At 36.2% G+C, this 70771-nt stretch overlaps 8 protein-coding genes across 9 annotated transcripts; 4 read left to right on the forward strand and 4 right to left on the reverse strand.

The window, feature by feature from the left end:
* Positions 1–1020: 1020 nt before the first annotated feature.
* Positions 1021–15038, forward strand: LOC121252408 (histone acetyltransferase GCN5). Its single transcript, XM_041152014.1, is given in 15 exon segments — positions 1021–1275; positions 1278–1738; positions 1876–1940; positions 2032–2112; positions 2538–2609; positions 3184–3352; positions 4230–4273; positions 4566–4665; positions 5480–5548; positions 6649–6703; positions 7719–7837; positions 8698–8791; positions 14329–14470; positions 14554–14654; positions 14749–15038. Coding segments are annotated over 14 exon segments (1668 nt in total). The 5' UTR covers positions 1021–1145; the 3' UTR covers positions 14621–14654; positions 14749–15038.
* A 1102-nt stretch (positions 15039–16140) lies between these two features.
* LOC121252520 (light-inducible protein CPRF2-like) lies at positions 16141–20163 on the reverse strand. 2 transcript variants are annotated; one of them, XM_041152215.1, is made up of 6 exons: positions 19651–20163; positions 19453–19552; positions 18940–19141; positions 17880–17955; positions 17643–17768; positions 16141–16716 (listed from the first exon to the last, which is right to left on the reverse strand). In XM_041152215.1, exons 1-6 carry the CDS (start codon positions 20146–20148, stop codon positions 16258–16260), a joined length of 1461 nt encoding a protein of 486 aa, XP_041008149.1. In that variant the 5' UTR covers positions 20149–20163; the 3' UTR covers positions 16141–16257. The 2 variants fall into 2 exon arrangements, with proteins under 2 accessions (XP_041008149.1, XP_041008148.1); XM_041152214.1 differs by having other exon boundaries at positions 18940–19148; positions 19451–19552.
* Positions 20164–21119: 956 nt separating this feature from the next.
* LOC121251715 (V-type proton ATPase subunit F-like) lies at positions 21120–24971 on the forward strand. Its single transcript, XM_041151050.1, is given in 7 exon segments — positions 21120–21341; positions 21477–21655; positions 21868–21970; positions 22793–22840; positions 22842–22875; positions 23791–23873; positions 24624–24971. Coding segments are annotated over 6 exon segments (453 nt in total). The 5' UTR covers positions 21120–21341; positions 21477–21635; the 3' UTR covers positions 24789–24971.
* Positions 24972–26712: 1741 nt separating this feature from the next.
* On the reverse strand, positions 26713–34224 carry LOC121251714 (tryptophan synthase alpha chain-like). The gene is made up of 10 exons (XM_041151049.1): positions 34117–34224; positions 33397–33653; positions 31873–32019; positions 31737–31802; positions 30925–31033; positions 29654–29730; positions 28433–28510; positions 27436–27513; positions 27071–27130; positions 26713–26975 (listed from the first exon to the last, which is right to left on the reverse strand). The coding sequence occupies exons 1-10, from the start codon at positions 34178–34180 to the stop codon at positions 26841–26843; spliced, it is 1071 nt and encodes a 356-aa protein (XP_041006983.1). The 5' UTR covers positions 34181–34224; the 3' UTR covers positions 26713–26840.
* A 5360-nt stretch (positions 34225–39584) lies between these two features.
* On the forward strand, positions 39585–44715 carry LOC121252450 (transcription factor UNE12-like). Its single transcript, XM_041152104.1, has 6 exons — positions 39585–40142; positions 41055–41174; positions 41278–41343; positions 42880–42945; positions 43717–43794; positions 43887–44715. The coding sequence occupies exons 1-6, from the start codon at positions 39819–39821 to the stop codon at positions 44115–44117; spliced, it is 885 nt and encodes a 294-aa protein (XP_041008038.1). The 5' UTR covers positions 39585–39818; the 3' UTR covers positions 44118–44715.
* A 7215-nt stretch (positions 44716–51930) lies between these two features.
* LOC121253124 (protein OSB2, chloroplastic-like) lies at positions 51931–54663 on the forward strand. Its single transcript, XM_041153048.1, has 5 exons — positions 51931–52515; positions 53206–53344; positions 53442–53526; positions 53605–53711; positions 54208–54663. Exons 1-5 carry the CDS (start codon positions 52124–52126, stop codon positions 54394–54396), a joined length of 912 nt encoding a protein of 303 aa, XP_041008982.1. The 5' UTR covers positions 51931–52123; the 3' UTR covers positions 54397–54663.
* Positions 54664–55814: 1151 nt separating this feature from the next.
* Positions 55815–58038, reverse strand: LOC121251385 (probable carbohydrate esterase At4g34215). The gene is made up of 2 exons (XM_041150640.1): positions 57342–58038; positions 55815–56264 (listed from the first exon to the last, which is right to left on the reverse strand). Exons 1-2 carry the CDS (start codon positions 57981–57983, stop codon positions 55953–55955), a joined length of 954 nt encoding a protein of 317 aa, XP_041006574.1. The 5' UTR covers positions 57984–58038; the 3' UTR covers positions 55815–55952.
* A 2146-nt stretch (positions 58039–60184) lies between these two features.
* On the reverse strand, positions 60185–61546 carry LOC121251470 (auxin-induced protein 22D-like). The gene is made up of 4 exons (XM_041150730.1): positions 61189–61546; positions 60808–61019; positions 60573–60672; positions 60185–60450 (listed from the first exon to the last, which is right to left on the reverse strand). The coding sequence occupies exons 1-4, from the start codon at positions 61431–61433 to the stop codon at positions 60378–60380; spliced, it is 630 nt and encodes a 209-aa protein (XP_041006664.1). The 5' UTR covers positions 61434–61546; the 3' UTR covers positions 60185–60377.
* Between the last annotated feature and the right edge of the window lie 9225 nt (positions 61547–70771).

The raw sequence follows: 70771 nt of genomic DNA on the forward strand, positions 1-70771 counted from the left end.
ACTCTTCACATGCTTTTTCCCTAAAGATGGAGAGGAAGTTGTAGACATCATTAATGATGATGGCACCGATATCGTACAATCTCAGACCTCTGATGGCATAAACATTCATAGACCAGATAACTACTACTTTTACCTCAAGAAAGATCCGTTGCGTTCTTGTTAAATTGTACGTGCTTCGTCTTTACAGAAATAATGGATTGTAAATCTAATAGTGGCGGGTATCGTCTATCGTGTATATGTAATAACAAAGATAATGTGTTGAAAAATAAAGTAAAATATGTGTTGGGTTAGATTCAACGCTTAGGAATTGACTTATGTGGAAAGAATATTGGTTTTAGCGGTAAGTTCCTTTAAGATTCGAATCTTAGGATTAAATAATTTATAGAGAGAATTGGAAATGGAGAATTTACCATTGAATTATTTGAAATTCATTTATAAGAAATTCCTTATTGAGAGTTTGTGCCTTAGATTGCCTTTGGATAATGATGTGATATTATATATTATGTGAATAGTAGTGAAAAAATAATAAAAAATAATAATAAAAGATTGAATAGTAATAAAAAGTAAGTAAAAAATAATAATAATATAATAAATAGTAGTTGAGTATTCTGAAAAAATACCCCTTAATCTAAACTTTGATGAAGCTTGACACCCGGTTCTAATGATAAAAAAAAAAAGAATAATGTTACATATAATTCTCATTTTAGAGACTGCTAATGTAAGATTGGATAATTTTATCTTTAAAAACTTTTTAAAATTATAATAATATTCCTCTCTAATTACAATAATTTTTATTTAATGAAATATATTAATAGATTTGCACACGTAATCCTCACTTGAGGACTACAAACAGAATTTCTATAAAAAAAAATTATATGTTAAAATGAAAAAAAAACATGGGCTTTCTAATCCAAAGATGTTGGTTCTGAAAAAGTCCAGGTCCACATTTGAGAACGCAAGGTAGAGGCCGGCCCACTACTACTGTATTCGTTAAACGACATCGTTGAGGTTTCCAAATCACAAGCTCTCTCTCCCCCTTCCTTCCTCTCTGCGAATCGAAATTCGCAATCCTCAATTGGTTACTAAAATATTACCTGCAAAACCCTAACTCACCGAAGCGTTCGGTGTCAAGCGATTAAAAGAAAATGGACACGCACTCCTCGCACCTCACAGCACCGAACCGTTCTCGTAGCTCGCAGTCCCCTTCTCCGTCCCACTCTTCTGCCACATCCTCCATCCACAAGCGCAAGCTCCCGCCTGAGGACCACGCGCCACCATTCCTCCCTCCTCGTTCTCCGCTGACACCCGCGACGGCGCATTGACCTCCAACGACGACCTCGAGAGCATCTCCGCACGCGGAGGCGGCGCCGATGACTCTGACTCCGACGATGATTCCGAGGCTGCAGCCGCCGCCGCAGATGACTCCGACGACGACTCCTCCGCCATGCGCACCTTCACAGCCTCCCGTCTCGAGAACGCTTCCGCCACTGCCGGCGGCTCGGTGCGCAGCACGAAGCTCAAGACGGAGAACCTGAACTCTGCGACAGTGAAGATCGAGAGCTCGGAGTGCGGCAAGGACGGTGGGACCCAAGGCGCTGGTGCTGCGGGGCCCACCGCTTCTGCGGCGGGAAGCTCGGTTCCGGGGATCGTGGTGAAAGAGGACGCCTCGAAGATATTTACAGAGAATATACAGACCAGTGGAGCTTATAGTGCCAGGGAAGAGAGTTTGAAGAGAGAGGTAAGGGATCAGACTTTTTTTTTTAAAATTCCTTGTTTCAGAAAAAAATAAAAGCCAGTGATAATATCAAAACCAAATTGTGGACTTCAACCGCTTCAAAGTGATTTTGCGGATTTTGATATGTTGAAATGTTGCAGGAAGAGGCGGGAAGGCTCAAGTTTGTGTGCCTATCAAATGATGGAATTGATGAGCATATGGTTTGGTATTCTAGTCTTCTCGCTCCCTCTGCGTTCATGTTAAGCTCTTTGGTTTTTGTGACTCGTATGAATGATTTTTTTTTTTGGTTTCTCCAGGTTGATAGGATTGAAGAATATTTTTGCAAGGCAATTACCTAACATGCCTAAAGAGTACATTGTTCGTCTTGTCATGGATAGGTAATATGATAAAATCTTTTTTTTTACAAGTAAAATATGATAAAATCTTATATCTACGATGGACACGGTTGGTGTGCCTGCCACCATGCTTGTGGAATGTTCTGTGAGATAGACACATTTATTTGCTTATGATTTGCTTGTTTTGTGGGCCTGATCATTTGTATTTTCCGTGTTGTGAGTATTTTCCAATGCTTTTAGAATGCCATTATAGTTGGTATAACCTTTAAACTCATCTTTTTTGTTTTTACTTAAAATATCCACACATTGCGAGAATGAACTCCCAACTTTTCTTCTAGAAGGAATTTGGCCTTCTTTTCTGTTCTTTTCTTTTTCAAATTTTTACCTCTCTGTGATGATTAATGTTAACTCTTTTTTATTTTTATTTTTTAGACTATTTATGTGCTTTTCATATTTGATTTCTACAGAAGCCATAAATCTGTGATGGTGATCAGACGTAATCAGGTTGTTGGTGGGATTACTTATCGCCCATATGCCAGGTGAAGCTCTTATTAGTGTCATGACTCATCCTAAGCTTGTATGTGAGCTTGGTGGGGTCACTCTTTCCATATTTGTATCAATATGACCGGTTATTTGAAGTATCACTGAATGACCTGTTGTCTATGGACCACTTTCATTGCATATTTTCATCCATACCTTCCTGATTCTTTTCCTAGGTTTATCCACTTTGTTCATCTTTTCTACTTCTATTCACTCGCTGAAGTATTTATGTTAATTAGGTCGTCTTCCTTTGTCTTGCCGGAGTGCAAGCAAACCTTTCCATGCTTGTCCTGTGACAAGTGAATGTTTGGGCTTGGTATTATGATGAACAATCTTAGATTGTCTGGAATGGCCCGTTTTGCCATGAAAGCAATCTTAAGTTTCAACTTTTGGTCAATGGATCCAGAATACATATCTTTTTAATTTTCCCTTTGGATATATTTAATTTAGTGCATAGGAGCTAGTAACAACTCTGCATTTATTTGAAATGACTATTTGTTGGTGTAGTGGCTTGTTTACATGAAACATTCTCTACTCTCTTAATTGGGATTCATTTTTCCTGGAAAATCTCAGCCAAAGGTTTGGGGAGATAGCTTTCTGTGCAATCACAGCTGATGAACAAGTAAAAGGTTATGGCACCAGGCTGATGAATCACTTAAAACAGCATGCACGCGATGTGGATGGGCTAACTCATTTTCTGACATATGCTGACAATAATGCCGTCGGCTATTTTATCAAACAGGTCTTGTTATCTCTTTTTGTTTGGTTATCTAAACTAACAATGGCACAACCTTGTTGCCTTAACGAGAAAAGTCTGGACTTCTTAAGAGACAGCTTGGTTTGATGATTTGTACATAAAGTTTCATTGTTTGGGCAAAATAAAAATTAGGGAAGTCAAAGATGTAGAAAGCATATTTCATGGTTGTCTTTTGGATAAAAATATTTACTCAGATGGTTGGACAGGTGAAATTTGAACCGGTGCTGCATGTTTGATAAGATTAAATACTGTCCTTTATTAGGTCTGTCTCTTTCCTAGTTAGTGCTAGATGGATAAGTCCTTTATCTGACTACAACTTTTTAGACAGTTTAATACTACTATGCATTCCTAATTGTTATCACCATAAGTGGATCCTTTGAAATTCCACGTTCATCTTGGTGTTAATGTTTTGTGAAATTTTTACTTGGGTGTATCCTTTCATATTTCTTGCCAGGGCATGTTAAAACTTTAGCTCCTCATAATACCAGTCAACTTGTAATGTCCGAATCAAACTGTTTAAGTCAGAAAATTCGGCCTGTAAAATAGGGGCCCAATTTACTTATAAAAGAAAAAAAAATAGTGGCCCAATTTTCAAATCTGTCCATTGAAAAAATTCCCGATCATTTGTTTTGAGGGCTATTTAAGTCACTTTTCTTGTTTTTGGTACTAATTTTGATGGCTAGGGTTACATTGCCATAGTTATTCCAAAATAAGGAGTTAATTGTCTTGATTGAAAGTTTGGAGGAGATATACATATGGTTTGAGTTGGTAAAGTATAATTTACCTTTGGTTTTTATTCGTTATCTTTATTGGAGAGGATTTGGTTCTACATGCAGCATTGAATACCATCTTTCACTTGCAGGGTTTTACCAAAGAGATCCACTTGGAGAAAGATAGATGGCAAGGGTATGTTTAAAGATATCTCCAGGCTTACTTATAAAAAAAACGTATAAAGATATCTCCAGGCTTTAAACTGTCAAACGTTTCATGTCTAGGATTAGAGTGGGGGGGCATTGTACCCAGAAAACTATAATTTTCTTTCCAAGTCCCTATATCTTACCTACTTTGAGAAACTTTTCAGCTGTATTTCTTTCTTTTTCTTCTTTATTGAAGCCAATATTAAGATATATTTCAGTGGTTAAGACATTCTGTGCTATATGTTTCTAGTCTATTTATAACAATTTCATTAGTATCCCAGGTATATAAAAGACTATGATGGAGGAATTCTTATGGAATGTAAAATTGATCCAAAACTTCCTTACACCGATTTATCAACTATGATTCGCCGTCAGAGGCAGGTGAGATCCAAAGCTTTCTCGTTTTTTGGTCCCTGACAAATTGTGTTAATTTTATTCTTTTGTAGTTTTGGCTAGATATGCATTGTAAATTGTTGAACTACCTGTCAGAGGAAATCAAGATTTCTGAACTGCTTTAAAATAATATCACTTCTTTTATCATTAGAGACATTCTAGTACTGCTTTCTCTCATACTTCCTTTTAAGTTCTCTGTGTGATTCTCTCTCTTTTCATTTGAACTTCAAGAAATAAGAATTTTTTTTTTGTAAGTAAAAATTTATTAATACCAATAGGCAAATAGGCATAGCCGAGTACAACTGCAAGAAATAAGAATTACTAACAGTTACTAATAAAAACAATTGTGTAGGCATGGAATTGATAGTAAATAAATTAGCGCCTTTACTCATAAAAAAAAATCAGCACATTAAAAAAATTTGGTTATTATAACAATGTTACCCTATTTACCTTTAAAAAAAAAAAAAAAAACAATGTTACCCTATTCGAAGACTTCAAAATTTTTAAATAATTTGTTTTCAAGTTACCTAATTATATTTTCAAACTTCAAACACATTGGATGGAAGCCTTAACATGTTTATCTTTTATCCCCTGACTTTCATTTTTTTAAGCAATAATTTATCACTGAAAAGTTAGAACTGTTATCTTTGTCTTTGTTTCCGTTCAAAGCATTGCTTCTGAGTTATCTTTTTTTCCCTCACCTTATGTGTACTTTATGATCTCTTCTGATTCACTTTTAGTATGATCTGCATTACGATTGTTTTGGTAAACTTATAAAAAAATTCTGCTTTGGTTATGGTAGGCGATCGACGAAAAAATAAGAGAGCTCTCAAACTGCCACATTGTTTATACTGGAATTGACTTTCAGAAGGTATATAATATCATTTTTGTAGCCTTTAGTCATGCTATGTTCTTGTGATGGTTTCATTGGATTTATGATACAGTAGAGAGCTTGTATTGCTAGTAGTTGTGACTGGAACTAGATTGCATGCAGTTGTCAAGGTAGATTAGAGCTTTACATGTTTAGAGCACCTTCATGAAGTCAGTACCACATCAAGGTCAATTTCGAACTTCATGATTAGTTTGTATTCATATATAAAAGTTTTAAGCATTTTTCTAAATGTGCATTGTTATAGAGCTGTTTTGCAGAAAATTATTAAGTAGAAAAATGTAAATTTTGGTTCTAAACATTAAAATGATTTTTTAAGCACCTTCATGAGTGCATTTTATGTATGGACAACTGCATTAGGGAAGATCATGCCTGTAGATAACCTGAGAAGGAGGGGATTTTTTTATGTTTTACGTCGACAAAGGTGGAGGAGAATATGAGTTATGAAGTGGTGTTGTATGTGCAAGAAGAGCTGGAAACAACGGATTGCTTTTTGCTGCATTGCAAAATAGAAAATATGGGACTTGGTTTTTTATTTTTTTGTAGTGGGGTGAGTGACACCATGTAGAGTAGAGGTGTTATTGGCTTGTTGGAGAAGTCTAGATGTAGGACAATGTAGTGTGGAAGTTTGGAGGATGATTTTGTTATGTGTAATGTTGTGTGTGAGGAAGGCATGCATGGCGAGGGTCATAATTGTTCTAGTTATTTACTTATCAAAATAATAGTAATTTTCTTCTTTTTTAGATTTTTTGTCGTTTTGCTTTTCTTTACCCTTAGTCAGGTGCTTTTCTTGTCTACACCATGTGCTTGAGTAGTGCCCCTATTTCGGCAATTAACAAAAATTGACATATAAAAAGGCTCCTATTTCTATGATTTATCATAAATTAGTTACCAAAGGAGATCCTCTATATCATTTAGATGCATCATGCTAGCAAATTTTGAACCGTGGACGGTATTGACACCTAATACATTTTTATTTTAGTTTTTTCTCAAGTGCTGTAGGTTCTCCACTTTATTCCAAAATTATTCCATTAAATTATGAATGCATGTGTCAAGTTCTGATGGAGAACTCTTGTGTTCAGAAGGAAGCTGGTATTCCCAAAAAAACCGTTAAAGTTGACGATATCCCTGGATTGAGTAAGTCTTTGTTTTAAAAAAGCTTCCCCTCGTTATCAGTTCATTTGCTTAGCATTTCTCTTTAATCTCATTACTCATGGATAATTCAGTGCATTGGATAATGTGTATTGTTCCAGATTTTTTAAAAAGCTTCCCCTTGTTATCAGTTCATTTGCCTAGCATTTTCTCTTTAATATTGTTACTCATGGTAACTATAAAAAAAAAAATATTGTTACTCATGGATAATTCAGTGCATTGGATAACATGTATTGTTCCGATAATTTTTTTATAAACTGTATATCGTTTGCAAGTTTTAACAACCAACATCCTGGTTTCCATTTCCTTTTATATCTTTTGGCTAGATGAATTCTCTACTGCTCAGTTTTTTTATTGAATGTCTATTCAGAGGTAACCGTTTTCCTTCCCATTTTTACTGGCACACACAATTCTATGAATCTCTCTTATCCCATATTCCGTTAATGGAAACATTCCAAGCTAAGCAATCACAAAAGGAAAGATTTATAGTAGTTGTATACAACCTTGCTAATAGAGATTAAATAGATTTTCTCTCTAGTTACATCCCTCGTTTGGTTATGCAGTTCAGATGAGATGAGATGTTTTGTTGAAAGTTGAATAAAATATTGTTATAATATAATTTTTTAATATTATTTTTGTTTTGGGATTTGAAAAGGTTGAATTATTTATTATATTTTGTGTGGGAGTTTGGAAAAATTGTAATGATTATATGAGATGACATAAGATGCGATGAGATAGTTTGGTTTTGTGTTAACCAAACTATTGTTAAGCATGCCACGTGTAATTTTACTCACTTTGAAACATAATCTCTTGTTGGATTGAAACCAAATTTTACTGTAGCAGATTTGCTGTAGTTAGTAACTTAAATGTGCAAGTAGTGGTTTTGCTAATTTGACCTTTTAATTTGAACTTTGCAATTTCTGAGTCTAGGTGCTCTGTATTTTTCTCATCAAGTTTTGGTTTTGTAATTGGAATTTTGTGGTCTATTTTTTTATAATAGGGGAGGCTGGGTGGACTCCTGATCAATGGGGCCATTCACGGTTTCGAACTTTAAGTGCGTCTACAGACAGTGCCACAAATCAAAAACATTTGACTGCATTCATGCGCTCACTTTTAAAGGCAGGTTTCTACGTCTTTCCTCACCTTTTATAATACTTTTTATTTCCCAACAAGAATATATTCATGTATGATCTGGAGATTGACTTCAACAGGTTTTTCATCTTTAAATGGTATTGATGGACTGGTAATCTAAAGAAATTTTTAGAAACGATCATGCTAATCCTTGTTGCCCCCCAAAAAAAAAAACCCAGAAAAACACAGTTCTGACATGGTTGCAAAGAAATTGCTTTTGTTTTCCACTGGTAGATAAATGGGAAGTTGCCATGAGTTTCAAGTTAACTTCCTTCAAGGATGTTGACTGGATTTTCTGTCATGTATTCCCCGTATATAGTCAATTGTGCTTCAGCCACTTAGATTCAAGGCATGCTTGTAAGTGAGAGGGTTTTAGAAAGAGACCGAGTGTTTTGTTCAAGATCTCTGGCATCAATGATTTCTTCGATCCCTTCACTGTCTACTTCTTGCTCCAAAAGAAACGACTAGTTAATTTTATCTTGAAAATTGAATATTGTGGGGACAACCTCTCTGGAAGAGAAGATCTACATATTCATGTTACCATGCCTGCTAATATTAAATAAAGACCTTTCTTTGATGATCATCCACTTTATTGATTCCGATTCCTGACAATATCTAAATGCCTTTGTTGCGTACAAATTGTATGTGGAGTTTTCTCTATGATATGTTGGACCCACTAGATCCCAGCCTGCAATGTAGGGAGTTGTCATTTGTGCTTTTAGTATGACTTGAAAACTAGCGAACTTACCATAGAATTCAGAATTTGAAGTATGCTTGCACATTGCCATTTCTTTTAATGTCTCGTTATGTGACTATTTCCTTAACAAAATTGGTATTCATTCAAGCAGTCAATGCATGACCATGTCGATGCTTGGCCATTCAAGGATCCAGTTGATGCACGGGATGTACCTGATTATTATGAAATCATCAAAGATCCGATGGGTAACAACTATCACTTTATATATTTAAACCTAGCGAACTATCTGATGTGTCATCTGCACTATGTCTTTAGGATGTGTTACATTTTTCTCATTGCCTCTTTGAAACAATGGGCACTTATAGTGCTATCAGAACAAGAAACGAGTTTTTCTTTTCCATGCTGCTACGCCAACGGCCCAACAGGTCATTAGAGTTGATAATTTCACGAGAGGTTATACTATAAGAACCACTTACAGAGCTGTTTAGAGTGTTAATAATGGATAAGTTAAAATGGCTGTGAACTCGTAATTCTGTGAACAGTTTTTTTTTTTTTATCAGTAAAAAGAGAGATTATATATATGAATAAAATAGACATAGTCCTTGTACATAGAATGTATACAAAGGAACACCTAAATACATTCTAAAAGCGATAAATTAAAGACAGGAAATCCTGAACATTGTCCTCATGTAATACAATAGTGGAAAACCAACATATTAGAGTGTGGAGAAAAAAATTCTTGAACTCAGTACTTGTGTGTTCCTTATCTTCAAAACAATGCGCGTTCCTTTCCGTCCAAATACACCACATAATACACAACGGAATCATCTTCCACATTGCTGCCACTTGCTTGCAACCTTGAAACTTTGACCAACATCCCAACAAATCCACCACCCTCATAGGCATAATCCAGGCAATATCAACCCTCAAAAAGATCTCATCCCACAACACTCTTATTACCTCACAGTGTAGTAATAGATGGTCCACAGATTCTCCATTCTTCTTACACAAGTAGCACCAATCCAATACTACACATCCTCTCTTCCTCAAGTTGTCCGTGGTCAATATCTTCCCAAGAGTTGCACTCCAAACGAAAAAAGCTACTCTAGAGGGCACACGAGACCTCCAAATATTCTTCCAAGGGAACGGAGTAATCTCAAGTTGTGTTGACAAGATGCTATAATACGCCTTGACTGTACATAACTTATGGTTATTAGACCTCCACTTCAAACTATCTCGTTGTGTCAATGGGATCTCCGTGGAATATAAGAAGCTGAAAATTTCTGAAACAATAGGTAATTCCCAATCATGGAAATCCTTATTAAAAAGGATATTCCATAGATGCGCACCATGAGAGAATATACGCACGTCAGCCACTGAAACTTCCCTATTAGCTGCAATACGGTATAAGGCGGGAAAAACAACCCTTTCCAAAGCCTGGACTCCACACCACACATTCCTCCAAAATCTGATACGACTGCCCTCACCAATTGCAAAGCGAACTTGATTTACAAAACATGGCTACCCCTTCCTTATATACTTCCATAAACCCACCCCATAGCCCCCACTTACTTCCTTAGAGCACCAACCACCTCAAGCGACACCATGTCTAGCATCAATAGTGTCCCTCCACAATGACCCCCCTCCAAATGATATCTCCATAGCCATTTTCCCAATAATGATTTATTGAAAATTTTCAAATTACAAACACCCAACCCCCCATTCACAACTGAGGCGCATACAGTCTCCCATCTAACCAAATGGAATTTCTTCTCCTCCCCCATTCCTCCCATAGGAACGCCCTAAAGAGCTTCTCCACCCTGTTCACCACCCCTACAGGCATAGGAAACAAAGATAAAAAAATAAGTGGGGAGATTAGTGAGAGTACTCTTGATAAGAGTGAGACGACCCCCCCTTCGATAAATACACTCGTTTCTAGCCAGCCAGCCTTTTCTCTATCTTTTCCACTATCCCATCCCATATAGCTTTATTCTTGAAAGTTGCTCCCAGCGGGAGACCCAAGTATTTCATTGGAAAAGAGGACATCTTACAATCCTGGAGGCTAGCTAACCTGAGAATATTAGAAACCACACCCACAGGAACCATCTCAAACTTGCCCAAATTCACCTTTAGCCCTGACACTGCCTCAAAGCAAAGTAGCAATGCCCTTAAAGTTTGGATCTAGCTACTCTTTGCTTCACAAAAAACTAATGTATCATCTGCAAAAAGATGTGATATGACAATAGTGCCACCATCACCATTGCCCACCTGAAAACCCGATAAGAAACCTCCCCCAACAGCATCCTGCACCATCTTATTCAAAGCCTCCATAACTATGACAAATAAAAGAGGAGATAAAGGATCTCCTTGCCGCAGTCTCCTTGAACTAGCAAAAAAACCAGCAGGTGTACCATTAACCAGAACTGAGAACCGGGCAGTTGAAATACAATGACGCATCCATGCAATCCACCTATCCCAAAACCACATCTCTCAAGCACGTATAAAAGGAATTCTCAATTCACATGGTCATAGGCCTTTTCCATGTCAAGTTTGCACAGAACACCTGAACCTCCCTCCCGTAACTTATAATCCAAGCACTCATTTGCAATAAGTACTGAGTCAAGAATTTGTCTCCCATGAATAAATGCGTTCTGGGACTTGGAGATAATTTGTTCTAACATCGGACTAAGCCGGTTAGCAAGAATCTTCGAGATTATCTTATAAACGCTACTAACCAGGCTTATAGGCCGAAAATCTTCAATAGTCGAAGCCCCATATTTCTTAGGAATAAGAGCAATAAAGGTCGTATTAATGGATTTTTCAAACTTTTGAAAGGAGTGAAATTCGCTAAAAACCTGCATAACATCACCTTTTACAATATCCCAATAAGTTTGAAAGAACCCCATTGAAAAGCCATCCGGCCCCGACGCTTTATCCTTGACCATGCCAGATATGACCTTGTGGATCTCTTCTTCAACAAAAGGTCTCTCCAAAATACTCACGCTCTGCGAATCAATTGCCTCAAAATGCAAAGCATCAAGCTTCGGCCTCCAAGTAATCGATTCTAAGAGAAAGGACTCATAATACTGTACTATGTGATTTTCTAGCTCGGAAGGAGAAGATATCACCTGAGAGCTTGATTGAAGTGACTCTATGACATTGTTACGCCGGTGTGAATTAGTCACTTTGTGAAAGAACTTCGTACACCTATCGCCTTCTTTCAACCAAAGTGCCCTGGATTTTTGACGCCATGAAATCTCCTCCAATAGCAAAACCCTCTCCAAGTTTGCCACAACCAATCCCTTCCTCAATAACACCTCCTCCGAATTATCTCCCAAAAACTCTTTATTCTCAAGTTCCTGCAGCTCCTCCAACAATGAAATCTTCTGGTTGTCAATATGACCAAAGACCTCCAAATTCCACTTCTTCAAGTCTTGTTTCAATGCCTTCAACTTGCTTGTAAGAATGTAACTTGGGGTACCAAAAAACTGATATGAAAACCACCAACCACCAACCCTCTCTACAAACCCATCTGCTATTAGCCACATATTTTCAAACTTGAAATACCGTCGCCCCATATGAATACCCCCACAATCCAAAAGGATAGGATAGTGATCTGAACTGACTCGAGCTAGTCTTCTTTGACTTACTTCCTCATATTTAGCTTCCCACGAAGGAGAAACTAAGAATCTATCCAATCTCGACCAAACCCACCCATTTGACCAAGTGAAATCACCTCCTACCAGATGGAGATCCATGAAGTCTAGATCAAATATGAACTCGTTGAATTCTTCCATGGCCAAAGAATGACGACAGTGCCTTGAACGCTCACTAGGAAACCGGATAATGTTAAAATCACCCCCCATGCACCACGGCACATCCCATAAGGAATATACACCCGCCAACTTCTCCCACAACCTTCTCCTGTCCCGTTCCACGTTAGGACTGTAGGAACTTGCAAATGCCCATTCCCATCCATCAACCACATTTTTAAATAAAGTCGCAACCGAAAACTCTCCGACACATTTCTCAATCGACTCAACCACTCTTTTATCCCACATAAGCAATACTCCACCTGAGGCTCCCGAAGAGGCCAAGTAGGTCCAACCTACATATGAACACCCCTATAAACCTCGCACAAATTTCTTGTCAATAAAACGTCTCTTTGTTTCTTGAAAACACACTACATCATCCTTCCACAACCGCAATAATGCTTTGATATGAATGCGTTTATTGCGATCATTAAGCTCCCCGTACATTCTATGATAAAATCTTAGGCTTCATAAAAAACTATGATACCCCTCCCCCTCGATATATCCATTCCGCCAGTCCCTTCTTTCACATCATAATTAATGGAACAAGTTAGCTTTTTAAGCTCCCTATCCTACTTAGAGGCTGATTTTGAATGACTAGCCTCAAGTGCTACAAGGAGAGCCTTAAATTGTTCTTCATACCCTCCAAACGACATCCCAATGACCTCCTGAATTTCCTGTACTTTTTTGAAAATCCAATTTGACGAAGAACTCCCATAATTAGATCTGGGCGGGAGTGTGCACAAGGGTGTTAGAATGGCCCCCTCCTCAGCATTACTGAATGCCAATTCCGAGCCACATATGACTTCTGATTCAACCCTGGGTTCTACTACATTTTCAGTAACTCTGAAACCTTCCACATCAACACTGGGTTCCACTACATACCCCTCAGAAGCACCCAACTCCAAAAATAGCCCCTGTTCCAACGAAACAAACTGCCTAGGAGACACTGCTGTACCTCCCTCCACCACACACGACTGTTTTTTAGCATCCTCCAACACCAAGCCACGAGCCAGCAATGGACAAGCCAAACTCAGAGGCTCCTCGTTAACTATCGGAGCCCTCAGTAAGGAGAACCCATGCTCCAACGAGTAGGACTGCACAGGTAACGCTACTGTGCCTCCGTCCACCACACACGGCAGATTCTGTGCCTCCTCCACCGGCAACCCACGAACCGACGACGGAGAAATAGTGATTAAAGGCCCTTGCTGAATCGGCAACTCACCCTCCTCGATAACCTCCCGTCGAGGTGCCTGAACCGGCACACCCTGTGAACAGTCTTTTAAAATTATCCTTATGACATATAGAAGGGTGAATCAATTTTTTTAATAAAATGTAGAAGGGTAAAGTCTTTTACTATTTATCATTTTGAAAATGTAGAGCTTTGCTCTTAAGAAACCATACATCCCCACCCAAGTCACCAGTTTTTGAAACTTGAAGGTTGCACCACATATCAATTGTAAAACCACATTTTCGAAAACTGGTTACATATGAATTTCATCAACCATTTTCATTGCCATTATTGAATGTATACTTTGTTTATGTTTTTAAACACATTAAAATTAAAAGCATTTTAAACAAATATGTATATTTTGTTAACAAAATATATCTTAAACTATTCCCATGCATTGCACTGTGTACGACCAGTTTGATGTAGTAATGGAAGTGCAAACCTATAATATTGAATTAATCAACAGACCGATAATAGAAAAGTCCATTACCCTAAAGCTTTTTCGTTGATGATGTGCATATAATCCCCCTCCTTTGTTTCCACTTGCATTCTCTTGCTTCATTCCAGCCCCTTTGTTTCCACCTGGTGTTGGTTTTATTTGTTCCAAATCCATTGTTTCTCAAAATATAGCAAGGTACACTAGTACCAAAAGTTATGGTTATACATGCGCAAGTATAGAAGACCTAGTCTTGTATTTTGTCAAATATGTGATGCTTTAATGGAGTTTGACGTACTGTAGATTTGAAGACGATGTCGAAAAGGGTAGAGTCAGATCAATATTATGTTACCTTTGAGATGTTTGTGGCGGATGTTAAAAGGATGTTTGCCAATGCACGCACCTACAACTCTCCCGAGACCATTTATTATAAATGTGCAACCAGGCATGGTGATCTAATCTTTATTATTGTCTTTGCCTTTCTCTCTTTCGGCCATTTGTTATTCTTATATGATAAATTTTGTGCAGGTTGGAATCCCATTTTCAAAGCAAGGTTCACTCAGGTCTCCATTCTGGAGCAAAAATTCAGCAGTAACTAATTCGATGACTGAATATGGATCATGCCATGGGTAAGGGCTGATTTGTTCTGAGTGACAGGAATAAGATTACTAGATTGAATTGTCTTGATTTGATGAGATTTAGGCATACCTCTAGTACATTCAGGTGCTGTCCATGTGAGCCGGTTGGGCCACCGCCGCCTCCAACCTTATTGTAAGAAGGCATTCCTATTCTTGACCTCTTCGGTAATGCTGAGTGATCTAGATTTCGAACCACCCTGAATGTAAGCCTGAGGTCATTTTCCCCCCATATTGAACGGATAAAAATTTCGGGAAAAAAGGGTGATCTTCCGTCTGTATTCAGCCTTCGTTATTATAAAAAAAAACAAATTATACTCCAAAGCCTTACACCACACCTGCTTAAAGGGAAAAAAAGAGTTCTTTTACTCAACAGAACAACTCATTATAATTATTATGAGAAATGATAGTTGCAGTCGTGAGTGTGCAACTCTTACACAATCACTTTGGAAAAAGTAAATAAATACGGGATTCACATGAAAATAAAATTTTTTATTCGTGAATTTCACTCTTTCAAAGTGACTGCATAACGTTTCCACATTCTATGACTGTACGTAACATTATTCAATTGTTATTATTAGCATCTTCATTATACTTATTATTATGACCCAACTCCATATAATTTGCCACCTTGTGGATTAATCCCTCTTGTTTATTTTTTTAGAATTAGCCCTTGTGCTCTGAGTAGTGACTCGCCGTAAAAGATCTATCTGTTATTTATTTCCGTTCATGACCAGCTGAAGGACGAAGGGGGAAATTAAAAGAAATGAATGGTATGAAGTTTTTTATTTTTTATTTTTTATTTTATTTTTAATATCGAGCTACAACTTCTAGTAAAAAATAATCCGAGTCTCTTGGCAATCCCACCCAGTGGTGGAGAGGTGATCCTGCACCTACCATCCGTCGATGAAAATGGACAGAAAAGAAAATGAAAGGAGCGCATCCTTAAAAGAGGAAACCCAATATTATGGTGAAAATGTTACATCTGGCCAGGTTTGGATTCATAATCTATCTCAACTCATCTTATTACTATTTATCGATTTTAACTCATAAATCTTATTATTATTTACAATCCATCTTACTACTATTTACAACTCATCTTTAAATCCAAACGAGACAGCCGTAGAGGTATCAGATTACTACTCATTTATTGCTTATAATGTATTTAGTTTTTTATCATTTTCTTTTAAGTATTTTTTTTAACATTCTTAATCATTAAGAAAAAAAATTAAAAAATTATATAATTTTACTAATAGTCATTTTCTTAACCATTAAATAAAATAAAAAAATTTAAAAAATCAAATACAAAAAAAATACTAAATGAATAGCAAGAGGGTAATATTCTATCATTTTTCAAAATCCCATCCCACAGGCCTTTTTATCCTCTCCTACCTTCATTTTCTTCAAAATTTATCCTCTCACCATTTCTCACTGGCGTTTGGGGCAGAGTTGAGGTAATGCTCAGCTGATGAAACCCGTATAGAAAAGCCATTTGAGTAAATTAACTAAATCTTGATGATTACAGAGATGCAGCAAATATCATCCATGAATCGATATAGGCAACATTTATTCTGCAGACAACCTTCCAAGCCTCAATTTAAAAATAGAAAGCAGCGAGGAAGGCACTCTGCTCAATTCTGCTAATTATTGTTTGCAACCGTATGAGAAAGTTCAGGATCCCAACTAGGCATGGCCCGTGCGAGCTAGCATCTGCAGAAATATGCTTTTGCGCTTGTGGCACACTAGCTGTGTGTTGCATCGAAGACATTTCGGCTACTCTGTTTCCACCGATAATTTTTTGTGGGTTTCCAACAAGAGGAATTGGAGGGTTGCTGGGGAAACTGCTGTCCAGTCTCTGGTGATGTGGAGTAGCATTGGCAACAGTTGGAACTGGCTGGTGAAAGAATTGGTTTGGATTCGGCAAAATTGGTAAAGCAGCATTACCATTCATCGGGTTGCATGCAAATGGCATTCCTGCACTAGGCATATTGGCCATAGCTAGATTCATCTGGGGGAGATTTGTCAGTCGCTTAACTGTTTCTTCAGCCATCTTCACCTGGGAATAAAAAAAAAAAATTTGGTTAAGCATATATCATTTTCGTGAGTGCAAAAATTATAGAAACGTGGGAAATTGTGGACCATTTCCTACTATATCGTGCTTTTGCTGGTGAGTTATAGCAAGCTGTCTTGAGCCTCTTTAAATTGAACTGAGTAATTCAACAATGGATAACAGAACTCTTCGTGTTGGAAAGCTCAGCTTGACAATCAACAAAGTGAAACTTTATAAAAAAACTATCCCAATCTCCTAATGTAGTGTATATGAAGGGATAAGAATGATCGAAGCTTTGAGAATTGTGAGAGAAATACAGAGGATGCACCCAAATAACAAGACGAAGAAAAAGAGCAAACATCCTTAAGATAAAAATATTTTTGCATTTTCTAACTAGCTGTATCTATTGTATACACCTTGTGCACTTAAATTACACCTCTCTGCTTATAAATAAAATTATTTATTTATCAAAATAAAAGGAAAAGCAAAGATTCATAACTAATAGATGACATGGCATTGCATTCAGCTTCTTTTGTGCTGAAATTGGATATAGTTTCTTGTTTTTCACATATGGTAATTTACTTTTGACCTCCTATTCCATGAAATTTAATCACCATTACATAGCTTATGCGAGTCCATTTCATCATTTCCTGGGGATTTAGGATGGTCTCAGTGCACATCTAGGATCAATCTCAAAACCAAACAATGATGTTGCTCCAACTTGGTCGGGTCGTCTAATATATGTTTTCCTTAACACTACAGAGAAATAACACGAATGCAATTTTGATAAATCTCATGGTGACACGAGAATGCTATCTACTCTATATTTATTTGAAATTCAAAACAATTATCATCTTTCAATAACCAAATATAAACTGACTATAAAATGTACGAGTAGCAAAACAATTGCACAGATTGAATGATCGGCTTACATTTGCTCTCAAAGCCTCAATATCAGCTTTTAAAATTCTGTTGTCAACACCAGATTGCTCGTACTTCTGATTCATGTCAGAAAGACGCTCTAACAATGTAGAGTTTTCAGCCCTAAGCTGACTGACCTGTATGAAACAACATATTCTTAAAGAACTAAAAAATTAAAAAAAAAAAAAAAAGAAGAAGAAAGAGATAAGGAGTGTGTTATAATGTTAAGAACAATCATGATGCATTACCTGTGTCTCAAGTTCGTTCATATGCGCTTGTTTTCTTCTTCTAGAGCGTCTTGCTGATTCTCGATTAGAAAGCATTCTAGTCCAACAGTCAAAATGTCAATTAAAAATGGCCAAATATTCTTTTAATAAGTGATAGAATTCAATTAGAAAGCAACAAACAGGATAAAACTGAAGTACACGGGTAGTATAGAAAAAGGGGTCACCCTCAATGAGAAAGAGAGTTCTTTTTTTTATGAGTAGTAACTCTTTATTGATAAGTGAGGACTCCACACGATGTGATTAGATCAGATAAAGGTGATCGGAAAGAAAAAGATAAGAAGAATACAAAGATCACCAGAAAGAAAAAGGAAACATAATCAGATAAAGACAACCACCCAAAACAGGATAACACATCTGATGGCAGTTCAAATTGATGATAATCATGTAGCCAAGTGCAATGGGAGCATAATCATGAAAAGGAAAAAAGTATGCACACGAGAAGCAATAGTGTTACTTCATCTATAGTTTGTTTAAACTATTCATCTCCTAAGAAAATGTATAACTGATAAGTGTTTTTCTAAAGTAAATAATTTTTTCCAAAATTCCCATGGCTTGACAAAAAATCAACTGACTTGAACATACCTTCAAAAGACCTTCCGAATGAACGCTAGCAATGAATAGAACTTATTCCAACAACTCTGTTCTCAAATAAATACTTTTGTTAAAGAAAGTCAGTCTCACACTTTCCTTCATTCAATCAGAGCATTTTGTCTAAAGTTACTCTGGTTTCCCTGACAGGTGCTTGGGATTGGATTTTTTTATGGAAATTATTGATTTTTGTTTGGAAAAAGCATACAAAATGAACTGATGAGCCAACCCCAATCAATTGGGATAAAGTAGAATGGGAAGTGTAAATACAAGTTTCTTGAGCAGTGATCTTCATACTACAATTATCTACCACAAAAAAGGGAAATCGAGCACATGAACTCGTGAAGATATTAAATAAAGGTGCCTAGACCTTCAAAGAACCATGCGAACCAAAAAGGAATATAATCAACAAAAATAAACAATTAGCAATTACCTCCTAGCACGTTTCACATCAGTATTATTCCCAGGGGTTTCCATATCTCCCTCGAGTTCATCATCATCCGAGTCCTCTCTCGATGATCCACTGGTTGTTTGCCTGATTTGTACTCCAGATTTTCTCTGCAAAGGTGATTCCGGAATGCCAAGTGGTCCACCATCAGCCTCGCTTTGTGCCGTAGGGAAATTATGATCCGCAGCTACAGTTTAAAGATCAAATATGACACAATTTCCGGTTGTAACTTGTAAATTTGCCTGATTTATAGAAATTTAACGTGATAAAATCACACAAGATGCTATAAAACCAACCCAATAAAAAAAGGCCTTGATATACAAATTTTCTCAACCCTAGCACTGTCAAGATTTTTGAAGTAATAATTTTTTACATTAATATGAAAGTTAATAATTTAGCCTACTGAACATTCCAGTCAGTTTATACATCAAAACCAAATGATATTTTTCCTATAAAAATAGTTTCTGAAAAGTTTTCCTTAGGTCGTTAAGCAAAAACCTTTATCATCGTGCGCTTGAGATCCAGGTTGAGACGGCTTTAACCCCTGCAATTGACTCTCCACAACATTACCGCATTCCTCAGGCTTTGAAGCCGACCCCTACAACACCAATTTCCGAACCCCAAACACAAGTTAATTAAAGAAACCATAATTTATCGTTTTGTATATATACAGAGATGAGAGGGAAAGAGAGAAACCCGTTGAGCAGCGACGGCACATGCCATATGGAGCTTACTTTGAAGAAGCGCGCGGTACTCATCGGGATCAACCGGAGCCGTCAGATACGGACGATCCAACGGTTGCGGATGATTAGGATTGTCGATGACCTGGTCGTCGGCTTCGTCTCTTCTAGACGTGGAAGATGAAGATCCCACAGGAGACACGGTGGTTGCTGGGGATGCAACGATCTTGGGAAGGGGCAGAGATGCCGCTGCCGCCGACGCCGCAGCCGCCGAGTCCGTAGCCAAGGCAGCCGGTGATGATGAGGAGGAGAGCTCCTCCATAAATCGCTCCAGGGCCCACTCCGACTCGCTCCGATTCATCGCTGTGGATGAACCCGCTGCCGAAGGCCAGAACGGATCGGCCAGTTCATCGATGGGGAACACAGTATCCATCGCTCTCACCAAGTTTTCTCGCATTTTCGTTGTCCGTTTGTACCGTGAATTGATTCGCTTGCTTTTTGTCTCGTGCTGCATTTTCCTATTTCGTTCCCAAGTTCCTTTCTATATACAATTAACGGTCAAGATAATGCCATCTCATCTATCCGATGTATTTTAAGATCTTTATTTATTTATTTACAGCATTTTTTTATTTCATCTTTGTACATAAAACTATCAAAATTAATAATTTTGTTATTCAAATTATCAGTTTTTTTCTATAACCCTTCTTGATGGATTTGTTTTGATTTTATTTCTTTTACAAATTGATTTTATATTTTATTAAATTTTTTTTTTAGGGCATATTAAATTTAAGCAAAGACCAACATTCACTACAAAATTTCAGAGTAATGTTTAGGATTCTTTTAAGTTTTATAAATTGTAGATTATAAAACAGTCGTTTCGAAAAAAAGTAATGTTTATTATTAAAAAATTTATTTTTTGATGTAGATCTTATATTTATTCATTTTTTTAAAAATGATTACGCGACACTTGTACGCTCACGACTGTAACTGTTATTTCTCTTTTTACATATTTCATTTAAAAAAAAAAAGATATATTAGTAAAAAATAATTTTTATATTTATTTTTTAAAAAAAAAAAACACAAAACTCACACATACTCAAAAACTTCAAATATCATTTCTCACACGTTAAGACTCGTCATAACGTAAAAATATTTGATGGAAAAATCATTTTGGCCAGGATGAGGTTTAACAAACCAAAAAACGGCTGCAAATGGCTCCTTTTACAAATATCCGGTGATAAAAGGAAATCTCTGCACGCAACAAAACGGACGTCGTTGATCTCATCTCATCCGTTTGCATACTTACCCAACAGATTTTTTCGATATATTTGCAATTATCATACAAAGAAAGAAAGCGATTACACTTCGACAGCATTGGTTGCGATTTGCATTGCAATACTTCTACGCTCGTACTTTCCAGTCTTCTTACATCTGTCTCACCACATAGCCGATCGAGGCTTCGAGCTGAGGGAGTCGCAGGTACACATTTTTCTCGTAATATTATTTAGTTCGTCCATCACAATACTTCCTAGCTGTGATATGTCATGGGATATTTGTAAAGATCAATATTTTATGTTTTTTTTTGGACCGAAACTGACGGTTTTTCGCTACTAATGATCTGTTTGGTTGCTGAGAGAGGAGAAAAAAGAGTGTTGGGACTTGACAGAACCTCATTTGTTGGATTATATTTTATTAACTTTTTGGCAGGTGGGGAAAAGGTTATTTATTGATGTTTTTGGTCTTTTAGGGCTCATGGGTTGATCCGTGATTAAGAAAGAATTTTTCCCAGGTTTTTAATCTAATATTCGCTGCTCACAATTTTAGAGCATTTTCTTAAAACAGGTCGCCAACTTTTTGTTTATACTTTGGTCGTGAGTGACAGACAAGTAAGCTGACAAAGATTTGCAGTGCTAATAAGCAATAATATTGGATCTTATGATTCTCAAATAAAAAGGACCTTCATAATATCACTTACTACTTTTGGGGAAGGAATTTGATCAGATGCTTGAGCAGCGTATTGTGTACGATCAACATCTCTCTATTGTCAGCGCTTCTGCTTTCGTCTTTTGTATGATGTTTCTCTGGGCAGGGGAGGGAACCATGCTGTTTAGTGCAGTTTTTTTTTCCATTGTGCATGTCTCCTAGTAGGTAGAGTATGACCATATGTTCTCAAACACGCATAGCTATTTACTTGAGTTTGATATGGGTTTACTTCATTATCTGAAACTCGCAGACATTTTTTTTCTCGCTTGTGGTTGCATCCTTCATCTTTAATGGCCAACAGAGCTCAAATCCATACTAGCAACTCAGCACTCATTGCCATGATTGCAGATGAGGTAAGGATGTTACAATTACTGTATGCTTTGATAGCACGTGGTAATATTAGGAGATGGTTTCTTTCACTTTTTATTCTGTTCATCTGTGCTCCATACGGGTGATAAAGATTTAGAATCTTCATCATACTCTCCACCTCCATGGCCATTCTGCTATAGCAGTCATTTTCATTTGCAAGGATGTGGACAACTATACTTCTGTTCTACCCCATGGTACTCGATTTATCATCTTTTTCTCAACTCAACTTTTTCTTCCTTCCATTGTGAATGAGTTTCGGTCGGGTGAAGTTTGACTGGAGTTCGTGGTAAGCCTGAGGAACTACCCTAACTTGGCTGTTAGTATATATCTTACAGGAATCCTGAGAGGCTGACATGATATTGTTTAGATGAACTACAGTAATGCTCCACTTTTTGGCGTTATTTTGCTTTTTCCAGAAAATCAGTTATATTTCATGTTTTATAGGAAGTTCACTCTTCACAATACAGTTTACTGATCATGATTTTCCCAACAGTTACATATTCATTCAAATTGTTGTGTAAATTGAGTATCCAGTCAAGGAATATGCAGCAAGCATATTGTATCTTCTCCTTAGGCGTTTGCTAATGAACCTTTGCAAATCGCAAATATGAGATCAATTGTGCACTCTAGTAGTTTGACCAAGACAATGCAAGATGTGTCTTGTATGTTTCTTAGCATCTTATGGCTCTTAATACTTGATTTGGCATTGAGGGGATTCTTTTTAATGTTGTACCTGGCTGTAAATTTGATTGAGTATGGTGTTCAGTTTCTTGGAGCCTACCTGATCAATGACTTATTTCATCCAGGACACTGTAGTTGGATTTCTCCTGGCTGGAGTGGGTAATGTTGACTTAACGAAGAAAGATAAATTACCTTATTGTGGACTCAAGTATGCTCATGATTTGAATGCTTAGTTCCATTATGATGGTATAATGATACAAGCCTAGGATGTGCAAGTCTCATGCAAGCCTTTGAAAAAAAGTGAAATCCACCATGAAAAAGTAGATTTTTTCATATAGATTTCACTTTTTTCAAAGGGCTGTGTGGGACTTGCACACTCTAGGCTTGTACAATTCATTTTCCTTACATCCATTCAAAGATTCTACACTTGTTTATTATTGCAATACCTTTCTGGTGGCACTTTTTTTATTTACTCTTTGAATAATTTGTGATGTATGTGGTTAAAAAATTTTAGGACAAATATATGTTTCTTGTAAGTGCTAGACCAAAGACTGGACCTGAATTTAATGTACCAATTTGCAAAGAAAAGTAACAGAAATATCTGGAGAATGAAAGTTATGGTATAACTTGTTGATTTTATCACCGCTGACTTTTGTCAACTCAAAGAATGAAAGAAAGTAACACGAGGAATGAAACGGGACTCATTGCTTAGATTTTATTTGTATTTTCCCCATGGTTCATTCTTTGCCACGAAAGGAAGGTAAATAACTGGAATATTTGAAGCTTTACAACCATAAGGCTTAGCAACAAATGTTTTCTGATAGAAATCAGTCCGTTCCCTGTTTCCGTAATTATAGAACAAGCATATTATTATGAGTAATGCTAGATACAATCATAGAGTGTGCAAGCGCCACACGCTCCATATGAAAAAGAGTGAGGTCCACTATTATTATTTTTTTTTTAATGTGGGTCCCATATTTATCTACTTTTTCCAATGGTAGTGCGCTGTGCTTGCACTCTATGACTGTATCTATCATTTTTCTATATTATACATTAAAATGTTAAATTGAATTTTTTTACACTTTATCCTTTCCTTATAGAGTTTTTTACATTTTTCTCTTAGAAACAACCATTAAACAAATTGAAGATGCATTTAAAGAGTTCACCACCAGGGAGGACATTGCTGTAGTGCTGATTAGCCAATATGTAAGCTGGTTCTTGTACTCTGTCTCGCATTTTATTTTATAATTCTTCGTGATCTTGTACAACTATATTATTCTAAAGGTATTTGAATATTTACTTGGAACTGCCCATTCCTGATGCTGTGAAGCAAAAATCCCAACATTACATGATTAAATAGATCACCTTCTTATAATAAAGGAGAATGTAGATTATGCCAAAAACAAAAAAGGGAAAAAAGGAGAAATAGCTTTCTATTGGAGAAACTCGTGGGAAGCCTGTGCCTATCCAATTATGTTTCATGGAGGCCACTCTAGGCCGAGTAATGTTAGATACAGCCATAGGGTGTGCAAGTCTCATGCAGCCATTTTGAAAATAATTGGGGCCCACCATAAAAAAGTGGGCTTTTCCATGTTGGTCTTAGATGTGCTTCACATTTTTTCAAAGGACTGCACAGGGCTTGCAAACTCTAAAACTATACAAATCATTTTCTTAGATACATCTAATTCTCTGCTAGAAGTACCTGCTTATAACTAGAATATTGAATGTTTATACTGTTGGTTACTCGTCTCCCTTTTTTAATGGTGTATTTTCTTCTTTAATAGTTATTACTATCTTCATCTAGTTTAGTAGTCACTGAAAATGTGCTTGGGCCAACTTTGCTGCAGTAATGGTAATGACTTAGAGATGAGTGTATGATGTCCATTTCACCATGTTGTTTCAGTTATAATTTGGTATGCTTGGCTACATTAGGCTCTCAATCTTTTTGATCCTCAGGTTGCAAATATGATAAGGTTTTTGGTTGATAGCTACAACAGACCAGTTCCCGCTATTTTAGAGATTCCTTCAAAGGACCATCCTTATGACCCTACACATGATTCAGTTCTTTCACGAGTAAAGTACCTCTTTTCGACAGAATCAGTAGCATCTGGGAGGCGCTAGTTACAGATGTTTCAGTTTTCTTGATGCATTCCTGCCAGACTACGTTTGATCTGTTTTTCCATTGTACATCAAGAAAATAATGCATTAAGAAGTTGACCATCCTTCTTCCTATCTATGTAATCTATTGTAATAATTTGGATGCATGTTCTAATGATTATTCTAATAAATGAGTTTTACAAGTAAGACAATTTTACAAAAATATCTTTATTTTACAGCATGTTGTGAAATGTGTTGTATGAGTATCATTACTCAAAACAAATGACAGATTCTAGATATTTGACAAAGCTAGAACTATTATGAGCTTGAGCTTTGCTACTTATCATCTTTACACGCCACACTTTTTTTTATTTTTTAAATTTGGTTTTATTCTTCTTAAACTAATTGAATTATTCTACTTATCATTTATATATCTATATATCACATATTTGGTAAGAGAAAAAAAAAATTGTGGTGTGTAGAGATGATGAATAGAATTTTTCTTATGAGCTTATATCATTATATCATATACAGTTCTTAGCGTTCTGGTTCTTAGCACTATCGCTATCTTCTTGCAATTACAAAAGTTTTGAGCATTGCGTCCCTTCCAAATACACCAAATTAAGCACAAATGAGCCAATTTCACCCTAGAAAGATGGAAAACTGATGCCCACAAAGCTCTATCCACCTCGCATTACAACAGAAGATGATCAATGGTTCCTCCCTCCTGTACTAATAGCACAGATCAATCACTAGGATGTGCCTTTTCAAACTTCTATCTACAACCCTCCTCCCAATTAAAGAGTGATGCAATCAAATCTAACAGCCAACATCCTTCTCAATCCTCCATAAAAAATGAAGGATATAAAGTCACCCGGATTGAGATTTCTTACAATTTTCTGATCTCAACATTTTTTGCAATTCGTAAAGAGATAGACACAACATGTAAATTCCACCACATTAAATGATATGATTCTCATTGCCCTCGAGAACATTTAATACAGTGGAGTTCACATATTGTAGAAAATGTCAATCCATAAAAATACAACGAACTATCCATATGCATAACCCTTTTTTCCCAAAACCGCATCTCCGTAATAAATACAACAAGAAGCCTCAATTGACATGGTCATACTCTTCAACATCCAATTTGTAGAGTACATATGAAACCCCTTATCAGAGTCTTACTATCAAGGCATTCATTGGAATAAGGTGTTGAACTGAATTGAGTCATAGAATCCTTTTTAGACAGATGGATTTCACCCCATATTGGAGAATCCTTTCCTACTTGTGAGGAGGCTTAATGTGATACTCTCAAATTTAACACTTAATTTAACCTGTAGAGTAAGTTTCATGCACTTTCTTTTTTTCAACCAATCAGTTCAGCTGTCTCTCAAAATTATGTCGAAGACAGACATACTTAATCAATGGTTTTGTTTAGCCATCTGCCAAAGGAATGCTATAGCTTGCATTGCGGGCGTGTAACCAAATACAGCGACCATGTTATTCACTCTATTTTCATCCACCAAAATTGGAGGTCTTGGTACTGGTTCTTGTATTTGATACCATTTTCGTGAGAATGACGTGAATCTAGATGGGTAGTTGGAGCACATGAACTTTAATTGTGGGAACATCAAGAAACAATTTCAAACAGTGAGGCAATTTCCCAGGAAGCTCCGCAACTGTTTCTGTAGATGTCACACAGAAGTTGTCTCGATGTGCTTTCTGCCAATGCAGGACACTTGTATAGTTCGAGGTCTACAACATAACCCTCAAAACTAAGGAATGGATTTCTGATTGTTCTTCAAGAAGAACATTCTGATACCGGGCCCAAGTAATGTAGTTTTCTATCCATGAAGAAGAAAGATGGAGAGAGAGGTGGAGGGGATTTGATAGCAAGGAAATCTATTCATTGAATGAGATGATGGAAGCTTGGAAAATTAAAAAGTGAACGAGAATGGAAATTTTTTTAGTTATAATCATCTCAAAATGCTCAACAATGTATTCTTATTTATAATGCATATCAAAATTAACATAAAGACTAGTCAAGTTCAGTTTATACCATAAAAATTGCTCTCATTCAAGTGCGGCTTTTAGGGATTTAGTGAAACTTTCTAATTCCTTCAAACCTTCCTCCGGGGATTTTGCTTCAGCCAACAGCTTCACCATGGCACTCCCAACAATCACACCATCGGCTCCCCATCCTGCAACCTGTAACAGAAGTTATAATAGAGTGCATGTGCATGCATGGCAGGAAGCATGACATTCTATATACAAGCGTTTAAGGTAGAGGTTGGAAAAGAAACCTGTTTCACATGCTCAGGTGTGGATATGCCAAAGCCAACTGCTACAGGTTTGGTTGATGCCTGTCATATCATCAACCCAAGGCTTTTAGTTAAAGGGCCATTTATCATGCTAACTGTAGATAGTTTCTATGGCCATTCGTGGAAAAAGCAGTTTAGACATGCTTCATATTATACAAGGGAAGGGTACAAGCTAACTAAAGCACTTAACAGATTAGTTTTCTGAACAAGTAAAAGCATGTCAACAGATGACAACAATCATACTCAGAAGATATATATATTCTGAAGCACAATGATTATATGTTATGCAAGTATTTAGACTCAACTGCAATGAATTGGCTGTTGAAACTAGATTTAAGCAGACAAACCTTTTTAATATCTTGGAGAAGGGTTTTAACCCGATCACTCACAGATGTGCGGGCACCAGTAACCCCAACTGAGCTTACCTATGATTCAAAATAATCAACAGTTAACTCATATGTTGTGTAAATTTTCACCTCAAAATGAAAGAAGGAAGCAAAACAAGTTATTTTTCATTTTATTTTCCTTCTGTTGTCCCAAACAGTTGACTGCAAGAAGTATTCTCTTCAAATATAAGAAAGGTAAAGAGTTTTCATGAAAAATAAGGTGAAATTAAGTTCTTGGTTTGGAATTATACATTAACATTTATAAAATTTCACAATAACAATGCAAAGTCAAACTACATCAACTCTTAGATTTTCTAAGGATGCATGTATCCACTATCTTCAGACATAAAGAAAATTATACTATCACTGTTAAGAGCTACTCGATAGTAATTAAAACCAACCTATGGGAATTCTAAAAAAGCCTGCTTGATATTTCAATGGATACCAAAATCAAGAAAAGGGGTGTCTAATATGATAAGATAGGATCACTGTAAAATCAGAGACAGATTCAAGAAATTGAAAGCAATATCCCGCCAAGAATACAGGTATCCACTTTTAGTTTTTTAAAACGAGAATTTATTGTGAACAAATTCTACATCTCTCTGCCCATAAACAGACACTGCAGAGAGAGAATTCTCAAACATCATTTTGAATCTACTTTCCCCCAGCACAAGTAGCGAGTATGTCAAGAACTCCATCGAGAAAAATAATTCTAGCAGAACAATAGATATTGAAACAAACATGAAATTTTGGAATATATAAACATGTTATAAACAATCACAAACATTTATAATAACATTTTCTATAGTGATAATAGAAATTGACCAGTAAAAAACCAAAACATGTAAAATGTAGAGGTTTTTTGGCTGGCACATACAATACAAGTTGCAGATTAATAAATGAAAAAAAAAAAACAAAAGAACATGGTGAAGAGTCAACCATAGAAAAAGGATCTTACAAGGTACACAAATCCCTCTGCAGCTTCAACAATGGCTTTCATTCGAGCTGTTGGAGTAGTGGGTGTAGTGAGCAGTACCTTAACCACACCATTAGACACATCAGACCAACAAGATCTATTAAACTACTATCAACTACATAAGCATTCTCATGAAGGCATTGCATAACTCATCTGAAGCAAAATTTTTAAGCATAAAGTAAATGAGGTCAAGTGGTCAACTCAAAAACACTATTGCTTCTTGCAAGAACAGGGTAGAGGATAAGGTCATAGCTTCAAAACCTACCAAGTGCACGTGCATTTTAATAAAAATAAAAAATAAAAAAAAAAGAGGGAAAAATAATACTTCAACTCCAACTACCGCTTCTTTTGAAATATGGCCTCCAAACACACAAAGTTGTGGTTTAATCCCCTATTTGAAATATAATCTGCAATTTTCTCCTCCTTTAAGGTCCAACCTTGGAGATCGTGCCATGTCACATATTTTTTGTCCACCTAACAATTAAATATTAAAAAAGAAGGCAAATTTTTATTTAGTAGTTTGGAGGTCATATTGCAAGTGAGAATTTGAGATGGTAAGGTATAATTTTTTCTAAAAAGAAAAGAAATTACTAAATGAGGTCAGCAAAAGCTAATGACTTTGGCATCCTAAAGCAAAGAGTTTATTCAACCTATCTTGCCTCAAGAAATCCACTCCGTGAACAAAACCAAGAATAAATAAAGAGGAGAGCATCAAGCATCTCAAACTTGATTGTCATAATTTTCCAAGATCACAATATTTAAGACCAACTATCTACTAACAAGAAATTTTCATAAAAAAAAAAATCTACACCATGAATTAATTTTACCATCTTAAGTTTAGGTTATTCTCATCTATACTCCGTGTGTCCTTGGGCTTTGCCTACTTCTATGAATAAAACTTCTTGACTACCTATCCAAAAAGTTTACCATCTTAAGTGATTGATTATAGTAGTTTAATCCATCATTACACTTCACATAAGAAAAAATAAAGTTGAATGCACAAAAACTATATGAATACTACCATCACCATGAATACTGCCACTTTAATGCTGCACTCCACAGATTCATATTTCATACAGTAAACAACAAGTGGGTTTATGATGCCATAAGATGCACAGAAATCCTAGGAAAACTTGAAATAGGAAAGACAACTAGAATCCAAAAACGAGGGGAAGAACATAAGGGACTGAGAGGTAGGCAGACCAATTCAATTCCATTCTCTGCTGCTTCCTTCCTCAGAAGTTCAGTCTCCTCTAGAGGAACATCTGGGACCACAAGCCCTGGAACAAATGCACAATGCCAGATTTTTTTTTTTTTTATAAGTAAGAAATTTATTAAAACCACGTAATTAAGCATAGCCCAAGTACACAGGAAGTATATTGCACAATGCCAGATTAATAATATTATACAACAAACCAGAATTTGCAAAGGAAACAAGACTTGGGCGAGAGGTAAAAAAGGGCCCGTGATATATATATTTTTACAAGAAAGGAATATCCATTATTCACAAGCATTGGTTAACAACCCAAGTTTTGGACAAACCGTTGCATCCTCTTCTGCAAATATTAGAGTGTTAGAACGCTTTCAGTAATTCTTACAAAGTACGTACAAAGCCCTAAGTATCAACAGAGGATAACATTAAGATTAAAAAACTAGCACCAACGTATAGATATACTATGATTGTTCCAACACAGATGGCTGTTCTTACACAAAATGAAGGAATGCTTGCAATTTGAAGTACTTAATTCATTATTAACCACAAGTTCATGTAATCTGAATGAAACAAAAAACAAAGAAATCCACCAATTGAGTAGCTGGAAGTGGACTGCAACATAAAAATATAAAAATGCAAAGCATATAGTCGTACCATGTGCTGTGCCCCCCCCCCCCCCCCCCGGCGGGGGGCGCCAAAAAAAAAAAAAAAAAAAACAAAGACTTATTTCCAAATATGTATATCGATCTCAAAAAAAATGTGAAGTTGAGAATAAGGAGAATAACTCATTAGTCCAATAACTAAATTTCACTGTTGAGACGAGTTCCAGCTGTGGATATACGTAGTTATTTTCCTTAAAGAGTAATAAATTACACTTAGTACTTCTATGATGTCTACTAGCAATCAAAAGGTAAACTGAAGTATCCCACAACCGCCCCTTAGGGTTCATATTTCAAATCATTCATAGGTTATCAGCTAAAATCCAAAGCTCAACAGGTGGGGAAGATTGTGACCGAACCCATTCAAACATATCAGAAAAGGTGTTCATAAGTTGCAAAGCATTATTTTAATCCTAGGCTATCAAGCTGGCTTCCCCAAAAGTTATAGCAAAAAGGAAGTTTGGTTAAGCAAAGCCCAAATCATCAGGATGGACTCTATTGAGTTTGTCTAGATCTTCAGAAATGTGCAGCGTGCACCTAGTATTTGGGCAAATGAAATGGCTCTATGGAAAAACTAAAAGTTTTAGCTATCAGTAAGTTACCATGTACTCCAACCTCTTTTACAGTGTACATGAACTTTTTGACACCACGCTTGAGAATCGGATTGTAATATGAAAATAATGCAAGTGGACAAGATAATTGCGGAACCACCTGTCAAGTCAATGATGATAAACATGATGAGAACACTTTAACTCATAATATGATATAAACAGGCAAAGCAGCAATGACTAAGAATGTTTTTCACTTGCCCTTCAAATGATTGTCCACTACTCACATCACATGCAGGAGTATGTTATAAAGAAAATAAAAAAAAAAAGCTTGATTGTACAGGAGATGTCAGTAAAAACATGTAATTTAGATTTGAGATGTGGTATATTTCGTAGCAACATATGCATTCAGATGGGTGAAGGTACGTAGCCAATGTACTGTCTAAAACTCAGCATCTAAAAGGACTAGTTGTAAAACAACAACAATAGTAATACTAACAACAATTATTCAAGTGCTTGATATATTATTGTATTATAAAATATATTTACTAGACTAAATTATATATTTTTTGTTGTTGATAAGTGAGACTAAATTATATGTAATGAGACATCAGGAATGCATCAATCTCATTGTGCAGGAAAAAAAATTCAAGTTCATTTCTCTATATTGAGGGTTTATTAAAAAAGAGTTGGCACATCCTCAGTCAAATTACCATGCTTAACAAACACTTGTCAAAACCTTAGATCATTTGCCTAATATAATACACCCCCACAAATAAAGAATACAAGAGAGAAAAAGAGCCCGTCATTTTATTAAGATCAGATGATGAGAGAGAAGATGGTATGACGTTGCATAATGGTCGTACCTCCTTCAGCATTGAAATAATTGCATTGAAATTGGTCCCTCTTGCCAAGGAACGTGTAGCCGCAGCCTAAAGAAATGATTTAGTAAGAGAAGTGGACGTGCAAACTTAACAAAAGAAGAAGATACAACTATAGGACCTGGATAACTGGACCATCTGCCAAAGGATCAGAGTACGGTGCACCCAGCTCAATTATGTCTGATCCACAGGAGTCAAGCACCTTCAAAGCTTCTGCTGTGGTAGAAAGGTCGGGATCACCAGCTGTGATGTATGGAATAAACGCCACCTTCACATCAGCATGCTCATTAGAAAAACATTAATTGATAGAGTCCTGTATTGAACACCTGATAATAGCTCATCCCAAAATGTATTGAAGTGAAAATATTAGTATTCAGGAATCAATGAAATGATTGCCTCTTCATTGATTGCCTCTGATGTCATGACTTGGGTATATGCCAAAACTTCAAGTACACACTTAGCAATTGTGAGAGGTTGTAGGATGATTTCGAAAGGTCAAATAGTTGACTGCCAGGAAATAGGAGTTATAACCTTCAGAAAATGGCATGGAGCTTGAATGAGAATTTTTTTGCCTAGTTCAAATTACGAGTGTAAGCCCTGACAATTGCATCTTCTTTATGAAGTTGGCCAGAAATAGACCAAATTATGCCAACACTAAAATGAACTATGGTTGCAAACCTGCAACTTTTCATTTTTAATTTATTGGTAGTTTACACACCAGTGGGTCTAAAAACAATGACAAATTCTCCACCCCATTTTTATGGGGGAGGTCTTATTTGAGCAATAACTGATTGGCCAGTTGCAAGATGGCAACTTGTGACCTAAACAGCAAATTCTCCACCAGAAACTGCCCGAGGCCTTTTACAAGACCTCAGCTAGTGGAAAGAAATAATAAATTTACTTATTGACAAAGATTGTCGAGTCGATAACTTCAACAGACATTTGCAATGTGCTCTATGCCTAATCTTGGACAACTAAAAGCCCATACAACTGAAGATTCTACTATAAAAACACATCAAAGTCAAAAGGGAATCACGAAACATTTTTTAAAGACCTTTAAGTTTAGCGAGTTAAATCACCTATAACTTCAATTTTTCAGCTTGCAGAAAGCTAGAACGTAAAGCAACGGGCTCTTCTATAATATCGCCTCCTACCACATTCGAAATACACCATCAACTAAATCCACCAAGGTCTGAGCCTTTGAACAATTTAAAGCACTTAGAACCGTTCAAGCGCAACCTTTATCTCCGAGACTGACCTCACTCAACAATGAAACATGAACTCCTGGACGGAATCATTATCTCCGAGAACCGTTCAAGTACATAAAGTAGTTAACTCCAAAGCCCCCCTTTCCCCCCGTAGTATCTCGGAATCATTAACTCCTGCTCCATTACCATACCCAACCAAGATCAACAATGACATCTGATAAGATGACAAGCAAACTTTAATAATATGATGCACAGCAACAAGACCATGTGCCGGTAGTCCAATGTCAAAGCACCCAAATCACCAACCCGGGGAAAAATAGATATAAACTAAAACAAAATATCAGCAACCCAATTGAAATAGATAAAAACCCGCGAAAAACAAATGAGAATGAAATTCAAGTACAATACAAAAATCAGAAAGTGAAACGCTTGCTTACTTTGCCTTGTTTTTTCAATCTTGTGAAAGTCTCCGAGAGCCCGACGGTTTGGGTAGTGCTGACAGCAGCCATTGGAGTGAATCTCGTACTCGGGACTGCTAATCTATGGCAGGGAAAGCGGATAAAAGACCGGGTATCAGGTTTCTTGTTCAATTGAAAGAAGCTGGTTGCCGGTGACTTCAAAGCAACATCCATTGGAGAAAAATGTTTTCGCTTCGCCTGCGGGATGGGAATGAAAACGGCGTATGCTGGTAAATAGCATTCATATTGGATTCATCAAAATTATTTTTAAAATTTGATAAAAAGTATATAACTTTTATAAATCTAAAACTTTTCTAATCATAACTCCACGTTGAATTAATTATTGAATTTATCAAAATAATAATATTTTTTTAATAAAAATATTTTTATTTTTTTATATTTTATAATTATATTAATTATATGTTGATTAATAATTTAATTTAATTTAATTTTTACATTCTTATTACAAGACGATTGGAGATTAAATGTGAATAAAAAAAACTTTTAAAGATTAAAAGTAAATAAAAAATAGATTTAATGAATAAATAGTAGACCTTTAAATTTGAAAAACTTATAGATTTACTATAGCTTAAAATTTTACATTTATCTATCTAACTAATCTAATACAGCTTTATTTTGATGAAATTTATCAAATTTTATATTTAACTATACTTTTGATAAAACTAATGTCAATACTCTTAGTAGTGGATCCACCTCTTCCCGTTGTATTAATCGTGTTACCTTGTTCGGAAGACGACAACATGCATGATATTGATTTTTTCCTTTATTTAGTATTTGTGGATTTCCTGTATTTAGTATTGGCAATGTAATGACTTATACATCTTTATATTTATATGATATTTCTTTAAATTAATCTGTAATGGATTATGCATTTTTTAAATTTTACATACCTATAAATAATGTTTTATTTTTTACTCTTTAAATATTATTTTACTATTTTTCCTCTCACCTATCCTCTCTCTCTCCTACCCTTATTTGAAGCATATATAAAAAAAAATTGATAATTACTTATTTGAAGAATATCAATAAAAAAATAATTTGATAAGTACTTATTTGAAGCATATAAAAAAATAATTTTAAGAAAAAAATAAAAAATTCTTATTATTATTTGATTAAAAATGCATAATAGAATTTTTCTTAATATACAAAATCAATAATATTACTCTTAAAGAAGGAGAGAAAATACTGCGTCACACATTACAAAAACATATAATACTTATAAATTAATATAGTTTAATAATAAACACCAAATAATAATAATAAATTATTATAAAATAGATCTAGATTATTATATCAATATTTCAAAAATTTGTAAAGTAATTCTATTGACAGAACAATTATCATATTTGTCAAAGAGAGGAAGATAAATAAAGAGAAATGATGGTTGCAGTCGTGAGTATGTAAGTACCGTATTATCACTTTGAAAAAAGTGAATAAATAAGGGATTCACATGAAAAAAATTAATTTTTTAATAGTAAATCTCACTATTTTTCAAAGTGACTGCACTACGTTTACGTACTCTATAATTATATGTAGTATTACTAGTAAATAAATGGGTTTGGTACACCAAACATTCAACATTTTCTCGATTGATCTTTTAAGCTTCGTTTAGATCTTTAACTCATTTCAATTCATCATTACAATTTTTTTAAATTTTAATATAAAATATAATAAATAATTCAACTTTTTCAAATTTTAAAATAATATTCTAATAATATTTTATCATCTCAACTCAACTCAACTCATTTTAACATCCAAACGCATTCTTAGTAACACTTCCCACAGGGATCTCCAACAATTTCTTCGAGGCCCTTTTTGCTCATCTCCGTATGCATGTAGCTTTTGATTCCCCAACAGATAATTAGTCGCCTACTTGTATCCGACAATTGGTAGGCGTTTTTCATCCAAGTCACGTGGGCTGTACGTGCACGCCAAAGCAGTAGGGTGTGCATTTTACAGGACCAATCAAGTGATACCATGTCCAGGGGCGGAAGTAGTTTAGAGTAGCTCCCAAAAATTCCGGGAATTTAAAAGAAATAAATAATTTTTTTGAGGTATTTTTTTTAAAGGAAATAAAATTACGTGAATATTAACTTTGCGCTCCAAAATTAAGTTTTTGGAATATGAGTAACGAAAATGGTACTCTTATTACTAGTTCTTACCGCTTGTTCTTATCATTATAATTTTTTATTTTATTTTTATTTAATAATTAAATAAATATTTTTTATTAATATTGTAATTTTTTATCTTTTAAAAAAGATTTAAAAGTGTTAAAAAATACATGTAAAAAAATAAAATACCCATTATATCTAATGGTAGCTCTCAGAGGGACTTGGTAGCGGTAGACGTAGCACCGTCCTATGAATAATTAGAAGTAATTGTGTGAATTGAAATCATCTATATAGAATAATGATATATACAACTACAAATCTCAAATGAACAAGTCTCGCGCAGGTCTTTTGTAAAAAAAATTGGACCATTCTATGAAAAAATGAACTCAATTTTTCTTGGACAAATACACCTTTTTTTTTTTTTTATAAAAGACTTGCAAAACATTTGTGTATTTAAAGTTTGTCTTTAGCATTACTCATTTATATAATTACTATGAGGAAGAAAATAAAAGAAAAATCCTTGACACCTACATTCAATCTAATATACGTAGGGTTTTTTTCGTTTCTCTCTCTGACGAATACGCTTTTTACCTAAGGCCCAAAAATCTCATCTTCTCCTTTCAGAGGGTGGCTGGAGCTCCACCCTCCTCTCGTTTGTATAGTCCCATCATTGTCCTACCTGTTTTTTTCTAGTTTTTTCTTCGTTTTTCGATCGCTGAGAAGCAACGATCTATTACTTTCCGGCCACCCAAAATCGCTATGCGCCGCACCACAAGACTCTTTATCCACTAATCCTTCAGATGACATAAGCGTTAAGCAGATCGTCGAAAAGAGCGGGGCGATGCATCTCACACGTGGCCCAAAATGAGCGTGAGATCCACACGCTGCCATACCAGAGAGATATTGTCACTGCCACACACAACATGTTTGGGGTCAATGACCTTGGATTTCCTAGATCCGACCAACCTCCACTCTCTTAGTGTGGTGTGTGGTCTTCACGCGCCTCCACAGTTTTTAGCGATCGTTCGCCGGCGATTCAACCCTTCTTCCACTTGCTATCTTCCTATGTTATCACTTCTTCTAACCAAGAATCATGGGAAAGTGGTAGTGCAATTCTCATTCAGTCAGTCCAGACCAACAACATGCAGCACAAATCAATTCATTGCGGCTTTTAGTCGTAGTATTACAGTTAGTTTATCAGACTGTATCAAAACTACTTCAGGCAATTCCCCTCGTAGGAAATGGGTGAGGATCAAGTTATTGACCTCAGATCTTTCTTTTTTTCTTTCTTTTTCCTGTGTTGTACTAGTTGATTTGTGATGAATGCTGGGGCCTCCCATCTTATTATCTCTTTATCTTGTAACTGTTTTATATATTTATAATATACTTACTCAGAAAAAAAATACAAGATACGTGGGATTAGAGTTGTATGCTTGTTGACACTTTCCCTCATCTGGTCGTGTCATATCCTCAACAACATTAAGGTTATATTTGGTTATTGAAGTGAGCTCAACTCATTCCAAATCAATCGTTGATGGGATCCATTATTTTTTCAACTTTCCATAAAAATGTTAAATTTATCTCAGCATATTTCATACATTCAAATATATATTTTAATTTATTTACATTCAAATATATCTTAATGGAATCTATAAAATATTACTATTCATAGATCAACTCAGATTATCTAAGATTACCTCAATATCCTAACACAACCTTGTAGAAAAGAGATTGACAAATTTTGAATGAGAAGTGGTATTTACAAAACCACTAAATAGTTTTTATACAAGTCTTTGTTAAAGTATCACTTCTTAAATTCAAAGTCTTCGAAATTAAATAAATTTCATATAATTTCAAAATAAATCAATATTTTAATAAAGGGACGTTGCGTGAAAGTTGTATATTGGTTATGTGTATATAATTTTCCAAATCAAATAAATGAGCCGTGTGTCTGCAACCCTATAATGTGTATCAATAACCGCAATATCATGAGGTTGGATCGTTGATGTGGTAATGTTCCCTCCCTCTCCAAAATAAAAAAGAGCAGTCCTATCCATGGAATTAGGGCTGAAAATAAAAATGGGTAAATTGGACCGGATAGGTGTATTCGGTCTGTTGTAAAACCGGTTCAGTCTATTACCGATTTTATTTTTTTAAAAGTGGTTCCAAATTGGTCCGATTTCAGTTTTGATTTTTTTATACCGAACCGGACCAATTCATATATAAATTTTATTTTGACTATATATAAATAATTTTTTATATGATTTATTTATATGATATATATTATATGCTAAATTTTTAATTAATATAACATAGAATTTTAAAAATTTAAAGTGTAATAATCTAATAACATGAAGTTAATATAACATAAAATATTTTAATTTTAATTTTATGGAACCATCATATTATCACTAACATATATGATAATATGATTCTTATAAATAATGTGCGTATATTATAATAGTTTTACTATACTTCTTATTTTTTGTTTCATATCATTTTTATATTTAAACAATTTTTTTTAATTTATCAGTTAGTTGCTCCAAGCTAGACTTCCTAAGCGTTTGAACTTGCTAGTTCATTAGGAAAATCGATAAAATCAGACCGAATCGGACTGGAACAGGTAAAATTGAAAGTATCGATTTCAGGGATGAATCGTGATTATTCAATTCTCAAAATTGGTGTGTACCGATTCGGTTCTAAAATACATCCAAAACTAGATTAAATCGGACCGATTACACCTCTATTTTTATGAGAGTTACACCCTAACCTAGAGTGAACATGAAGCTAATCTCCTATGAATCATTTGTACATACTATTACTACATGCTATGTCCACTATGAATCTTAATAGTACAATTATTCGTTCCAAAATTTGTTTGCAATCATATAAGAAATAAATACAACATGTGAATACGATATTTAAAATTGTCTGTAATCAATGTAGGTTTGTCCATTAATGTGTATTGAGGCATTAAACACTTACACTTTGGAACATCTTAGGAGGGTTACAACTATACCATGTATACATCTTGTATGCCCTCTAAATAGGAAAAAAAAATAAAGAGAGAGAAAGATAAAGTTATAATTTTTATCAAATAAATAACACCGTCATATTTCATTGCGGCTAAAAATGCTATTAGAGTTCAGAAAGTCAAAGGCCCGACTATACGACAAGCAGTCCAAGAAACCACATCCAGTTAAGAAAAGGGAAACCCTTCGTTATAAATAACGCAAGACATAAGATAAAAGTCTTGAGATCTTATTTATTTTACACTCAAGAGAGCTTATTCTCCATTAAATTAAAGTTGTGTTTAGATATTGAGTTAAGTTCAATTGAGTTTAATTTTTTTATAAATAATATTGAGTTGAGTAGTGGAAGAAGTTATGTGCGGCTCATCTAAACTGAGTTTAAAGTGTGTTTGGATGTTAATATAAGTTTTAATACTTTTTATGAGAAGTTGAAAAAGACTGTGGATCTCACGTATAAAGATGTGTTAAGTTGAAAAAGATTGTGGATCCCACGTGTAAGAAGATTTTGAGATGATATGAGTTTAATAATTTAATAGTTGAGTGTTTAGATATTAGATTTAGTTTAAAATTAGACTGAACTCTACTGAATCTTATAACCCAATAAAGCTTGAGTTTTAAGTATAGATGCCAACCCATATCGGATACACCATGCAATCTCTTTCTCCCGCTCTCTAGAAAAATGGAATGAGGCTGGAAATAATATGTATGAAGATAGCCACGAAATTGAGCATATGAAATGGAAGATGTAATAATTGTTTAGCTGATGATATTTGACTCCAAATTGTAACCCCCTACACAGATATGAGGTCTCATTGTTTCAAGTCGACCACCTTTTAGGCAGGCGGGCAGGTAGAATGCCATTCAGCGAGGCCTTTTACACTCGGTTAAAATTTTAGGCCCAATTCGAAAGGCCTTGCAGTTGTAATTTTACAGAAAAAGAGGCCCTTTCAGCTAAAGTACGGCATTTTTAAGCAGGATAAAGCCACCCGCTTTTTCCAGTATTTCTTCTCTCCGTCTACTCCCAGAGGAGAAGAAAGCAAAGCAAAACAAAGCACAGCAGAGAAACTCTCAAGTCTCAACTCTCTCTCTCTAAAGACTAAACTCTCTCTTGGTCTCTCTCTCTCTCTCCCAACTCTGTGTGGGTATATGTAGTAGATGCTATTTGGAACCCCTGACTCACCTCGACTCAGCCGAGTCCGACTCCAGTCCGTCAGCGGTCAGCCCGTCTACCTAGCTCATGGCGAATAACCATCCCTCCTCCGAAGCCACCACCAACGACGACTTCCTCGACCAAATTCTCGGCATACAGACCTTCGGTTCGGCCGACACCGGAGGCTTGCATGCACCCGATGGCGGCTTGTCTGCCGGCGGTGCGCCTCCGCCGATGATGCTGCAGCTCAACTCTGGCGACGTATCCGGCGGGTTCCACGGGCAGGTTTTTCCGTTGGGGCTGAGCTTGGACCAGGGAAAGGGAGGGTTTCTGAAGCCCGAAGAGGCCTCTGGGAGTGGCAAACGCTTTCGCGACGACCTCGTTGATGGTAGAGCTTCTTCTATGAAAAACGTAAGATACTACCTTTTCTTTTTCTTTATGCTTTTCTTTTTTATTGGGTCAGAAAGTGGCGTTTTTTTGAGTCAGGAAAGTTTGATAAACCAAACTCAGCTGAACGGTTCTATACGAAGTCTCAGGTTAACAAAATTTAGGATTCTTTTTCTTTAGGAAATTTTTTCGTCAACTAGAAGGATCAAAATTTTCTCTCTTTATTTCGGTGTGTGCTCGCTTCTTAGTAGTAGTGATAATTTTTAAGTCAGAGAAGAGGAGGATAACTACTGGATATGCGGTTTATGCATTTGAGTTGTTCTTCTTGTATAATACCGAAGGACAGAACGGGAAGCAAAGTGATGCTGGGAAACTCATACGGGGATGGGTTTGTGAACAACTGTGTGAGATTCAAGGTATTATATCAGACAAGAAGTAAAAAACAAGAGGCCATGTGAGGGCATCTGTTAGTTTTGTTTCGAAAAGAAAAAGGGAAGTTAAAAATATTGAAAAAGCTTCGCATATGCAGAAGCGAGTGAAAAATAACGGCAGTGGGCGTGGTTTTAGTGCAAGGTTCAGTGATTAATGGATGGCTTTATGGATTGTTGAAGTAACTCGCAAAGCGATTAAAACCACTGGAAGTAGCAAACCGAGAGCGAAAAACTGTTGACCTAAGCATTATTGTAATTTAGTAAAATTGAAGGGCTTCGCAGTCTTTTGGATCCATTTTCGTGAGGTAGTTAAACTTGTGGCATTTGATTTTGCTTTAGTATTGGGACAATTGGCAGTCTCTCCAAATTCTGCAGATTTCTTCTTCTTCTTCTGGTGGAAGAATTTTTTTTTGGGGTGGGGGGACGTGTGGGTGTGTGTGAGAAAAGCATCCCAGTTTCACATGCAAGTGTTGTCTGTGTTGATGGAATTATGATTATTTTGCAGGTTTTCCATGGCCAACCAATGTCCACGACGGTTTCTGCGGCACCACATCCACCAACAATGCGCCCAAGGGTGCGGGCCAGACGAGGTCAGGCCACAGATCCACACAGCATAGCTGAGCGGGTAAGCTTGATATTCATAGCAGCCATGAATATAGCAACAAGCCTTTCCTCTTTTCCCTGTTGCAATGGTCGAGTTAACATTAATCCTCACCTTTTTGGTATAGTTGCGGAGAGAAAGAATAGCAGAAAGAGTCAGAGCGTTGCAGGAACTGGTTCCTAGCGTCAACAAGGTCAGTCACTTTCTTTTGCGTTAATTTAATTCATAGAAAGATGCATTCTGTTTCTTATGGTCATCACTCTTATTGAAGTTCTATTCTTCTTGAAAAGTAAGGAGAGTTGCTCTCATGTTCTAAAATTGAATAAGGGGGAGTGTGATTTTAATGGACTAAATGTCCATGATTTTCTACTTTCGGTTGTAAACCCTAGTCAAGTACTTCTCATGTATACTTCCTGTGTACTTGGGCAATGCCTTTTTTTATTATGAATAAAACTTCTTGATTAGCTATAAAAAAAGAGGGAAAGAAGCCTTGATTTATTCCTGCATTTTGAATTGAAAAAAGAAAGGGACAACTGATTACAAGGAGTGCAATAATTCACCAGTGATCTGGCGTAGAGAATCCAAATAAGGGCACTGTACTCATAAGATACATTCAGAGGACAGAACACTACTTATATGCTCTTTTTCTTTAAATCATGCCCATTTTTATCTCTGAAGAAATTTTGCAAACTGCGGTACAGTTTGTGCATGGATGATGATACTGGGGATGAGTTTCACATTCTTTTACCCCCGCAAAGATAAACGAATTTAGTTGTAAAATATGTTAACTAGCAGAAAAGAGGGGAAAGAGGATATATTTTTATTTTTTATGGTTAGAAAATTTCGAGGTTTAAAAACATTAATTTTTGTTTTTGTTTTGTGCTGAATTGCTCTCTTTATCAGCACAATACTAGGCCTACTGATTATATGATATGTTGCTCCATAAGATTGGATTCAAAATAGATCCCACATGGATTAAACCTTGAAAGTACGCACTGTCTCCCCTTTCATTCAGGCATTCAGTTATTCATTGATTGTAATTTTGATTGAAACATTTCTTGCATATGTTCAATATACCATATAAAACAATTAGTTCTAGATTGGTGGTGTACAATATATCTGTCTAGATGGCAGGAAGCATGAAATCTCAAAGGTATTACTGTCCATCCTGTCTTACTAATGCTTATTCTATTTACATCTGAAAAATACTATTGTTTATTGTAAATTTCCAATGTGCGTCACCTGAAACTCAAAAAAAAATATTCTTTGATGGTAATGGGGATGCATAAAATACAAAAAAAGCAGTACATATCACGGGAACAGAAACTGCTGAGTATTATCTGCTTAGGCTTGAAAACCCACTATTACCTGATTGCTTGTTTCATTCTTCTCATGCACTATACTTTGTGCTGCGAGTATATTAAGTTAGTTTGACCAGGAAGTTTTTAATTAATGATATTCCCCCCCCCCAAAAAAAAAAAAAAAAAAAAGTGTGGGGAAAGAAAGAATGAGCTTCGGCTGATGTCACACCCTTTTTATTTAGGGACCTGTTTCATTGAATTGACTGCATGGATGTTGAATCTATGGATGAAAACATGGTTTCATGGTTAATTTATGTTGCATGATGACATCTTCCTAAGTCAATCTTCAACTTAAAAATTTCTCCATTGACCGACCATACGATTCGATTTTCCTTTGTTTGACTATTGATCTAGACATGTTTCTGTAGATGGATAGAGCTGCCATGCTTGATGAAATTGTGGATTATGTGAAGTTCCTAAGGCTTCAAGTCAAGGTAAAGTAATCTATGCTCCTTACAAATTCTACTATTCTTATGTAGTTGTCTAGCTGATCTCTTAATTATATAGAGTCCTAGAATAGTGACGTATCAAAAGTGTCAAGAAGATAACATATATCTATATGCATGTAGCTTGCTAACTAGACAAACAAAACAAGCTTCAGACATTCTATTATGACTTCCTTCTAGTTACTCGTTTACTCTGTTAGCACAATTTACCTGTTGTCTTGTGCTGATTTTGATTCAATCATCATTGAAATTATGGGGATGCTAAAATTTGTTAGTTGCCTGACCAACGCCCTTTATTTTGAAGGCATATTTTCATTTTAAGCTATTCGTCTTATGCTTATCTTGTTTATACTATCATCATGTGGTGGCTTCTCCCTCTAATGACAAATAGGAGATGCTACTTTTTGTACCACATGTTTTGACCCATTTCCTTCGTGACCTTGCTACCTTGCCGTTTGGAATGTGTCATTTGCTTTCCTTAAGGCTTGTTGAGTAAGTTGGGTTACAATAAATGGAATATGCATGTGATAGGCGCGTCTCAGACAGCAAAAATGAATGCTCAAGTGAAAAATTGAGCAAACCAAAGGTGCTAAAGAGTTCATTTCCCTAAACGTCTGTGATGTAAACATTGCATGATTGGTATTGGCGTTTGGTCTCTTTTGTTTTAAAATGAAATTAAAAAGGGGGTGTTCAAGCAATTGGCTATTCGTGATCATATAATTTGGTTTGATTCTTTTATTAATTCCTTTCCCTTTACAGGTTTTGAGCATGAGTAGGCTGGGCGGAGCCGGTGCAGTGGCACCACTTGTAACAGACATTCCACTATCATCAGTTGAGGTTATAAATATGAACGTTATGAAGCATTTGCAGATTTCTATATTATTTTTCTTGTACCTTTAGCCACTGTGTTGCTTCTCTTTGTATCTTAGGAGGAAGGCAGTGATGGTGGAAGAAACCAACCAGCGTGGGAGAAGTGGTCTAATGATGGGACCGAACGACAAGTAGCTAAGCTTATGGAAGAAAACGTCGGGGCTGCCATGCAGTTCCTTCAGTCGAAGGCTCTTTGCATCATGCCAATCTCATTGGCATCAGCCATTTACCAGACACAGCCATCAGACACCTCTAGCATTGTCAAGCCAGAAAGCAATCCCCCTCCATAGACCTCATGAGAGGATAAACTACTTCCCACATGGTCCTATCAGAAACTCATTATGTGCTCCTCGGTCTCTCTATACCTTATTATACATGTCACTTTCAACCCCCACAAGATTTAGTTGCTCACTCGGTTCAAATTGCAATCAAAGTCAGATGCCATGGTTCTTGCTTAATTTCCTTTCTTTTTAGCTTTTGTCAAGACAGGTTTTGATGTCAATGCCCAAAAAAATGCGAGCAGGCCCTTAAAGTCGTGCCTAGCTCCAAGTAAAGGTGAAGAATCGTCAAAGCTTACTTGATATGCTCTCTTTTTTTTTCTTTGTAGCAGTGGTGGGGGGTGATAGTGGAAAATGATGGTAGCACTTTTGTAGTGGGGGCTCTCATTTTTTTTGGGTAGTGGCTTGTGGGTCCTTCCAAGAAGGATAGAGTATGTTTCATTTGTATAATCGTATAAAACCCTGGATTAAGTCGACATGTTTCACGCGCACTCACTTTCTATTTTCTTATATTCTTCCCCCCTTAATTTTATTTGTGGAGAAGAAGGGCACCTCATAAAATGCCATTGATGAGAGGTTTCCTGTGAATGGTATTGAAATTATTTGGGATTTTTTTTTTTAATCATGTTTTTATTTTGTGTTGTATCTTTTTATTTGTTATTAATTATTTTCCCCACAATCACATTTAAAAAAAATGTCTTTTCTGGCATTCATATTTTTTCAAAACTCGTGTCTTTCTTGTTATGTTTACAAAATCCAAAAGGTAAATGATGATGCAGGATCATTTGATATGACAGTTTTAAAAAACACCCCTTTGAAGTCAACAAATTAGAGTAATCACAACACCAAAAGCAAAGAATGAAATAAGAGACTGCGTTCTTGGCTGTATATTTTATTTTTAAGAGATTGGTTTTACAGCATGATGTTTTCAACAAGAGGAATGATAGTTGTAGATACGAGTGTGTAAGTATTGTATAACTATTTTGATAAAAAGGTATTTACAGTCCTTTTAAAAAAATTAAATAAATATAAGATTTATATAAAAAAAATTAATTTTTTAATAATAAATTTTATTTTATTTTAAAACAGCTGCACGCGAGAAAGATGATGTTCTCAGCACATCCTCTTTCTTACTAAAATATTAATAGAAAAATATTAATCTTTGAACGCCTAATCTTATGCATTCTTATCAGGAAAAGGAAAAATAAAACTTTCAGTTATGCTGGAGGGGCATATTCTCTCCAAGTAAAGGAAATATACTGAGGATTTTAATGTCCCATATTCTCCGTGTGTATTGATATGGTAAGAGCGTGTTGATTTATGGATAACTTTTCTCCAAGGTTGTATAGTCTTGAGTAATCCCAGCAGTAACTCTTATATTCTCTCTCTCTCAAGCTAGCAACATCGTATAGTACTTGGTTGCAGAATCCTTCTGTACTTGGGACTTGCACGAAAATGTGTTGTACTTTAATAGGATTTCTTATTCGAGTACAATACATTTTCACAATATATTTCCCAATAATATTATAAGAAAAGAGTATTCTTATAAAATAATATTACTTTTATGACGTAATTTACAAATATACCCATAATTTACCACATTGTTATGAATATATTATAAAAAATATTACGTGTAAATTATTTTCCTTCTTATTTTGACCTTATGCTCACATCAAAGATACTCCAATCTTATGTTTTACTGCAACAAACTTAAAGAGTCCAACTCGCAAAGAGGAAGACGTTGTCAAATACTTCCATGATCTATAATGTCCTAAAGATTTGCATATGTGACAATAGATATTATAGGATTTATATGTTGTGTAACTTGTGTTTATTTTTAATTTATAATTTTTTTTTTTATAAATTGAACCCTCAATTCCAACAAATAATTAACGAAAATTTTTTTGATGCTATCAGTTTCCACTTGTGTTTTAGTGGAGAACCGTGGCGTCGAGATATTGTGCACCACATAGGCACTCCCCCGATGACCGTAGATGTTTGTGTGCTCGTATGCTCAACACACTTGTGTGGTAAAAATTGCAATGGAAAATAAAAAGGAATGTATTATAACTATAGACATAAGTACGAGAGAAAATATTAAAACACCAAACTAGGCATCACGTGTCATTCATAAGTCACATTTGTCTTAACATTACAATGTCGTTTTAAAGTCATTACAATCATAAATTGTCCAAAAACTTCATCTAAATCAAAAACAAAAATAATCATCAGCAGAAGGATAACCCAAATAGGGAAAGGCCCTCATCTCACTCCTCATGTTGTGTTTGATTGTCTTAATCATACACGCCCTCATCGCCCACGTTTACATCAAAGTCTACATTTTTGAAAAGCGAAACTGTAGTGGGACTACTTTTGTGAGATTTTGAGACATCTTAGTAAGTTAAAAACTATGACAATTCATAAAATGCATGTAATGACAATGAATATACAAGTATAAAATATAAGGATCCGAGCAACAAATGTATACTTACGGAGATAAGAAATCCGGGCAACACCAATACATTACCTTAGGGTGATGTGAAACCCTGAGCAATAAGTATATAAATTCACAACATCAAAGAGTCTGATCAACATATATGAAACTTTGGAACAACCAGGAAACTCGAGAAATAGTTATTTAACTTATCCATAACAATTTTCAAGCAACATAAATATAAATGAAATCTCAAAACTACAGAAACTCGAGCAACATATATAATTCCCTCAACACAGTAAACAACTCGAGCATCCAATTCCTAATGTTAATGAAAATATCTTAAGCATGAGAGCCCTAGATCCTCCATACATCCATAAAACCATTCGAGAACCCCAAGTTCTCCCATAATCATAAAATCATCTAAGTACCATTTCCTTATTAACGCATGCACCAAGATCTCCCCTAAAATAAGCATGTACACACATTGACATTTTTTACCACACCATAGGTAACGACCACCCATGTGACTTCATCTCAAGAATAGCTTTGACTTCAGGTAACTGTTGTTCACCAAAAGCATTCTCTAGCCTTTGCCAGCCGAGAGGTAACAACTCGACTCGAGATCGTTACAATCTCGCCTGAGCCCGTTGATAGCCTGGAATCAACCTATAAGATTTCATTCACTACAAGAAGTATGGGATTTTCCCACGATTTTTATATACCATGACTACCGCTAGTGGAAAATAGTGGACTTATGGCACAAAACGCTCCCGTCACAATAAGTTTTGCCATATATGATGAGATTTCGTGCATTGAGTGAAAAATCGTGGAGAAAAAAGGATCTATGACGACGAGATTTCGTTCGTGTTAAAATGTTTTGGGAATTACTACTTTTGTACCCCAATACAAGAGCTTTTTCCACGGAAGGTGTGTATTGCTTTGTAATTTATACTCGCCGAGCCCTCAATTAGCAAGTACTAGTGATTTTGCCTTCACCTTGCAACCTCACTGCCGACAGTGGTTTCCTTGCGTCGCGGTGGTTTCCTTGCGTCGCCGCCCTTCGACGTCCACTCACTGCCGATAGTTGCCGCCCCATTCAACCTCACTGCCGCCAGTTGCCGCCACTCACAACCTGGGCATTGATTACTGCCAACTCCAGTAAAGGTGCATCCTTCTCTCAAATCTTTGCCTATTGATGATTTCTCTTCTCAAATCTCTGTCTCTCCCTCTCCCCTTGGTAAATCTCTCGCCTATTGCTGCCTCTTCTATGTGTGTATCTCTGGTTCATGAGCTTGGTTTCTTCTTCACAATTTTTCATTGTCTTTGTTTAGCCATGAATATACATAATATTTCTTGAATACTTGCATCCCATTAATTAGGTTATGATCCCTTTTGAATCCAACTCTTTTAACTCTTACATTCAGATTCATCGCCTTTAAATTTAGAATGTTATGTGCTAAAGATTATTGAGTTATGAAATTTTACCCCTTAAAGTATGCTCATTTGTTGTTCATAAAATAGCTTGAATTGATTGTATGTATATATAACCTGATGTGCGAGTATGCTACGAATTTGAATGTGTGCTCCCAAATTTCATTTTAACAAAAAGAAGGAAAATATGTTGGTGGTCAAAGGCCAAACCATAGCTTTAGCCAGGATGATGATCTGCATTAATTATCAAACTCATTGATCTGCATGATAGTTACTATGAATCACAAACATAATTATGCACTAGAACTCGATTTACGTTCTCATGCATGATAACAATTATTAGCGTACTAATAATGAAGGAGGTGAAAACAGTACTCAGCTATTAATGATATATTTGGTTCCAGTGTTATTGTATACTAGCTAGGGAAATCTTGTATGGCATACTTATTATTTTTATAGCTCATGTACTGGATCAATTTATATATTGCTGCAAGTATATATACATTTGCCAGCTTGCTTTGGGATTTAATAAGGTTTGTCCGTGGGTTCAATATTGTAAATGCCTAAGTATATTAAGGGAGATGGTATGTGATGATTTCTTACTCAGATCACTGTCATGAGGAACGAATTCTTTGTAGTGTAATGTTTTTTTGGCTGAGGCAAGAGTTTGATGTGATGATAACACTAGATGTTATCTGTTGGACAGGTCTTTTTCATTCAGCATACGGGAATCAAGTAGGATATAGAGGTTGCATTAGTACAACTAGCGCTCATCACCTATTTAGATCAAAATGAGTTATCTCATACAGATGAGTGCAATGGAGATATGGGGAGATTTAATCTGGAGCAAAGTTCATCAAACTGATATATGTAGAGAAGTACTATAGTTGTTTTATGGGCTATACAATAGTTGTAACAATCAAGCTGATGACCCTCTCTTGTCCTTCCCACACAGTGAACATTGATGTATTTCCATTTTCTTAAATGAACAGTTTCAAATGTTGAATTAACTTATATATATGAACAATGACAATCATTTTATATGACTGTCAGTGTATTTTGGATTAATTTTGCCTAATTTTATATGGTTGTCATTTTTTATTCACTCCTTAATTTCCAATTTTGAGAAAAAATGTAGACAATTTTAATTAGTGGTGAAAACAAGCCACTTTTCCCAGAAGCTAGCAATTATGGTAAAAAGCTGATATCATACATATTTGCCAAAATGATACTGCGATAGGAGGCCTCTATGGGGAATAACTTATTTGCCACGACTGCTGTTGTGGGATTTATGAACTAAACTATATTGATGTAAAACGCATTTCTTACAAACTTCCCTCATGGAAATTCTACATTTTCTACAAGTTAGTTGTGGTGGGGAAAAATATTTCATCTTTAATGCAAAAGTATTTCCCACAACATTCTATCATGGCAAGTAAGTTTTTCCCACCATCAGACTTCATGGGTAATGCATTTAACACATCCTTATTTCCCACAAACGGTAATGGTGGATAATAGTTATACCCACTGATTGCACTCGTCGAACTTCCTCCATTTACCATGAGCTTCATAGAAAAAGATATTCCCTTTTGCGACGAAAATAGAAGTTTTTTCACACGGAACGTACCGTGGTGAAATATTGGTATTATTCACGAGTTTGAGTTATCGTGGATAATAAGACTTTTGCGGTGAAGTATAAGCCACGAGACTCCTACGGACAGATTTGGTGTGTAAAAGGTATTTCCCACGAAAAATCAGCCTTTTGCCATGAGGTTCCTCCCTGGGAAACTTCAGTATTTGTTGTAGTGATTCCATTTTCACACGCTCCTACGTGACTAGGAAATCTCCATTAAGATAATTCCTCATCTCGGCTTGGAGTCACGAATCACACACATGCATACCACTTTGTTAAAACATCAAGCATCTCTTAAAAATATCATCTCAAGAGGCGAAATTCAACACTAAAATCATTCTCAAAATCAACTTATAAGATATGAAAAAACCCAATGTAAAGTGTAAGGTAAGACCATAGATTGCGTAAATGACATTCATACGCAATTTGGAAAACCGCAAGATAACTTGCCAAGCAACCAATAAGACAGTGATATATAAGAAAAATAAGATCATCACCCGCTTACTCTTAGCAATATAAAAGCTACAAACTTGGATTGAATGTATAATAGCATAGTCCACGATCATCAAGCACACATTGAAAGCATCGTTACAGAAGATACTTACCTTGAGTAGTGAATATTTATTGGTTTTTGGTCGGTTGTAGGTTAGCGGATCTTCAAGTTGAGATTGATGATGACGAGAAAAGAAATAGCTGGTAAGGAGATAAAAGGATGAAACATCTTCATGAGTTTCACTGTTCACTTTCAACCTGATTAGTTCGTTGGTCGGCAGACATCCATTGGTCCAAGTGTATGCCAGATTGAGGAAGAGATAGAGATGACAATGATGTGCTCTATCGTGAACCAGGTGCTCGACAAAGGAGGGACGAGTTCCTCCAATGGGGTTGGCCCTTTTTAGTTGCCACTTGTGAATGTTAAAAACGTATTAATAAAGCTTCTGAAGCCAGCTACGGATGGTCGTGGTGGAGTGTGAAGTTCACGATCATTCTCACAAATGATGGTGTATTGTGAGCGCACCTCACAAGTTCCTGGGCACATGGTCGGATTTCATTAAGTCATTTTTGAGCACTTGCTCGAGCCTTTATCAAGTCATAGGGGTAACAAAATTCTAGCACTTGCTCGGATTCCCATCACAGCAAGGGGAATGTACTTTGAGCTTTAGTTCAGACTCATAGTAGCGCTCTGCGAGGAATGTGTTCAAAGCCCTTGATTGAACTTGTATTGCTTTGCATGTTGTTCGCTTGTTGTCGGTTTGCCTAATACCTTGCTCACCTATCTTGTTGCTTGCTCGATGCAATGCCCGCCTATTTTTGGCTCACCTAGTGCTTTGCTCGCCTTCGTCCTTGCTCGTCCAACATCGTGCTAGCCTACCCTTTGCTCGTCCTTGGCTTTGCTCACCCAGTACAACCTTCCCTCATGTACGTGTTCTCAAGTGGACGAGATGGCTAAGTATTTTACCAAATAGTATATCCCTACTTATGTTAGATGTGGTTCTTACAATCTTTATTCATGATGGAGGGTCTTAACAACATGTTATTCAATATGTTTTTATTTGTACTTTTCTAAGCAACATGTTATTCAACATGCTGTTCGAAAAACTCCAAATTTTGAGTTTAAGATTTAGAATTCTTATGAAATAATGATATTAAACAAGAAAGCCAATGTCATCGTTTCTACCCCTGTTTGTATTGTTCACAACCACTCACTTGTTCTTTTTAGGGTTTCATTTGGATAGTGAGATGAGATAAGATTATCTCGAATAGTAGCAAAATTGCTTGTGAATAGTAGTGAAATAGTTTGTGAATAATAATGAAATGGTTTGAGTTAATATGTTTTATAGAGTTTTGGTAAATGAGAGAAAAAAAAGTTGAATAAAAATATTATTAGAATATAATTTTTTATATTTTGAGATTTGAAAAAGTTGAGTTATTTCTTATATTTTGTTTTGAAGTTTGGAAAAATTGTAATGATTAGGCAATGATTAGATAAAAAAGTTAAAAATTTGAAATTGAAAAAAAAGTATTTATATTTATGGTGTTTGAATATTGAGATAAGACTGAATAAAATGTGATGATATAATATGAGTTAAAAGAATTTTACTATCCAAATCTAGCCTATTAGAAACTGAGAACATTGTTATATTTCTTTGACAAAATCACAAAATTTATTATTATTATTTAGATAGAAGCCCAATTCCTAGCTGCAAATGCTAACCCAAGAAAGTCCATCCATTGTTTGTATAACTGGGCTTGTGGAGGTCTGTTGGTCCAATTTCGTATCCACAATTGTTAAAAATGATTATTCTATTAACTGTTATTAAATCGTGAGATATCTTCGGACTCGACATAAAATTCACATCAGCGCAAAGGAGGTCACAAAATCGCCGTCGTCACCACACTTGCACGCACGTCCTCGGCGAGCGGTCTCACGGAGAAGACCATAGCGATAAGAGATAGAAAGCAAGAATTCCCCACAAAGATAGAGAGATATAGATATAGACTTTCAGATTACAAAAAATGGCGTTGAACCAAACGCTACTATCCCCAGTACCACCATTATCATATTCATCCACGACCACTAGAACGGCGGCTGCAAGGAACTTCGTTTGCATAATACCCAAAACCCAATTCGCCAACCGAAGTGTACCCTCTCTGCTTCCATCTTCATCCACCAATCCGTGCTTGCGCTTGAGATGCTCGGTGGATTACCACGCCCAGCAGCAGTACAATAACAGCACCCAGGTGGCGTTCCCGAGGCCGGCGGAGATCCCGTGGAGTAAGGAGCACAGTAACACGGTGCACCTCATAGGCATCGTCGGCACCCAAGTCGAGATCAAGCACTTACCCTCTGGCAAAGCCCTCGCCTGGACCCGCCTCGCCGTCAAGAAGTCCTCCTCCCTCACCTCCTGGTAAAACCTTATCATCCATCCTCTTCTCTTTATGGACAGGATTAAATTTATTTGTCGCCATTTTTCATTGTAATATGGTTTCTGGGTTTAAAATTTGGCACTGTAAATTGTGACTTTTTGGTTTCATAATTCAGTTTGGTTCTTAAGTAGTGGAAATTAGTTGAATGTCGAGTGCTCAAAATGGGTGGCGGCTGGGGAGTTTTGTGTATTATATGTTTTATGGGTGCGAGTTATATATGAACCATGATTTGCTTGGTATTTTTTGGTTTTTGGGAATTCCACTTTAGGGGTTTCGTGTGGCAATTTTCAAACTTTAATAGTTTGGGACACAAGAACAAAGAGAAAGAGAGAAGTTTCCAAATTTTCAATTTAGAAATGGAGGGGTATAATATGAAACTAGGAAATGAGTCGATTACTTATCTAGAATGCACGCTGACCAATTTATCAAACAAAACTTATCTAGAATGCATGCTGACCAGCAACTCAAGGTCACTCTGTTACACATTATTGGCTTGGGTGCGTGTGCGTGTTTTGCTTACTACAATTTTTTGTTAGTTGATGCCTTGTTGATCTCGTTAAGACTTAAGATGTAACAAACTAACTCATCTATGCATGAATACCGTCAGTGGGTCAGTGCTAATTGGAGTTCAAATCATATAGCTTCTTGAGAATGACAGTGATGTAATTCAGGATAAACTTGACGTTTTGGGATGAGCTAGCGCATATTGCTTTTCAGCATGTGGAGAAAGGCCAGCAAATATACATATCAGGTCGCCTGGTGTCAGATTCAGTTGAAAGCGAGGATGGAAGACAGCAGACGTACTACAAGGTTTTTTCAATTTATTTTATATTCATAACCAAAGGTCATTCCCTCTGTACTTTCAGTTTGCCCGTAGTCAATTATGATAGTTTTAGCTCTTTTGCAGGTAGTTGTTCAGCAACTGAATTTTGTTGAAAGGAGCCTCTCATCTTTCCCTTTGAATGATCGTGAATCTAATTCCGTGATGGCAGGCAAGAAATATTCTTAATTTGAGAAGAGTTTTGTTTGTGTTTGAATGTTCCTGTTACATGTTTCCTCTATTTTTGCAGGGAAAAAGTTTGGAAATAATGCTGCAAGCAATGTTGGTTCTGTTGAAGAATTATGGCAAGCCTTCTTTGCTAATCCAGTGGATTGGTGGGATAATAGGAAGAACAAGGTACTAAATTTAAATCCAGTTAAATTTTCTCCATTTAGGAGATTGGATCTTTTATACATGTTCATGTGCTTATACCCTAGGATGTAATGAGGAGAATTATAGATATGCTTTGAGTAATCTGCACAAAATATACATGGCCAAATGAAAATTACAACAGGTGTTGTTTTAATAAGAAAATACAATGGGTGAATATTATAAGATAGAAAGCATAATGGATCAATAGATAGCATAAACAATAGGTTGCTTTTCTTGGCTTGAAAAGTGTGGATATATATTTTTTCGGCTATGTACTGGCTCGATAATTCTTCAGCAATTATGAAACTTGATTCAAATGTTATGTTAAATATAATTATTTGAACCATATTATAATGACATAGCTCGTTCTACTAAATAACAATATTGGAAAATTCATGGACGAAATTTTAGCACCATCGAACTAATTTCTTGTTCATGTTTGCTTCCACAGCATATTATTGAAATTTTCTTTTGTTGACAGAAAAACCCAAAATATCCAGATTTTAAGCACAAAGATACTGGAGAAGCTTTGTGGGTCGAAGGCAGGTACAATCCACCATGGGTGAAGTCCCAACTGGCTATACTGGATACACGAATGGGGTCTCTTTATGATCAGGATGCCAGGATGGATGCAAATTTAATGGCCGCTGATAAGTTTTTGCCTTTCTAAGTGCTTGTGATGCTGATCTTTAGGTATTGGTGCCAATGGTGTAATTTCTCTATTTATTTTTCTTGTTTCACCTAATATTCTGGAAGATCTCCAAAGAATATGTTGAGTATTTGTGGTAGGGGTATTTTGTGGCCTACAATATGCAATCTTACATGATGTGCAGATAATCTGCAGCTCTGTATTTCTCTTCAAACCCTTCTTGTGTATGTGAGGAAATTTTGTCTTGAGATCTAAACATCTCTTATAAAGATTATGATTTATTAATTACTCTAGAATGCCCTATGATATGGTTCTGGCCATTGGACTTTGGGCCCTGATCCACGCAATTTAAACTTGTTTCTACCTTCCACTTCAATATCTTAATGCTGTTGCTTGTACTATTGATGAATTTTTCATGCCTAGCTTCAGTGGACCAAATATTTACTAGAAGTCATGATGTATCGGTGGCCTTGGATATGTCCTGCACCTGGAGACATTTGTTTATCTTTAGAACAAGAAACTTTTTGAACTTTAAAATCTGCTCTGATGGGTTTGGGATACTTGAACTGAAGTCTTATCACCTGGTGTTTTAATTGCTCAAAATGCCTGAGACCTAACTGGACTATTGCATGTCATGCAGGCCTTCTGGAAAATAAGCATCGGAAAAACTAAAACTTGGGTCACTCACATGTTTTGCATTTAGTTAATGCATGAATCAGGATACCATATGTTCTCCCATGCCTTTTCTTTCTCCTTTTTCCATTTCAATATAATTTCAACCAAGAAACTTCGATTGAGTATTGTCACTGTAACTGTCTGAAAAGCAGCATTAAGAGTCTGCATGTTTAGTTTAGTTGATTACAGTTGAAAAAAATGGATTGGCTGACCAAATATGTATACGCATTGTAATATTTATGTGAGCTTAGATGAGTCCTGACCAGCTCCACATAGGCAGCATTACTAGTTTCCTAGAGACAAACAAGATATTCTTTTTCTTTTTCTTTTATTATTTTACACCACTGCTGTGGTGGCCTGCCACATCAGTTTGCATAAAAAATATTTGTATTTCTTTTTCTTTTATTATTATACACCACTGCTGTGGTGGCCTGCCACATCAGTTTGCATAAAAAATATTTGTATTTTAAATTATTTTATAATTGACATGTTCTTACAGTATGGACTTGCAAGCTGATTTATACATGGGCAATTTCTATGTTCATGCAAATTTCCACCTGTATCAAAGTTGTTGGAGCAGTCGGATAGTTGGTTGATTGGTTTATTATTACATGCAACCATATTACTTCAGCTGGAATGTCATCATATTCATCCTTTGTCAATATTAATGGAGCCTACCCTACTGCTAATTACCCTGACAAGCAGACACTAGTTCATGCACATAGTTCGAATACAGCCAGAAATCTGCCCTCCTCTTGTTTTGGCATGAAACAAAACAATTTTTTTGATGTAAAACGTTTGTAAGACTGTTTGAAGTTTGATTTTTTGGGCATGAAACTAACAAGACAGAAAAACTCGACCCCTCATATGACTCGTACAATTTCTTTTGCTAGACATGCTTATTAATTTAGCAGGATGATCCTGTTGATACATCTTAACAATGGAGCTATGAAGAAGTCAACAATAAAAGTAGAACACCTTGCAGAACTGCCACTGTAAGTGAGGCTGACAATGGGGCCACTGGGCAAGAACTGAAGGAATGTATCGGCCAACATCTGGCCTAGTCGAACTTGGGATGGCGAGGTTAGGTGCAGACCATCCGGCTCAAGAGCCAGACCCTTGGCGTCTACTGTTCGCAGGTTCAAGAGGTCAATACCCATCTGTTCTTCTCTAACAATCTTTATGAAAGGTCCAGCTCCCGACGCCAGACCCACCTACCCAAAAGATTCCAACGTTATTTCACAGTTGTCTGTGTATATATATTATTATATAAAGAAATAGAAATATAAAAAGATGGGGTAGAAGATTTGGTAAACGAGACACGGTTGGGGACATAAGTATCCTTATTCATCTCTTTTAATTATTATAATTTTTTTAAAAATTTTATATAAAATATAATAAATAATTTAATTTTTTTAAATTTTAAAATAATAATAATATCAAAAAAATAATATATTAACAATACTTTATTCAAATTTCATTTTAATTTATCTCATCTGAATTCACTATCCAAACCTCTCACCATTTAACTAAATTCAATCAAACAGTTATAATAATTATAAAAGTATAATATAAAGAGAAATATTTTAGTTACAAAAGAATTCTATAAAATAAATTCACAAATTGACAATATTTATATATAATACATTAAATTGTAAAATTATTTTTATTATAAAGTAGATATAATATATCATACGAAATCGTATCAATTTATAAATTTATTTTTATAAAATTTATGATAATACTTATCTAAATCCGAACTCATCATGCTTCTTTCTTGTTCTCTCGGAGTCTACGCAATCTGAATCTCAATTTGATTCTAATTACATAAAAAAACACTTTATAAAAATAGGATGGAGAAGTAGTATAAAAATATATTAAAAATGGGGCCCACCAAAAATTTCCTATAATTAATTTTATTTTATATTTTTTAAAATTCATACGTGTCAAAGTATGAGTGGATGGTGTAAAACTCTATTTTTTGGCCTAACCCGACTCCTCGCTTTGTGTAATTGACAACTGTTGGGTTGTGGCCTAGAAGTTGTCGAAACTTGTAATCACTAGATTGCTAGCTGCAGAATATGGAGTGGGACTGTTCTGCACTATCAATTATTTCTCCCAAAAGTGGAGTATATAAAAAGAAGAAAAGATTAATGTCACATGACTTGGACCCATATGACCCAAGCTTGGGAGCAAGATTGGCAATTGAAGAAAGCGAGAACTAGAAATTTGACAAACAAAGACATTCATTGATCAAGAGCTTGATCAGGACAAGATCATACGTGCATTACCTGGATTATTGGGAGCAGGGGAGACTGCAAATCATCTCGGAGGTCCATGAAAAACCTCTCCAACTTTCCCTTATATGACTCTGCATCTTCTTTACCAATTGTGTCGCTCTCCCCTTGATACCAAAGAAGCGCTTGAATCGTACTGCCACGGCCATCTATCAACGAAGCCCGAGCCCTCTGCACCAACTGGTTGTAAAGGAATGTTCCTCTGGCCCACTCACTTATCTTGGTCCCTCCGATTGCACAGGGGACCAGACCAATGGCACCAAAGGTCGGGTCTTTGGCCAAGACGTTAGCAAAAGCCATGCCGGGTCCAACCCCGTTGGTCTTGTTGACATCAATGTCTGCGTGTAGAGGCTCGTGGGCTAAAACCCATGTGAGGTTTGCGCTGAGCCGGAGAACGGAAGGGTTGGGTTGGCACTGTGGAGGGATTATGCCGTCCCAGGTGGCGACGCCGGTGATTGTATCGTTAACCACGCCTCCACGTCCGGCCATATTGCTCTGTCCGGCTAAGATGAATATGTTTTTGGGTACCGGGAGTTGTTGGGGCCTCACCGACCAAGCTTGAGCCACAAGGACCGAAAAGAACAACAAGGGTACCATATCCCTTTGCGGCGCTGTGCGGCAAAGATGAAAGGTCATTGGCCACGTTGAAAGCAAGACATTTGCTTGCTTCTCTTCTCATTGTAACAGTTGAATCCCGGCCATTTTGCCAAGGAAAAAAAAAAAAAAAAAAAAAAAAAAAAAAAAACAAATACCGGCCTTTTTTGGTGTAAAATACAGACTGTCATATTCGTTTTAGTTTTCAATCTTTGGACCAGTAAAGAACATCCACGTCAGCGTACGAGGAATAATGGACATCACTAGCTAGCACACAATACGATGGATCATATATATATGATTTGCATAATTCAAAACTCACCGAGATCCATCTTGACGATTGGATCCCATGATTATTTATTTATTTATTGATTTATTTAGTGATTAAAGAAGTGTTTTTAAAATAATATTGTAATTTTTTTAAAAAAATATTTAAGGATCATATGAATAAAATGAATAAAAAAATCAGAAAAAATAAAATAAAAATTTATAACTTGTCGGTAGTGGGTGTAGCACGGCTCATGATTTTAATCAAATGGTCAATTGTTGATTTTTATTTAAAAATAAATACAAGTAACCATAGTAGAAGTACAGCTTGTAACTTACAAGGAGGTATGCGTTGCTGTCTATGTACGCATTCTTTTGAGAGATTAGGTTTCTAGCTATCATCTGCATTAACTTTTATTGGTTACCTTTCGCAGATCATGTTCATGAAGTAATCTGCAAGCCCTTCCAAATAATACCAATGCATTCATGGAATTGATCAATTTTTGGATCCTGTATATCGACAGGATCACACTTAGCACAAAATCAGCAAGATCAATGAAATACAAAATCAGCAACACCATGATTTTAGGAATTAGCCATTGTAAATTCTTTCCATACTGATCTATTATAAGTTACCATAGAAAGTACTTTAGTCTCGTGTATCTATTTATTTGTCAATTCTTTCATTGTAAAATGTAGTTCCTGAAATAAAAGGTTCATATTTTTGTAAGTTTAACACTGTATAATTGGCATCTTAATCAAAGGTACGTAGTTCGACTTTGACAATTAGGCTTAGCTTTCCAAAAGGGTATTGACCCAAGAGTACTACTACGGGTTCCAAATTATGTATTTTTTTAATCATAATAAATATTTTTAAAAAAATAAAAAATTCACAACATCATTAAAAAATATTTTCTTAATCATTCGGTAAAAAAAAAAAAAAAAAAAAAAAAAATCCCATTCGGAACATTTTTTGGATCCAAATTCGGGACTAAAGCATTAATTATTTCTCATTGACCCAAACATGCATTTTTTTTTTTTCCCGCTTCAATCTTGGTTCTTTTGCATCTAGCTATTGCATAAAGGATTAGTTCAGCTAGCTAGGCCGAAAAAAAAAAAAAAAAAAAATCTGTAAACCCTGATCGGTAGTTTTTCTATGCATATTATCGGCGGCCTATATATATAATTGCTAATTGTCTGAAAAATACTTCATTCCTGCTGCGCACAATATTATAGAAAAAATCTACTATGCCGCCCTAAACATATTGTTCGGTTTGACTGCTTGGTGATTTTTTTTTTTTTGCCGAATAATAAAGAAAGTGATTTTTAAATATATTGATGTATTTTTTTATTTTTTAAAAATATTTAAATATATTAAAAAATATGAATAAAAAAATAAAAAAAAATATTTTTACAACTAGCAGTAACACCGAGCGATCCTACTCGGACAGTAGAGTAGCACCGCACCGCATTATAATACTACTGTTCAGGTCTAAACCAGCAAATATTAGATTATGTCAATGGACTCAATGCGCGCGCTAGCTGGAAAAACCTCGTTCCAATTTTTTGTTATCTACAGGCAAGATCTCTCTCTTTCTGGAATTGTATTGTAAATTAATTATAAGCCGAAGCTCTCTGCAAGAACAATTATTAGCTGTAGTTCTCAGAAAGATGTTTCGTTTGAAATTATTAGTATTATTTTGTCGAGGTTACTAATTGAATTCTAATGTAAAAGAAGCAGTCAATAACATGATGTTCATTGCTTTCAATGTCCACTCGTACACGTAAAGTACTTTAAAGAAAATTGTTGTATTTTTAGTCTTCTATAATCCTACTAAAACCTAAGCAGATCTTGGGACAAACGAAACATTTTATCCTCTGTACAGGTCTTAATTGCTGTATTTTGTCTTCCTTTTTTTTTTTTTTTTTTCATTTTTCCTAGCTTTGCTGCTAGCAAGTATCCGTTTACAAAGAACTAACAATAATAGGCTAAAACCCAGAGGCTGAAATCAACATCAAGTATTTGAAAAAAAAAAAAAAAAAAAAAAAGAAAATTTATATGGTATCTGACAAATTATGTGTCTTGTTGCAGAACCCATGCTTAAAGATTCCATGTCAAAGTTGTTGCCATGACATTTGTTTTCTGTGTAGTTGTTCTTTTGCAGGTTTTCACAGACAACCCAAACCTCTAGCTTCTGATCCTTTCATGATTCTCAGCCTGTTGCAGGAGGAAACGAACATACTGCAGAATGAAATAAAGGCTTAATCAGTTTGGAGAAGGATATACATAGAGATCACACGTACGTACTTATATATCATGCAGAGATCAAGGCCATGATCTAGCTAGCTAGGGAGAGAACTTACTCCCATGGAACATCTCCAACCAGCATCCAGTCACCATCTTTGTCTTCATAAGTCGGAGCAAAGTCAGATCCATTGTACCCTTCCCTTTCTGAATACTCACCTGATAAAAAATATAGCAATTACAGATGATCAGAAGTAATCGTTTATATATATATATATATAGTACTACTGCAAATATAAGCACCATCACCATCATAATCATCATTGGAGTACGGCAGGAATGTATAAATCTTACCCACGGCGAACTTGAACATGTTTTCCAAAGCGTTGAGGAGATCTGGGTAGCTCTTGTAAAACTTGAGATCAACCTTCCTTAGATATGGAGCTCCATCCATGCTTACTTTCACGTACATCCCCGCACCTGCATCATCCTGATCAGTACTCTTCATTTGTTGGAAACTGTTTCTCCTGTAAGAACGAATTGGTGGCCACCCCACTACTTGTGCCCTGCCATGCATCATGCATGCATATTTAGCCAACATACTGACATACGTACGTGTATATATATATATATATATATATAATTATATATCTAAAGGCAGACATGATTAAGAATTAAGGATATAAAATTATAAATCAGTACCGATCGAGCATTTTTTGCTAACAGATCACTTACTTGGCTGGAGGCTCACAATCTGGGTCACCATTGCTAGCAATATCAGACTCGTTTGAAATGCCGATCTTAAACCTTGGCTCCTCGCTTATTCCTTGTGGTGAAGCTCTCTTGTTATTCCTCATCACATGACTTGCAGTAGCAGATGATTGTTTCTCATGCCCATCACTCCCGGGCAATCCTAATCTCAGCTCAGTTGCCTCGAGAATTAGATCATCAGTACCCCCATAATTCACTGACCTTTCCATTTTTGCTGCACAAGTACTAATTCAACAAATTAATAAAACCCAAAATACTTCAACACCTTGAGACTTTTCTCAAAGAAAGAATGAGTGAAATGTTGATCAGATTTTGGAGAAAGCACAAAGAAATTTATAGGGTCAATGGTGAGGGACAATATCTAGGTGACTTTATTCTATTGAGGGGCACCTTGGACTGTGGTGCTCAATGTGAGGGGGACAAAGGAGGGACAAGCACAGCCAACGCTATTGATGACCGTGGACCAAGAATTGACGGTTGAGATTGGCGGGCGGGTTCTAGGATAGGATGGACGGTTTGATGAGGAGTGCTGAATCACGAGGGTGGAAATCAAAAGACACCCCATGTGAAAGGAGGGTCCCACGTGGATCTCTTTGATTGGCAAAAGATATCACTATGTGCCATGTGGTTTGAGATGAATGGTTGGACCTGCATGACATGTCGGATTTCATGTGGCATGGTCAGCTCATCATCCTCCATCAGCATTATTGTCATCATCATCACCATACCCCTTTTAGCCTAAAATTCTCTGAATAATTAAGTGTATTTTATTTTAACATATTTTTTTGTTCCATAGGAGATTCTGCTCTGCCTTTGGTTGATCATCATGACTTACCTTACCAACCATTACAAGTCTCTTGCATGCATGGTAGTTGACCATAATAACAATACTTAAATAATATATTATATATGCAAAATGATTATAATTTTAATTAAAAGAAAACTAAAAGATAAATAATCATATTGAAGGTTCTAAATAGTTTTCACTGTTAAAGAATTTAGAAAAAAAAATGCTTGAAATGAACAATTAATAGTGTTTAGAAATGGCTAAATATTTCAACAACATTAATAATATTGGATTTTCCACAACAATTAAACTTAATCCAACGACGAAGGGAAATGGAATAAATCACTCAAACCTGCAATCATACGTGTATAGTATATATATATATATATATAGAGAGAGAGAGAGAGAGAGAGAGAGAGAGAGAGAGAGAGAGAGAGAGAATATATGAGGAAGGGATGATCTTTTGGGGTTGATTTTCTTTTTTAATCTTTGTAGAAGCTGATCATACACCGGCTAGCTTTAACATATATATCAGCGAAACTTGCATAGATTTTTCTTTCTTCTTTCTCTTTTCTTTACAAATATTAGATATTATAACTATGCATCACACACACACACACACACACACACACACACACATATATATACACATATATACATATATATGGTCATGTGTGCGTGCGTGTATAGTATATATATATATATATATAGTATAACTATGCATCACATGTATATATATATATACATCGATGTATATTCATAAACACATTTTTGTTTCCCTTTCTAGTTTCCTTCTTGGGATCAGTTGGGTGGGGCGCATGCGCATTCATGATTGCTTGAATGCATCAAAAGCTGATCCATATATATATAACCAACACTTTCATTGCAAAATATGTCTTGAGGTTTGCATTTTAGTCCATGGGCCTAGCAATTAAAGAGTGAAATGTACTGGTTAACAAAATTGTGGTCTAGGCATTGAGTATACTTATTGCCAACAAAACCATAACGAGACTTGGTACAAACTTTTGTGGTATTTCAATTTGATTGTCACTTCAGAGAGTTTCATCCACAAACCCTGGTTTGGCTCTCACATCAACTAATAAATGAATGAGCTTCAGGTTTGGCATGAATTAATCTTTATGCAATGGGATGTGCACCTGATCTGTTAATTGACTGCACCGATTATGATCACTCGATTTGCGTACGCCATAGATCCATGTGGGAATTTCATGTATATATACTAGTTGTTGTAATTAATCAACTCAAGTATCAACACATCTGTGGAAAGGATTTTGAAGGGTGGCCTGGTACGTACTTGTCCTGATCACGCTCTAACACATCTCAAAACTAGGGTTTATGCATGCCAAGGATTAAGATTTAAACAAAGACTCCATTTGGGTCCAATCCCAGTTGAAATTGGCCTGACATGTAGGATGAGGGACACGTGTCTCTTATATCCTATTATGAAATACGTGTTTATAAACGATCTTTCATCCAAAGATTCCAACCCAATCCACTGATCTCTTAAACAAGCCTAACATGACAGCTCTCCCTTTTAATAATGGGGGCAGCTTGGTTTGCCGGTGCCGGTGTACCTAGACTCAACGCAACTTATGTCTGTTTCTTAAATCTGAAAACATATATATATCCACAAAGACCATAGATGATAGAGCACACCCAAAAACAACTCATAGCAAGCTAGCTGACGATCAGCATGCAAAAAAAGTGGAGCAAAAGGACAAATAGAAGTGTCATAATTGAGGGCACCATTCATGTAATAAAACCACAGGCATTCTTTTGTGAACCCAGCTCACTACTCTTTGGATGGACTACAGGAAACACAAGGGTCTACCAACTTTTCTCCCCAACTAGATTGAATCAAAGCATTGATGGTTTTGGTTGTCTGTCTTTGCCAATTTCACTGCTTCTATATATGCGAGTACCCTTCTTCCACATGACCCCATGCACAGTATTGTGGATCCTACCTTGTTTGAAAAAGCTTCTGCTATACATGAGTTAGGGCATATCCTTGAAGAAACACCAGTACATTTTGGAAGCAAAGATGAATTATGACAAGCTGGTTCTCAGAGTGCTTTTCTTCAAAGAGTATTATCATGTGTAGTACTACTTCCATGAGTGTTTTTTCTTCTCAAACCATGCAAGGAAGAAGAAGAAACTGCACCATGTCAAGAAGTCATTTGATAATAAGGCTTGCACACAACTTTTGCTATTTAGAAGGAAAAATCATGCACATTAAATCTTATATATCATGAAAACGCCAAAATGGGGCGGAGAATATTTGCAAGTAGATCAAGACTATTAAAAGCTAGAGAGGTGAGGGGAACGATCGAAGACAAAACTATATATGCATGCAAGAAGTACACACGTGTGAGTGTTAATTAAATGTTGATGGTGAAATGTGGGCCTTAATACCACACGTGGATGCGAGAGTTTGGACTTTGGAATTTCTTCGGTATGAATCGAGAAGCCCAAAAGCCTGAAGGGTAGTCCCTACGTACCCTTTTTATTTTGTATTCTCTTTCTTTCTTGTTTACTATATGTGCTTGGTGCATGCATCACTTGCCTTTGTGTGGTAGTTCGGACCATGCTATGGCACCCATGCCCATTGCCATGCTACCGGTACAGCTTGTCATACATGCATACATACATACATACAATGCCATTAAGAGGCCTGATGCCCGGCCCATTCATGCATCATCATGTATAGCTAGCATCATATATATGCAGGCAAGCTGTAGGGAATAATTACCAATTAAGGGCATTGATGACACTTTCTAGTCAATTTTCTCGAGAAAATTGTGGGTTCAAGTGAGTAATTAGATACATCTAAAATCAACTACTAAAACTCAATATATTTGATTGGACACCACCTTGACCATTTCATGAGTGGGGCACTAGAGAGTTTCTGAACTCTTGTAGTGGCATAATATTCCACACCACTTGGCCATTAATGTAATTGGAAATGTGTTATTTGAATTTTAGAAATGGATTCTTTTGTCCCCAAAAGGCTTTGATCTCTTCTAAACTTCAGCTTCAAAATGCATACGCATGCATGCAGGCGTGAACTGTGAAAAACAAAAAACCTTATTTAATTAATTTAACAGTGATCATTCAAATGATTTATTTAATTTAACAGTACTGATCGATCAATAATATATCATTTGAATTTATAATGGTGACATATAATTCATTAGCTAGGGATAAATTAGAGAGAGACAGAGAGAGAGGGAGCTTTTTTTCCTCTTCCTATTCATCAGGTATATATATATATATATAATATGACATATTTATTTGTTTAAACTGTTGGAATTTATCATTAATTCGAAAAGAAGGCCATTCGATCACCTTAATTCGCCGCCATAGATCGTTTGAATGAGAATTTTTATTCTTTTTGAACGTTTGATCGATCCTGAAAACTTTTCGGAACGACCTGATCATAAATTAGAGACGACTTTTCTTTTATAAATTTTCTTAGGAACAAAAAAGCTGTGGGTTTTAGGCCAGTTGAACTCATCATTACAACTTTTTTAAATTTCAACACAAAATATAATAAACAATTTAACTTTTTCAAATTCTAAAATAATAATAATATTAAAAAATACTATTCTAACAATATTTTATCATCTCAACTCAACTCAGTTCAACATTCAAACGTAGCCTTATTGATTCCTCCCTAAAAATAGTTTATTTTGGGTCCCTAGCTAGCTAGCTCTTATATATAGCAAATTTGCTACAGTTTTACGAATTAATTGATCAATGTAGTTTTAAATTGTTAACACTCGGCACATGATTAAAAGCTTTTAAATATGTAAAAATTAAGGATCGAGCTAGATCATGATGATCAGCTATGCTAAATATATTTAAGAAAAACGTACAAAAAATTTATTTTTCTACATATCAGTTATTGATATATTAAAAATCATAAAATTTAAATTTCAAAAAAAAAACTAACAAAACGAGTCTTGTAAATAAAAGTGTAAGTAAAACTGTAAATACATATAACAATACTTGTATATATATGTAGCATTAATTAGTACTAGGTGGTTGGCTAGCTAGCTACTTAGTTGAGACGTTTTGACATTAATTTCCTCGATTAATTGTGATCAGCAGTACGTACTGAAGTTGCAGCTCTGATCATGATATATGATCAGATTTAATTAGCTATAGCTAGGTTTTCTTCACATGGGAACAATCGATCTGCAGGTACGTACGTAGCTAGGTCCCCGCCAGCAGCAACACAAATAAATAAATATTTATATAATTGTGGGCAACTGCATGCCACACTTGTTAATTTGTATCTACGTACCGAGGATATATATTCATGTTTTTTTACCCCAAGAATTTATAAGAATGGTCAAACCAAAAATATTTGATCACTTACGCATGATATTGTTCATCAATCAATACAGTACGTACTAGGATCGAAATGATCATTGAAAATAACAAAGATCATTTGATGAATTGATCTGCATGTTAATGTTAATGAGACAACTTTAGGAACATCATGGAGTTGAAAGTCCGTTAAAGTTGAGATCTTTGATGAATCTCTTTGTTCTTCCATCAGACATAATTCAAGGACAATGTCCCAACAGCCAGACAACATAATTCTGAAGATGGAAGCAAGGGGCCGGGGAAAAAAAAAAGCGTTCACACAGCCACAGGTATCGAGGCATTAAGTCAAACTTGATCTGGTTTATGGCCACTTTGATTCATATCCTATGATCTATATATATATATATAGGGCTGCAGCAGGCTAAAGATCAGTAGCATGATTGATTGAGTACCATATATATGATCTAGTTTGTGGACAGTAAATGTTTTTAAAGATATCGGAGAAAACTCCAAGGGAATAGGAAAATAAAATCCCATGATCGTTGTAAAATCTCAGCCATTTGAGGCTTTTGAGGTTCTGCAAAATGCGACGTGGCCGATCTCGTAGCTATATATCACATGACTAGCGCCTACGAGAGATCATATCGTACGTATAACGTACGTTCATTTTAGAGTTTTCTTGTCCGTCGGTCGCCGGAAAAATATCATGATCAGAAGTTTGGAACCGATATTTGATCTACCCCTTGCAAATACAATTTGTCAATTACTATTAGGTACGTAGCAACCAAAGATTTCGTAGCTGATCATGAGTAAAGAAATGTTCATGATCGGCAAAACTGATGTGGTAATGGGAATATATATTATAGAAAAATATAATGACAAAAATCAAACCTAACTAAAAGATAAAGGAAAATGCAAAATGTAATTAAGAAAAACTTACAAAAAACTTACTTCTCTACATGTCAGTTATTTTTTATTTTTATTTTTCATGGAAATAGACTTCATTTCATTCAATGAAATCGAAGTTACAGCTGTGACTAATCAATATAGAGAAAAATCCAGATTACAAGCCAAATTACTAATCTGTTTGGAGCTCCCTGGTACACAAAATGCTTTGTGACGGACATTGTCTTAATTTCTATAAACTCTCTCCTGACAAACCTTCCTGTCTGAGAGAAAAACACTCTGTAAAAACAGAGCTATTGACCCCCTTCCTCCAATGGAGGAGAGGTACAATCACCCACCATCCTCCAAAGGAGGACCGGGACTCTTCTACCAAGTCCAGTAGCCTATTTCTTTTTATTTTTACCTATATAAACAACAGAACTAAAAATACGTAGTAAATACTGAAAAACAGATCTACAAACAAAACAGAAACACTATGACCGAACAAAACACTGGGCAAGGAGGCTGTAATGGCGCATGAAGGACACGCGCCACTCTAGGAGTATGCCCGACTGTAGATCTTGAAGATCCTGGAGTCTTTGGCCCTAGACACGCCGTGCGTGGCGTTAGTTGAATCCTTCTCGCGGTGGCGCGTGGAAGCCATGCTGTCACGATCAAACTACGCATGCATGCTATGCGCTGCTCCTTTTGGCACCACATTCGGTAGTCTGGAAGATCAGCTGCTGAGGAAACCCATGGTGGGGCGCATGTAGGCCTTTGGTCACCGAAAAATCTCAAATCGACGTTTCTCCTTTATTTGACTTGAAAAAACACACAAACCAAAAACAAATATACAGGAAGAAAAACTTGGGCATGAGGGAACAGAGGGGGGAGGAGCCGAAGCTCCCACCCCCTTTAACTGGGTTCGGTTTGGGAAAGTTTTTAGAGAGAAGGGGGAGGTTCTCTCACTAAGAATAAAAGGCGGAGAATATCTTTGAAGAGTGTTGAACGGTCCTACATGTTAGTTATTGATACGTTGAAAATCATGAAATTTGAAATTCAAAAGAAAACTAACAAAATGAGTTTTGTAAGTAAAAGTGTAAGTAAAACTGTATGTACATATAATGCTACTCAAAGATAAAATGGTCATTTCTTTTGTTATTTTGGAGTGTGGCGCCCCCAATCCCCCTTATATAAATACACAGGGATCGAGACGCCAGGATGGTGACAACACGGTCACACATCCCAACGAAGTGCCAGTGTGTGTACATGCAACAGTGTACAAATAAAATAACGCAGCGGATAGTCAACTAAGTACCAGAATTTATTTACAATCAAACATCAGTAAAAATTTAAATAGCAGTGATACAGTCATCCATAAAATAATTTACAATAGTTTTAAAAGCTACAAACGAGTGATCCCAGATCACTCCTCAGGCGGAGCCGTCTCCTCAGGCTCGCCCTCCTCCTCCTCATCAGCATCAAAATCTGCGATACCACAAAATGGTCTCGCAGGTAAGTATAACCCAAACAACAACGTAATATAAAATGCATTAAATGCAACTAACATGCATGCACATGAAAACATGCATTTTTTCACAAAACATCATTTTTCCCGAAAATGATAAATTTCCAACACACACCAAAATCCCATTTTGGTCCAAATTATCCGTAAAACATTTTCCCAGAAAATGATTTACCCAAAAATCAACTCGCACTATTTTCCCAGAAAATAGTGCATTAATCCCAAATGCACCATGCATTATTTCCATATGCACCATGGTCTCCCCTATGGACCATCCGCGCGTCCTGGCTTCGCAGCGGTGCTCAATTCCGCGCCCAGCGCGTACATGGCCAAGCACCCATACTACGCAACGAGCAATGCCGAGTTCCGCGCCCAGCGCGTACGTGGCCAGACATCCTCTAGTCCCCGCCAGCAGAAGGACCACGGAGTCGGCACGAGACCATCTCGTCCGAACCCATTGTCGCCCGGCGACAATCCAGGGGACGTTACTCAGTATATTCCGCTCCCGAGTAACCAGAGGAGCTCCACCGAGTTAATGCCCCATCTCGGCTTGGGGTCGTGATACACACGCACCAAAAATATTAACACATAAAATCATAGCTTTTCAAATCACATGAACATGAATGCAATACACCAAAACCCAGTTTTCTTTTACAAACATGATCATGCATGAAATGATTAAATGCACATGTACCAACACAATATCCAAACCAACAAATACCAATCCAATCAAATCCAACCAAACAACTCCAATCACAAATCCATCCGACCCCCGAACTCCTCGGACTCAGTCCGGCATGCCAAAAACACAGTGAAATGGGTTAGTGCAAAAATACATTTAAATTACGAAAGTTCTTTGGAGAAATACTTACAGTGCAATATAATAATTTTCCGAGGATCACGAAGTTGAAAAAGGCGACGTTTGAGCAACACCACAGTGTAAAATACACTGTGGCCGTGGGTCACAAATACAAACTTTTCAACGAGGACAAACGAAGACCCAAGATTGATAGGGTAGGGCCTAGGGAGGTCGGTGAAGCTAGTGGTGGTGGTGGTTTGCCGTGGGTGGCGGCGCAAGGGGTGGTTTTAGGCCAAAAATGTGTAAATCGGAGATGGACTTGGTGGGGCTTCACCGGTGACGGATCGGAGCTGGGGTTGGGTCCAATGGGTTGCCAAGAGGCTGGAGATGAAGTGGTAGGAAGATGGTGGCCAATGGCGGTGCGACGGCGGCGCAATGGTGGAAAGTGTGCCGCGGCGTCGTGGGTTTCGTGGGCTTCGTGGAGGCTAACGGCGGCACGAGCGGCGGTGATACTGGTGGGGTAGGACGGCCGGCGGCTGGGGAACGCAAAGGACCGGGCGGTGTCGACCACCGCCGACGGACGGCGGCGTTGGGAGGGGACGATGGAAACGGGCGGAGGAGAGGAGAGAGAGAGATCGCGCGGGAGAGGAAAAAAAACCGAAGGAAAAAAAATAAGGAGAAAAAGAAAAAAAAGAGGAAAAGAAAAGGAGAGGAAAGAAAAAGAGGGAAAAAGAAATGAGGTCCAATCCTCATAACTTGGGTCACAAAAATGATCCAACGGAAACGATTTTAAAACCACAAGTTAAATAAAATAATTTAAACGTAATGATAAAGTCAAATTGAAATAATTAAATCCCACGGTAATTAATTTAAATATTAAAAGCAATTTAAATGCATAACAATAAATAAATATTTGGAAAGCACATAAAAATAATTTTCACCAAATAAAAATCATAGAAATAAACTCACTAAAATCCAACCAATTTTAAAATAAGAGAAATTATTTTAATTACATAAAAATAATTCCTTCAGTAAAAATACACTAAAATACGGGTACATAAAAATAATTCCTTCAGTAAAAATACACTAAAATACGGGGTGTTACATCCTCCCCCCCTTAAAAAAAATTTCGTCCACGAAATTGGCAAGGTCAAATATTGCACCAAGACAAGATCAAGATTCAACCAAGAGAATACTT

Source organism: Juglans microcarpa x Juglans regia, chromosome 2S (assembly GCF_004785595.1).
Source record: "Juglans microcarpa x Juglans regia isolate MS1-56 chromosome 2S, Jm3101_v1.0, whole genome shotgun sequence".
Classification (NCBI taxonomy): Eukaryota; Viridiplantae; Streptophyta; class Magnoliopsida; order Fagales; family Juglandaceae; genus Juglans; species Juglans microcarpa x Juglans regia.

Bases quoted from the DNA above. Each gene is read 5' to 3' on its own strand.
- LOC121252520 (XM_041152214.1), bottom strand. From the start codon at position 20,148: ATGCAGCACGAGACAAAAAGCAAGCGAATCAATTCACGGTACAAACGG. The intron at 19,553-19,650 runs GTTTCTCTCTTT...TTGGTGTTGTAG, and splicing joins GTGCCGTCGCTGCTCAACGG to GGGTCGGCTTCAAAGCCTGA. The intron at 17,769-17,879 runs GTAATGCATCAT...TGTTTCATACAG, and splicing joins TGAACGAACTTGAGACACAG to GTCAGTCAGCTTAGGGCTGA.
- LOC121251714 (XM_041151049.1), bottom strand. From the start codon at position 34,180: ATGTTGTCGTCTTCCGAACAAGGTAACACGATTAATACAACGGGAAGA. The intron at 31,034-31,736 runs GTACGACCATTA...TTGACTTGACAG, and splicing joins TTATTTCAATGCTGAAGGAG to GTGGTTCCGCAATTATCTTG. The intron at 29,731-30,924 runs GTAACTTACTGA...CATTTGTTCCAG, and splicing joins AAAAGAGGTTGGAGTACATG to GGCTTGTGGTCCCAGATGTT.
- LOC121252450 (XM_041152104.1), top strand. From the start codon at position 39,819: ATGGCGAATAACCATCCCTCCTCCGAAGCCACCACCAACGACGACTTC. The intron at 41,175-41,277 runs GTAAGCTTGATA...TTTTTGGTATAG, and splicing joins CACACAGCATAGCTGAGCGG to TTGCGGAGAGAAAGAATAGC. The intron at 43,795-43,886 runs GTTATAAATATG...TTTGTATCTTAG, and splicing joins TTCCACTATCATCAGTTGAG to GAGGAAGGCAGTGATGGTGG.
- LOC121253124 (XM_041153048.1), top strand. From the start codon at position 52,124: ATGGCGTTGAACCAAACGCTACTATCCCCAGTACCACCATTATCATAT. The intron at 53,345-53,441 runs GTTTTTTCAATT...GCTCTTTTGCAG, and splicing joins GACAGCAGACGTACTACAAG to GTAGTTGTTCAGCAACTGAA. The intron at 53,712-54,207 runs GTACTAAATTTA...TTTTGTTGACAG, and splicing joins GGGATAATAGGAAGAACAAG to AAAAACCCAAAATATCCAGA.
- LOC121251385 (XM_041150640.1), bottom strand. From the start codon at position 57,983: ATGACCTTTCATCTTTGCCGCACAGCGCCGCAAAGGGATATGGTACCC. The intron at 56,265-57,341 runs GTAATGCACGTA...TCTTTTGGGTAG, and splicing joins CCCTGCTCCCAATAATCCAG to GTGGGTCTGGCGTCGGGAGC.
- LOC121251470 (XM_041150730.1), bottom strand. From the start codon at position 61,433: ATGGAAAGGTCAGTGAATTATGGGGGTACTGATGATCTAATTCTCGAG. The intron at 60,673-60,807 runs GTAAGATTTATA...ATTTTTTATCAG, and splicing joins CATGTTCAAGTTCGCCGTGG to GTGAGTATTCAGAAAGGGAA. The intron at 60,451-60,572 runs GTAAGTTCTCTC...TTCATTCTGCAG, and splicing joins GTTGGAGATGTTCCATGGGA to TATGTTCGTTTCCTCCTGCA.